General features: G+C 45.4%; 1 long non-coding RNA gene across 1 annotated transcript; it reads right to left on the bottom strand.

Moving 5' to 3' along the window:
* Nucleotides 1-24,276: 24,276 nt before the first annotated feature.
* LOC120404999 lies at nt 24,277-53,841 on the bottom strand. The gene is made up of 3 exons (XR_005598308.1): nt 53,653-53,841; nt 28,693-29,039; nt 24,277-25,434 (listed from the first exon to the last, which is right to left on the bottom strand). It is a non-coding gene; the product is annotated as an uncharacterized LOC120404999 (long non-coding RNA).
* Nucleotides 53,842-72,089: the final 18,248 nt, after the last annotated feature.

The following is a 72,089-nucleotide window of genomic DNA, read 5'->3' on the forward strand; positions in this document are numbered from 1 at the left end:
GAATAAGTAAATAACTTTTCCTTATCCACTTTCTCAACATCACTCATGATTTTATATACCTCTATCATGTCCCCCCTTAGTCTTCTCTTTTCCAAACTGAAGAGTCCTAGCCTCTTTAATCTTTCCTCATATGGGACCCTCTCTAAACCCCTAATCATTTTAGTTGCTCTTTTCTGAACCTTTTCTAGTGCTAGAATATCTTTTTTGAGGTGAGGAGCCTACATCTGTACACAGTATTCGAGATGTGGGCGTACCATGGATTTATATAAGGGCAATAATATATTCTCCGTCTTATTCTCTATCCCCTTTTTAATGATTCCTAACATCCTGTTTGCTTTTTTGACCACCTCTGCACACTGCGTGGACATCTTTAGAGAACTAGCCACGATGACGCCAAGATCTTTTTCCTGACTCATTGTAGCTAAATTAGCCCCCATCATGTTGTATGTATAGTTGGGGTTATTTTTTCCAATGTGCATTACTTTACATTTATCCACATTAAATTTCATTTGCCATTTTGTTGCCCAATCACTTAGTTTTGTGAGATCTTCTTGAAGTTCTTCACAATCTGCTTTGGTCTTAACTATCTTGAGAAGTTTAGTATCATCTGCAAACTTGGCCACCTCACTGTTTACCCCTTTCTCCAGATCATTTATGAATAAATTGAATAGGACTGGTCCCAGGACTGACCCTTGGGGAACACCACTAGTTACCCCTCTCCATTCCGAGAATTTACCATTAATTCCTACCCTTTCTTCCCTGTCCTTTAACCAGTTCTCAATCCATGAAAGGACCTTTCCTTTTATCCCATGACAGCTTAATTTACGTAAGAGCCTTTGGTGAGGGACCTTGTCAAAGGCTTTCTGGAAATCTAAGTACACTATGTCCACCGGATCCCCCTTGTCCACATGTTTGTTGACCCCTTCAAAGAACTCTAATAGATTAGTAAGACATGATTTCCCTTTACAGAAACCATGTTGACTATTGCTCAAGAGTTTATGTTTTTCTATGTGTCTGACAATTTTATTCTTTACTATTGTTTCAACTAATTTGCCCGGTACCGACGTTAGACTTACCGGTCTGTAATTGCCGGGATCACCCCTAGAGCCCTTTTTAAATATTGGCATTACATTAGCTAACTTCCAGTCATTGGGTACCGAAGCCGATTTAAAGGACAGGTTACAAACCTTAGTTAATAGTTCCGCAACTTCACATTTGAGTTCTTTCAGAACTCTTGGGTGAATGCCATCTGGTCCCGGTGACTTGTTAATGTTGAGTTTATCAATTAATTCCAAAACCTCCTCTAGTGATACTTCAATCTGTGACAGTTCCTCAGATTTGTCACCTACAAAAGCCAGCTCAGGTTTGGGAATCTCCCTAACATCCTCAGCCGTGAAGACTGAAGCAAAGAATCCATTTAGTTTCTCCGCAATGACTTTATCATCTTTAAGCGCTCCTTTTGTATTTTCATCGTCAAGGGGCCCCACTGGTTGTTTAGCAGGCTTCCTGCTTCTGATGTACTTAAAAAACATTTTGTTATTACCTTTGGAGTTTTTGGCTAGCCGTTCTTCAAACTCCTCTTTGGCTTTTCTTATTACACTCTTGCATTTAAGTTGGCAGTGTTTGTGCTCCTTTCTATTTGCCTCACTAGGATTTGACTTCCACTTTTTAAAGGAAGTCTTTTTATCTCTCACTGCTTCTTTTACATGGTTGTTAAGCCACGGTGGCTCTTTTTTAGTTCTTTTACTGTTTTTCTTAATTTGGGGTATACACTGAAGTTGGGCCTCTATTATGGTGTCTTTAAAAAGGGCCCACGCAACTTGCAGGGATTTCACTTTAGTCACTGTACCTTGTAACTTTTGTCTAACTAACCCCCTCATTTTTGTATAGTTCCCCTTTTGAAATTAAAGGCCACAGTGTTGGGCAGTTGAGATGTTCTTCCCACCACAGGGATGTTGAATGCTATTGTATTATGGGCACTATTTCCAAGCGGTCTTGCCAAGAAGGCTAACGGCATTTTGGGCTGTATAAGTAGGGGCATTGCCAGCAGATCGAGGGACGTGATCATTCCCCTCTATTCACCACTGGTGAGGCCCCATCTGGAGTACTGTGTCCAGTTTTGGGCCCCACACTACAAGAAGGATGTGGAAAAATTGGAAGGAGTCCAGCAGAGGGCAACAAAAATGATTAGGGGACTGGAGCACATGACTTATGAGGAGAGGCTGAGGGAACTGGGTTTATTTAGTCTGCAGAAGAGAAGAGTGCGGGGCGGGAGGGATTTGATAGCTGCTTTCAACTCCCTGAACGGGGATTCCAAAGAGGATGGATCTAGACTGTTCTCAGTGGTAGAAGATGACAGAACAAGGAGTAATGTTCTCAAGTTGCAGTGGGGGAGGTCTAGGTTGGATATTAGGAAAAACTTTTTCACTAGGAGGGTGGTGAAGCACTGGAATGGGTTGGCGGGGGGTGGGGGTGGAATCTCCTTCCTTAGAGGTTTTTAAGGTCAGGCTTGATGAAGCCCTGGCTGGGATGATTTAGTTGGTGTTGGTCCTGCTTTGAGCAGGGGGTTGGACTAGGTACCTCCTGAGGTCCCTTCCAACATTGATATTCTATGATTCCTTTATCCTGAAGATATAGAAACATGTTTCGACTGGGCATGTGTAGCGTATTCAGGCTGGAAGGGGTTACTGCATGCCTTCTCTGGGGGTGTCATGGGCCAAGTAGGCTCCTGCAGTGGGCAGCTCATGCCCTGGGTGTCTGGGAGGCTGCACTGGTTCATTGCATCCCCTCACCAATCCCATTTGCTGAGTGCCCTGATGAAATTAAAGCTGCCCCCCTAAAGGAAACTGCAAGTGAGGAGAAGCAGAACCCCCCACTAAAATGCAAAGTGAACAGACACATGTAAATTAGTGTAGGCAGTGTATCTGTAGCCATGTTGGTCCCAGGGTATTAGAGAGACAAGGTAGATAAGGTAATACTCTTTTATTGGACCAACTTCTGTTGGTGAGAGAGACAGATGCCTTTGAGCAAGAACAGCTCTGTGTGCAGTGGTGCTAGAACTATAGGGGTTGGGGGGGGGCTGCTGCACCCCCTGGTTTGAGTAGTAATAACACACACCAAATACACTTGTCCATCATCAGCACCCCTACTATAAAAATTGTTCCTGCACCCACCCCTGTCTGTGCGGCTCGAAAGCGTGTAGTTCAATAAAAGATACAACCTCATCCACCTTGCCTCCGAAATGTGAATGACGCTTTCCTACCATGTTTGGGTGAGTTTGGCCCACAAGAGAGCACTCTGTGTATGAGCGGGTGTGTCCCAGTCCGCTCTGCAGTGTGTAAAGTCCAAACGTACCCCTCTTCTGAAGTTTGGCTTTATTAGCAACCAACTAGCAATGAAAGAACAAAGTCCAGGTTCGCTGCTTGTAGAGATGCTCCCTCTGGGTTGCTCTGCCTGTACTCTAGATCATCTCTAGAGACAGACACTCACCTCCCTTAGATCCAGATGGTGTGATGAGCAAATTTCCTTGGTGAGTCAGCACAGTCCACTTAACCCCATGTCGCTCCCCCCCACGTACCAGTAATGGAATCTGTCTGTACCCCCACCCATTACTGCACAGCCAAGGCTTCCTCAGCAGGTAGAAATGGGGAAGAACTGGAGATGGGGGAGGAGCTGGGACCAGAGGCAGAGCTGGTCTGGGAGTGCAGCAGGGGGTGGAGTGGAGTTGAGGCAGTGGACAGAACTGATCTGGGGGCAGAGCGGGGCTAGGTGGCACGCCATTCCCACCCCCTCCCATGGGGGCTGGCCCAGGCCCCACCACCATAGGTGCTGGAACCTAGGCATGCAGGGGGGTGCCTTTGCACCTGGCTTGAACCTTTTTCCATCATATACAGGGTGTACAGTTTGGGTCAATGGCTCTCAGCACCCCTGTTTGCCATGCACCCCCTGAATGTTCCTCCACACCCCTACAAAGGGGTGTGCCCCACAGTTTGGGGACCACTGACTTAACCCTTTTGGAACGAGATCATTATCTCCCAGTAGGGTGGTGCTGGTGGGTTTAGGGAAACACTGCCAGCCAACTGGTTTTACACTGGGCAAACTCATCCAGCGTTGACAGAACAAGGAGCAACGGTTTCAAGTTGCAGTGGGAAAGGTCTAGGTTGGATATTAGGAAAATCTATTTCATTAGGAGGGTGGTGAAGCAGTGGAATGGGTTCCCTAGGGAGGTGGCGGAATCTCCTTCCTTAGAGGTTTTTAAGGCACAGTTTGACAAAGCCCTGGCTGGGATGATTTAGGTTGGAGTTGGTCATGCCTTGAGCAGGGGTTTGGACTAGATGACCTCCTGAGGTCCCTTCCAACCCTGATATTCTATGATTCTGTGATCCATTGAGTTCAGTGGAGTAATTCCTGACTTATGCTGATGTAAGTGAGATTTAAGTCAGGCCCAAAGAGTTTATAAAGAAGCCAGCCCAGCCGTGTCACTAGTAGGAGTGAGGAGAGACTGCAAAACAGCTGACCACACAGGTCACAAGACCAGGAGTACAAATCCAGTCACTGATTGGCTGGACTGCTCTTGTGAGCATAGGCGCCAACTCTGTGGGTGCTCCGGGGCTGGAGCACCCATGGGGAAAAATTAGCGGGTGCACCACACCCACCGGCAACCAATCTCTCCCTGCCCCCAACCCCTCCTCACCTCCCTCTCTCCCCTGCAGTGCATTGCATCCCTACTCGCTCCCTCACTCCCAGCGCTTCCCGCCCCCCTGATGCCTAACATCTGTTTGGCAGTGCATAGGACTTTCTGGGAGGGAGGGAGAGGAGCAGGGATGCGGCGCACTCAGAGGAGGAGGTGGAGAAGAGGCGGGGACTTGGGGGAAGGGAGTGGAACAGGGGAGGGCTAGGGTGGGAAAAGGTGGGGTGGGGATTTTGGGGAAGGGATGGAATGGGAGTGGGGCGAGGGTGATTCAGGGGTGGGAAGAGGTGGGACAGGGGCGGGACCAGGGATGGCAGGGAGTCAATCACCCACTGAGCAGGGGGGAAGTCGGCGCCTATGCTTGTGAGATTTGGAGAGGCCTTCTAGCCTTCAGCCCAGTGGCCACTACTGTATCTAGAAATGGAGTCAATTTTATTGTTGCTATGTCCTGTCCTGCTAAGGTACAAATCTGATAACTGCTCTTTGGGCAGAAAATGAAAGAAACTGTTCAGCAGCATTACATTCCCTGATAATTTCTCAGAATGTTTCATAGTTTTCCTAAAACTGTGTAAAGTATATTTAATGTTTGAAACATCTCAGAGTCACAGCTGATGCTCTGGGTGATAAAATCAAATATGATTTCAAAGTTGTTGTCTGATTATTTCTTTATTTCACCATAGAGGTTTAGAGGGAATCTCTCGGTATAGACTCAGAACTGTGATTCTTCACTTCCAGTGACAAGCCTGATGAGTTGTCTCAACACTTTGAAGTGCACTACAAAAAGTTTCAGCATTCAGGCAGTCTTGAATTTTCAGTTTAAAAGAGGAAGTTTCACTGATGCATAGTCATTGAACTGCAAAGTTCAATAGACTAAGTGTTGAAAAGAAAACAGTCTACTTTAAATGGATTTGTCTGTGGCTAAAGATGACAGTGCTTGCTGTCTAATCAAATACTATATGTCTATACTAGCACTAATCAAAATGTTTTGAGGTACCAAGGCAAATGCTTTACAGAAGTCTAAGTACCATACATCAACACTGTTACTTTTATTAACCAAACTTGTAATCTCATTAAAAAGAAGATATATCCTGTCAAACTAACTTGATATCTTCCATAAACTCATGCTTATTTGCATTAATTACATTACCCTCCATTAAGTCCCATATCAGCTGCTCCATTATTTTCATATGATTGATATCAGACTGCCAAACCTGTAATTACCCAGTTCATCCTGCTTTTTTAAAATCAGCGCATTAGCTTTCTTCCAGTCCTCTGGAACATCCCCAGTGCTCCAATATTTATATAAAATCAATATTAACTGTCCAGAAAGCTCCTCAGCCAGCTCTTTTAAACTCTTGGAAGTTCATGTTCAGCTGATTGTCCACCATGACCTTAAATCTTTTTCAGAGTCACTGATTCTCTGGAGGGAGTCTAAGCCTAATAACCAGGACATGGAACAAAAAGGACTGAACTTTTGTAGTATGTAAATTAAAACTGGAGTTTTTCATTTTTGGCATTTTTCTCTCTAGTGTAATTTCAAACAGAAGTGGTGTGTATTAGTGCAAAATGCTGTTTGCCTTTCAGAATGAAGCTACTTGACTTCCTGCCAGAAAACAGTTGGATGTGGCAGCATGAGAGGCTGCAGGATTCCTTCTCCCTGAGTTGTGGCTGAAGGTACGTTCCCTGAGAGGAGCCGCATCCCTACCCAGGAGTGGCAGTAGCCATTATGCCGGAGTCCAACTGGGCTACCTGTATTGTGGTATGTCTTCATAGCTGATGGGCGGGAGTCTCAGAGCCTGGGTCCACAGACTTGCTCTAGAATGGTAAAAATAGCTGTGTAGGTGTTACTTTGATGGGCTTATGCAGGACTGGGAAGCCTGGGGCAGCCAGTGGGTTTCAGAGCCCAAGCTCCAGCCCAGACCATCTCATAACACTGAAATGAGAGACAGCAGCTGGCTACAGTTTTGTGTCTATTTTTTTAAGTTCTCTGAGCTCAGCGAGGTGAGGGCCCCTCATTTTGATCTGAGTGGCTTTCTCTGCTGAACCAGGGTGATACTGCCTTGCTCCAGAACCAATTGCATCCGACTTTTCTGAGCCAGGAGGGCAGTTTTCGGCTCCATGAGTAAGAAAGAAAGGGTGAAACAACAGAATCCCTGAAGCATCTTCTAAGCATAGGTGACTCCATTTCTTTCAGAATCCGTGGGAGGAATAATGGGTTTCATCTCAAAAGGCTATCATTAAATGGACTATAAACTTTAACTTTAGCACTGCCCCAGGCATTCTCGGTAACTGCCTCCCTGAGAACTAAGCTCACTGAAAGCTAGACTGCTTCTCCTACTCATTGAGGATGTAAACCTTGGGTGGTATTGGAGAGAGCACATGGGAGCCTCTGTCAATGCCAGTTAATTATATCATTCCCTTCCAGTATCAACAAGGACACACAAGCCACAATTACGAGCAACAAAAATGATTAGGGGACTGGAGCACATGACTTATGAGGAAAGGCTGAGGGAACTGGGATTGTTTAGTCTGCAGAAGAGAAGAATGAGGGGGGATTTGATAGCTGCTTTCAACTACCTGAAAGGGGGTTCCAAAGAGGATGGATCTAGACTGTTCTCAGTGGTACCTGATGACAGAACAAGGAGTAATGGTCTCAAGTTGCAGTGGGGGAGGTTTAGGTTGGATAGTAGGAAAAACTTTTTCACTCAGAGAGTGGTGAAGCACTGGAATGGGTTACCTAGGGAGATGGTGGACTCTCCTTCCTTAGAGGTTTTTAAGTTCAGGCTTGACAAAGCCCTGGCTGGGATGATTTAGTTGGGAATTGGTTCTGCTTTGAGCAGGGGGTTGGACTAGATGACCTCCTGAGGTCTCTTCCAACCCTGATATTCTATGGTTCTATGATTCTATGAACAGGTTACACCCATATACCACAAGTTTACCCTTGCATGAAAATATATTTTGATTCTATGATCACATTAGTCCCTTCTGGCTTCATAATCTATGATTCTGTGCTGCTCCTAATGCCTGGAACTACAGCTCTTTTCCTGCACACAGAATCCTTTCTTTTGCTTCCTTTATAATCCCTCCTCCAGAACAAACATCCTTGTTTTGCTTTCCACTGCCAACTTCTTGTCCACTCTGCCTGCTCGTCCTTTCTTTCTTTCAAGACCTCACCCTCACTATTTATACGATCAGTTTATTAGGGAAAAAAAGCTATTAGTAGTTGTTTTAATTTTTTGAGCCCTTTCCTCTCATTTTTCTCCTCCCCCCCTTTGTCTGGCTTCAAAGTTTGCAGATGATACTAAACTACTCAAGATAGTTAAGACCAAAGCAGATTGTGAAGAACTTCAAAAAGATCTCACAAAACTAAGTGATTGGGCAACAAAATGGCAAATGAAATTTAATGTGGATAAATGTAAAGTAATGCACATTGGAAAAAATAACCCCAACTATACATACAACATGATGGGGGCTAATTTAGCTACAACGAGTCAGGAAAAAGATCTTGGAGTTATCGTGGATAGTTCTCTGAAGATGTCCACGCAGTGTGCAGAGGCAGTCAAAAAAGCAAACAGGATGTTAGGAATCATTAAAAAGGGGATAGAGAATAAGACTAAGAATATATTATTGCCCTTATATAAATCCATGGTACGCCCACACCTCGAATACTGTGTACAGATGTGGTCTCCTCACCTCAAAAAAGATATTCTAGCACTAGAAAACGTTCAGAAAAGAGCAACTAAAATGATTAGGGGTTTAGAGAGGGTCCCATATGAGGAAAGATTAAAGAGGCTAGGACTCTTCAGTTTGGAAAAGAGAAGACTAAGGGGGGACATGATAGAGGTATATAAAATCATGAGTGATGTTGAGAAAGTGGATAAGGAAAAGTTATTTTCTTATTCCCATAATACAAGAACTAGGGGTCACCAAATGAAATTAATAGGCAGCAGGTTTAAAACAAATAAAAGGAAGTTCTTCTTCACGCAGCGCACAGTCAACTTGTGGAACTCCTTACCTGAGGAGGTTGTGAAGGCTAGGACTATAACAATGTTTAAAAGGGGACTGGATAAATTCATGGTGGCTAAGTCCATAAATGGCTATTAGCCAGGATGGGTAAGAATGGTGTCCCTAGCCTCTGTTCGTCAGAGGATGGAGATGGATGGCAGGAGAGAGATCACTTGATCATTGCCTGTTAGATTCACTCCCTCAGGGGCACCTGGCATTGGCCACTGTCGGTAGACAGATACTGGGCTAGATGGACCGTTGGTCTGATCCGGTACGGCCTTTCTTATGTTCTTATGTTCTTATGTTCTTATGCTTCATACTCCAAACTGAAAACCCCTTAAGACAACTCTGGAAAGCCCCATGCAAAGTCACAGTGCTCTAGCAGTATTTATCACACCCTTGTATGGAGGGCCCTGATGAGGCAGAGGGTACAGAGGGAGTCCAGGCACCATGGCCTGAACCCCAATGCCAGCTGCTGTGCATTTATCCATGCACATCTGTAACACATATAGATGGCACATGTAAAATCACAGGCCAGGCTGAGGCCCCTGTGACATTCTGCCCTTTTGAACTCAAACAGAAACCCCACTGAATAACTCGGGTCGCTACTGACCAGGACATGCCTCGCTGATGATTCTCTGTGTCTACTTTGCCTTCCTGCTGCTCAGGGAGCAATGTGATTCAATTACTGTCCTTTAACAGTTCATTGTGTAGAGCTGCCTTTTCCACTCAGCACTCCTGATAGGCACAGGAGGTGCATTTCATCATAAGAGAATGGCCAGATGTCCACCTATTTAAAAGCCTTGCTGGATAGCTCACTGCCATCTGCAGGATACTCACAGGCTAGCAAGAAAACAGAGAGTTTTAAAAATGATGATGCCGTGTTGCACTACACACATACAGAGGTGACTTTTTTCAGACTTACCTGAGGCAGATAAACAGTTTCTGTCTCTGTTCTTAGTGCTCAAACTCTTTTTATTGTTATGGTGAAAGCTACAGAATTTACATGAACTGCTGGAGGTTTTTCAGTAAGCTTTATTTTTTAAATGCCATTTGAGCTTAGTATATAGTTTCCAAAGCCAAATGATACCTTTGTCACATGTTGCGAGATAGAGAAAAATCCATCTTCAATAAGCAGCTTAACAGCAAAGAATTCTGAGACTTCATAAGTCATAAATCTGCAATTATTGGCTCTGCAGATGAAGTGCAGTTTTGTGTCTAAGGTTGATTAAAAACTTCAAATCCCTAAGAAGCAAATACATTTGTCTCCCGACGATAGTAAAAGTGAGTAGTTCAGGCAAGTAACACTCCAGGGCAGGGGGTTGCAATTTCCCTTTTATTGTTTCTGGTCTTGTCTCCCAGTTCAAAATGTAAGAAAATGATGAAAACCTTTTAAAGTAAATGGTAAAAGCCCTAGTCATAAACATTACAGAGCGCTATTCTTCTCTGGGAGCTGGCAGGCAGCTAGGGATTCAAACGAGCGAGGACAGAGAGGCTGATAGTTGGGCTTTGATGGGACCGAAATTCATTATATCCAGATGATATTCAGAGTCCGAAGTATGAATATCATCTGAACAGCAGCCACAGCCTCTCCATGGCCCCATCTCACCCAGCCACTTGAAAACTATTATCATCGTCCCTCTCAGTCTTCTCTTCTCCAGACTAAACAAACCCAATTGTTTCAATCTTCCCTCACAGATCATGTCTTTTTAGACCTTTAAATATTTAATCATCATATCAACCCCATTCAATATGCCCTTCCACCTTGACTGTGAACCACTGATAACTAATCTCTGGGAATGTTTTTCCAACCAGTTATGCACTCACCTTAAGGTAGCACCATCTAGGTTGTATTTCACTAGTTTGTTTATGAGAAGGTCATGTGAGACAGTATCAAAAGCTTTACAAAGGTGAAGATATACCACATCTACTGCTTCCCCCCTATCTATAAGGCTTGTTGTCCTGTGAAAGAAAGCTATCAGGTTGGTTTGACATGATTTGTTCTTGACAAATCCATGCTGACTGTTAATTATTACCTTATTATTTTCTATGTGTTTGCAAATTAATTGCTTAATTATTTGCTCCATTATCTTTCCAGGTACTGAAGTTAAGATGATTGTTCTGTAATTCCCTGGGTTGTCCTTATTTCTCTTTTTATAGATGGGCACTATATTTTCCCTTTTCTGGTCCTCTAGAATCTCTCCTGTCTTCCATGACTTTTCAAAGCTAATTGCTAATGGCTCAGATATCTCTTCAGTCAGCCCTTGAGTATTCTAGGATGGATTTCATCAGGCCACGGTGACTTGAAGATGTCTAACTTATCTACGTAATTTTTAACTTGAGTCATCTAGTCTAACCCCCTGCCAAAATGCAGGACTTGTGTCTAAATTATCCAAGACAGATGGCTCCAGCTTCCTTTTGAAAACCTCCAGTGAGCGAGATTCCACGACTTCCCTAGGCAATCTGTTCCATTGTCCTACTATTCTTACAATTAGGAAGTTTTTCTTGAGATTTGATTTAAACCTGCTAAGCTGTAGTTGGAACCACTTCCTCTTTTCCTGCCCTCTTTGGCAAGACAGAACAACTTTCCTCAATCTTTTTTTATGGCATCCTTTCAAGTATTTGAAGACCACTATCATGCCCCCCCTTAATCTCCTCTTTTTCAGACTAAACATATCCAGTTTCTTCAGCCTTCGCTCATATGGTTCACATTGCATCCCTTTCGTCATCTTTGTCTCTCACCTCTGGATCATTTTGTTTCTCTGCATCCTTTCTATACAGCTTGTGACTGCTGCTCTCAATAACAGATCTCAGCTCTGGGCAGCCCAGGTCAGAGTTGGGTGGCTTAGTTAGCTGAATAGCAATAGTATTTGTGATACTCAGCAGCTGAATGAGTCCAGTTATCTCCCCTATTTCAGAGTACAGAATATTAGTGCCACCATCTGCCCGATGTACTGGCTGCCCCATGGATTTCAAGTACACACATATACATGGTTCCTTTCCAGTTTCAGAAATGCCACTGGGCTCAGATCAGATCACTGCTGATAGTTCAGTTGATGAGGCTTCTCCTCTCTAAACCTGAATGAATTCTCCTTTCCCTCAGGTTAGGTTAGGGGTTAGGTTAAAGATGAATAGCCCAAAATAGATTATATGGTTACTTAGTGCTGAATACAGAGATGTGCAAATAATTCACCACAATCTATGTGGTGAATTTGGCTTTTTTGCATTCATGAAATGACCAAGACCAGCTCACAATTTTCTTGAATGTATTCACTTGAACTTTTTTTTTTAAACTCTGTGGTTTGCTAATTAAAATTTATGCAGTTTGCTTAGTTATGATGGGGTGAAATAAGCCAAGGCACGTTTGTGTTTGCTGACTGGCTGGCCATAATTCTCCTTTCATATTATATCAGATAAAAAAGTTTAAATTCATTTTCCATGAACATAGGTACACGTGAGCTTTAATGATGCTTTGTACTAGGATTCAGGTTAGTAGAGCAGATCTGAAATCATTTTTTTGAAGAGCAGACAGAATGAGCATGAATTTAGGGAAAATAAAATTATTCAACTATACAAGCAAATATTTGTGTACACTTTAATGGACAGTTCCTCCATGTCCAGTGGAATTAAATAAAGAACCTGGATGTAATGAAAGACACCATCAATATTAACCATCAATGGGTCAGTCAATGTAATTCATCACATCGTCAGTATTACACATTCGGTCAGAGAGTGCAATGCCTGATACCATCAATAGTAACCCATGGGTCAGAGAGCGCAATGCATGACATCATCAATATTAAGGAGGAGATTGGTGTATGTAATGCATCCCTCAATGTCAACATTAGACAGCAGGTCAGCAAGTGTAATGCATCCCATTGCCAAGATTACATCCATGTCCTTCCCAATATTACACCATGGGTCAGACCGGAAATGTTTACATCTACAGGAGTGTTTAATGACCTATGGATAATGTGAATATTTTGACCTTTCACTAATTCATACTGCAGCCACCTGGCTTTTAAATATTTGTTTTTAAGGCACCACGCCAATTTAAACACATTTGCTCACAGATTATTTGATGTGAGCAGTAGAACAGAGACCCTGGACTTCAGAAAAGCAGACTTTGACTCCCTCAGGGAACTGATGGGCAAGGTCCCCTGGGAGAATAACATGACGGGGAAAGGAGTCGAGGAAAGCTGGCTGTATTTTAAAGAAACCTTATTGAGGTTGCAGGAACAAACCATCCCGATGTGTAGGAAGAAAAGTAAATATGGCAGGTGACCAGCTTGGCTTAACAGTGAAATCCTTGCTCGTCTTAAACACAAAAAAACAGCTTACAAGAAGTGGAAGGTTGGACAAATAACCAGGGAGGAGTATAAAAGTATTGCTCAGGCATGCAGGAGTGAAATTAGGAAGGCCAAATCACACTTGGAGTTGCAGCTAGCCGGAGATGTTAGGAGTAACAAGAAGGGTTTCTTTAGGTATGTTAGCAACAGGAAGAAAGTCAAGGAAAGTGTGGGCCCCTTGCTGAATGAGGGAGGGAACCTAGTGACGGAGGATGTGGAGAAAGCTAGTGTACTCAATGCTTTTTTTGCCTCTGTCTTCACAGACAAGGTCAGCTCCCAGACAGCTGCACTCTGCAGCACGGTATGGGGAGGAGGTGACCAGCTCTCTGTGGAGAAAGAAGTAGTTCGGGACTATTTAGGAAAGCTGGATGAGCACAAGTCCATGGGGCCAGATGCGCTGCATCCGAGGGTGCTAAAGGAGTTGGCCGATGAGATTGCAGAGCCATTGGCCATTATCTTTGAAAAATCATGGCGATGGGGGGAGGTCCTGGACGACTGGAAAAAAGCTAATGTAGTGCCCATCTTTAAAAAAGGGAAGAAGGAAGATCCAGGGAACTACAGGCCAGTCAGTCTCACCTCAGTCCCTGGAAAAATCATGGAACAGGTCCTCAAGGAATCAATCCTGAACCACTTAAAGGAGGGGAAAGTGATCAGGAACAGTCAGCATGGATTCACCAAGGGCAAGTCATGCCTGACTAACCTAATTGCCTTCTATGACGAGATAACCGGCTCTGTGGATTTAATCTTACTGACCTTGGCACAAAAAGTGGGAATGTGGTAATAAAGTTTGTGGATGACACAAAGCTGGGAGGTATTGTCAATACAGAGAAGGACTGGGATATTATACAGGAAGATCTGGATGACCTTGTAAACTGGAGTAAATAGTAATAGGATGAAATTTAATAGTGAAAAGTGCAAGGTCATGCATTTAGGGATTAATAACAAGAATTTTGGTTATAAATTGGGGACACATCAGTTTAGTCACTGTATCTTTTAATTTCTGTTTAACTAACCCCCTCATTTTTGCATAGTTCCCCTTTTTTAAATTAAATGCCACAGTGTTGGGATGTTCTTCCCATCACAGGAATGTTAAATGTTATTATATTATGGTCACTATTTCCAAGTGGTCCTGTTATAGTTACCTCTTGGACCAGCTCCTGCGCTCCACTCAGGACTAAATCGAGAGTTGCCTCTCCCCTTGTGGGTTCCTGTACCAGCTGCTCCAAGAAGCAGTCATTTAACGTATCGAGAAATTTTGTCTCTGCATTTCATCCTGAGGTGACGTTCCCAGTCAATATGGGGATAATTGAAATCCCCCACTATTATTGAGTTCTTAATTTGGATAGCCTTTCTAATTTCCCTTAGCATTAAATTATCACTATCTCTGTCCTGGTCAGGTGGTCGATAATAGATTCCTAATGTTATATTCTTATTGCTCTGGGGACCCATGGCAGTTGCATATTTAGCCATTATTCCAACCCTCTTCCATTCCTTTGTCCCAAAGGAATAATAAAGTAAGTGTGAGAGTGTTGTCTGGGGTTTACATAATCTCTTGACAAATGCCACATGAAGCCCAAGGAATTCACATGCAGGACCTGCTGTGGCTAATCAGCTTTTGAGGGGGAGATTCAGCTGTCACCTAAGGGATTGTGGCCTTGAATGCAACTGAAAGGTTAGCAGTAATTCATTTTCCCCTGAGATTCTGAACTCCCATTGTGACTTTTATGTAGCTCATACTGAGACAATTTAGGCCTCTGTAATTTAGGGTTTCTGCTTATTTCTTCTTCATTGTCAGAAATTCAGTAGAGCTCAAAACCAAAAAAGTGCATTTGTAAGCACTGACATACTTCTACACTAACCTTTGTATCAACGTCTTGGTATTAGAGAGGGGAAATTGGATTTTGCCTCATAAAAGTTTCATGGAGTTTTTATGAATTTCCTAAGGACTGATCATAAGATCTCACAGTTGAAGGGACACAGTCAAGTCTGTGAGGCCCAAAATTGAATCTACCAATGCCCAAACCAACATTTTAAAATTGCCATCATACTCCTTGAAAAGGTACCACCTCTCTAAAATGAAAGCTGGAACAAATGTAAACCGCTAGCATCTTGGCTGGGGATCCAGTCACACTGCAGCATGGGGCAGAGGACTTCTTTGTCATGATAGGAGCATGTCCTCCTGGAGAGCTGGAGTCCTGGCCATCCCATGGTCCTGCCAGTGCACAAGAGCAGAGGGACACTGTGGCATGGGGTGGCTCGCCTGAAAAAGCAACCTGACATCTCTTGCTACTGGTATATATTTAGCTGCACATGATCCCTCAAGCACATGCAAAAAGGTGACTGCTCAGGGTAGCAGACTCTGGGGATTTGCAACAGGTCAGTTGCCCGTTGGGAGTGAAACTGGTGATACAAACTCAAAGTAATGCCTTCATTTCATTGGAGGGTGCAGTGCTTAAGTGATAGGGAGGGGGCCATAGGGCAGAGAGACGGAAGCCTCTGCTGGAAGCACCATTTATTGTACTTTTAAAAGAAATGCAGCCTGTGCTTTCCCAGTTCTGACTGCCAAGTGCAGGGGGGATGCAGGACCTAGTCATGCTCCAGCTAACCCTTTGGGCAGGGCCGGGGGGGAGCAAAGATACTGGCAGTGCTCACCAGCCCCTCCCTGGTATCACTGAAGTTGGGAGCAGCAGCTACATTCCTGTATGGGGCCCTGAGCTCAGCCCAGAGATGGACTTTTAAAGAAAGTGGGTAAATTGGCTGGAACGAGTTTGTTCACATTTGGCTTTTATCTATTTCATTTCAGACTTACCCAGGTGCCCAAGGTGGAAGTGTGTGCAGGCGTGGGACACACCTGATCACGTGTATCCGCTACAGCCATGAGAGCAGGGAAAGGCGACTGAGTGAGTCACAGAGAAGACTTCCTTGCTAAGCAAAGCCTAGAGCAGGCTGATGTGCTGCAGTAGACTTGAACAAGCGGGGGAAAGTGGCAGACTTTATTTTTTTTTCTCACACTGCTGGGAAATTTATGATGAATTTGTTCTATATATTTTAAAAATTACACTTAGATCTGTAATTTGTGAGCTAAACCCCACAGCTAGTGTAACAAAGTGACAAGTGTGGTAATAACACACAATCCAGTGTCACGGAGAGTGAGTGCTTCCGCAAACATGCTCCAGCCGCAGGAAAAAACCGCAAGCAAGACCCTTGATGCCAAGCTGGCCCTTCACCCTGTTTATGGCCATAATGTGTATTAGCCTGTATTCATTGTTTTATATTACTCAACCAGCTGGTAACTAGAGTAATGGTCTGACTCACCCATACAAGCCAGTCACGCCCACTCCTTTGGCAGGCGTCAGTGGAGTTCCTAAAATTCATGGCTCAAAGGCTGGTCACTGGGTTGTTTGGTTGTGATGCTGACTTATTTTAAACCAGCCATTTGGAAGCATCTCCTCCTGGCTGTTCTGGGGATTAGTGCATTCCAGGTCTCAGGCCCCCTGCATCCCTCACTCATTTGCACACCCCATAGCCTCTCTCTCACGCTCTGAGAATCGGGGCTGCACGCTCTTCGTGATGTAGCTCGCTGGCAAGGTCATTAATGTGTGTTCCCCTTCCAGGAGTATCAAAGTCCCACAGGACGAACTGTTCCAGGGCCTGGTGGGGGAACTTTGATCTGCTCTCTACACCACATTCCAGCTCAGGGCCCCACTATGGAGTGGCCAAGGTCTGCACCTTCTTAACCCACACTGCTGTTTCCCTCAGGACATTTCCTATACCCTCTCCCCCTAGGCTTCCTGCCTTCCCTCTCTAATATCCCGAGAGTGGCCACTAGCTTCCTCCCTGCAGCCCTTTTCTGCTGCCAACCTCCTGGCTTTACATCAGCCCCCTTCTCATGCCTATTCCTGCCATCTTCATTCAGGGGTTGCTTAGGCCACCTAATTCCCATCAGGTGGGGCCTAACTGGTCCCTTTTCAGTTTTCTTAACCATTTCCAGGCTTTTGCTGGTATTAACCCTTTTCCTCTTTGTTATAGTCCTGGGAACAGGGTGGCTTGAGTCATTGCATTTTCATACTGGTCCTAGCTGCCAAAGGGACATCTACAGCAGGGGCTAATCCCCCAGCTGGCTCTGTTAGGCAGGAGTGACCTGGGGAACCAGGCTAGGAGTGGGTGAATTGCAGCGTTACACCCTGAGCCAGTTACAGGCACAGGCCTGTCTCTTGGAAAGGGTTTTCACAGAGAAACTGACTGGGGTGGGGAGCGGGGGTCAGAGGTACAGCTTGCCCTGACCCAGGCCACCCTGTACTCTCACTACACTGCCCCTGTGCTATGCTCCCCCACCCCAGAGTCAGCCAGCGACAGAGTACACAGTGTCTCTGTTCTGCCTGTCACTAAGGCTAAGATTTAGTCATGGGTATTTTTTTAAAGGTCACAGACAGGTCACGGGCAATAAATAACAATTCACAGCTCATGACCTGGCCATTACTTTTACTATAAATATCCATGACTAAATCTCTGCTTCTGAGGTGGGGGAGAGAGGGCAATAACAGCAGGGGAGCCCTGCTCCAGCGCTGGGGGTTGACAGCCCTGGCAGCCGCTGCTCTCTGGGACTGCTCTCCAGAGGGCCTGAGGCTGCTTCGGGTCTGGTGCTGCTCAGGCTGTCCCTAGGGTGCCCCCGGGACTGATGCTCAGGTGCTCCCTGGAGCCAGCCGCACCTGCCACTGCTCAGGAGATGCCAGCTGTCTGGGGCAACCCTAGCAGCGGCTGGTGCAGCCGGCCCCAGGGACCTCCGAGTGGTATTTTTGGTAAAGGTCACAGACAGGTCATGGGCAATAAATAACAATTCACAGCTCATGACCTGGCCATTACTTTTACTATAAATATCCATGACTAAATCTCTGCTTCTGAGGCTGGGGAGAGAGGGCAATAACAGCAGGGGAGCCCTGCTCCAGCGCTGGGGGTTGACAGCCCTGGCAGCCGCTGCTCTCTGGGACTGCTCTCCAGAGGGCCTGAGGCTGCTGCGGGTCTGGTGCTGCTCAGGCTGTCCCTAGGGTGCCCCCGGGACTGATGCTCAGGTGCTCCCTGGAGCCAGCCGCACCTGCCACTGCTCAGGAGATGCCAGCTGTCTGGGGCAACCCTAGCAGCGGCTGGTGCAGCCGGCCCCAGGGACCTCCGAGTGGCTGGCTACAGGGCCACTCCCGCGGTGGCTGGTGTTTCTGGCTCCAGGACTGGCCCCTGGACCATGTCTCGGGTGGTCCCTGGGACCAGCCACACCAGCTGCTGCTTCAGCAGTTCTTGGAGCCATCTGCCCAGGACTGCCGGAGCAGCGGCTGGTGTGGCTGGCTCTGAGGACTGTCCGAGCAGCTGGCCCCTCAGGGCTGGCTGTTCGGGTGGCCCTGGAGTCAGCTGCACCAGCCACTGCAGAAACCAGGGAGGTAGCATAAAGTGCCCTCCATGACAGAATCGCAGGCTTACCTATCACCAGATCACTCAGTGCTACACGGATAATTTATCTCTGGCTATAATTTAACAGTCGATTTTGGTCTGGGCCTCAGCCAGGGACCAGGCACTCAGCTGGGCTTGGCTGGTTTCATTTTCCTGTCTGAGTTCCCAGGTCTCTGTTGTAGCAGGAAAGCTCCAGATCCACATAATTGATGCAGCATGTTTTGAAAATGGCTCTGCTATTTTAAATTAGCCTGATCTACCCCCTGTAAAGAGGTGAGAGAGTTAGCACAGTGGTTTGAGCATTGGCCTGCTAAACCCATGGTTGTGAGCTCAGTCCTTGAGGGGACCATTTAGGGATCTGGGGCAAAAATCTGATCTGTCTGGGGATTGGTTCTGCTTTGATCAGGGGGTTGGACTAGATGACCTCCTGAGGTCCCTCCCAACCCTGATATTCTATGATCATCTATGAAGTGCCCAGCCCTGATTCCCTGGAGGACCCTTGAGATGCCACGTGAATGTAAAAGCTAGACCAGAAAGGGTTTGCACGTTCTCCCCCGGCATGTACTGTGGTGTGTAATGAGCCATCAGTTCTAGACAGCAATACCATCTGGCGAGACAAAATGCTGCCTTCTCCACATCAAGGATCTGTGCCAACAGCAATACTCATGACTGACTAATACACCCCTTTGGCATTGCAGCTGAAAGCAGATTATGTCTCTGGCCAGGCTGTCATGGGCAACTTCAAGCACATTAAACACAAATGAATGTTTTAAATAATAAAATCACAAAATGGGACTCCTAGGGTTTCAGTATCGACATCTGGTGCAGCAAATCAATTGGGCACTTTATTTATTTTTGAACCAAAGTGTAGCGCTGCTGTCACACTCAGTCTGCTATTGGATTGGTTTAGTCTAAATTAGCCCTTTTACTAAAAATGAAAAGACAAGAGAGTTTACTTTTGGCAGCAGGGTGAAAATATTTAGACAAAAAAGCACCAGCAGCATCAGCTGACGCCTGGGCTGCTGTGACTCATGAAGCTCAGAGCCCAGGTACTAAAGCCGGTTGCTCTAAGGAGCCTGCTGGGTGACTTGCCAGCACAGCCAGCCAGCATGAGTGATGCTAACCATAATGAGAGCAATCAGCAATAACTGGCTGGCTCTCAGTGCTCCATAGATGCAGCCCACTGCCTGGAATGCACCTCCAAGGAAAGCGGGAGAGCCCAGGAATGTGCACTGCCCTGAAACACGGGGCGGCAATGAGCAATGCACACTCCAAAGAGCACCTGCACCACCACACTGTGAAGCAGGGACGCCTGTTGAGGGGATAAAGGGTATGATGAGGCTCAGGCAGGTGGGGGCGAGAAGGTGCTTTTTTGGCCAGGTCCATCATCACTGCCCTCCCCACTGGGTAAGTGCCAGGTACATTACAGGGGTGAGTGGGAGCAAATAGCATCATCCCTCTGCCAGACCAGCCCTAATCTGAATCATGCCCCAGGCAAAGAGCATCTTTGGTGACTCCACTTCCATTTGTTACACTTCTGAGTACTTTACAGCATCCCGTGCGGCTCCCGCCCCCTCCAAGCCCGGCACCTCCCTAAGCCCAGCACCGCCTGCAAGCCTGGTGCCTTCCCTGAGGCCAGCGCTTACCCGCAGTCTGCCCCTCGCCCCCAAGCTCAGCATCCCCTCCAAGCCCGGGACTCAGGCAATCGCCTGTTCCTAAATCTGCCCCTGCCCCTGTGTCCCATGTGCATTCCCTCCCTGTGCTCACCCCTCCATTCTGCCTTGTAAGCACAGCCAGGCCCAGTGTTCACATCTCTGCTTGGGCTGCTGCCTCAGCTAGCGTGCGCCTACAGCCGTAGGCCGCACTGCCTGTCATCCTCAGTGCATGCCTCAGCTGTGCCTCTGAAGACTAGAGCAATAACCCTCACAAGCATTTGGGAATGTGCTGCGGGGTGTGGGGGGGTGTCGCTGATGTCTGCGGTGGACACCGCTAGAAGCCAGCAAAGCAGCAGTGTGCTGATGGCTCTGGGCCTGGGATCGCTGGCTATAGTTACTAAAAGCAGCACATCGGAGCCTCGCTATGTCGGTCGCTGTCCTTAATGTTGTGGAGCAAGAAAATACTGCCCCCTTCCAGCGGCTCCTTCCACTGCCAGCACCTCATTGCGCGTGCTCACCTGCCCAGCCGGCGCCTTGTGTTCTCACTCACACCTTTGCAAAACGCTCAGCAGTGAGGCGCTGCACACCCACTGGGCACGGGTGTACCGGGCTTCACATGGCTGCAGGGCCCCAGTCGCTCCATGCGCTCCAAGGGGCCTACCGCCAACTGGGCTTGTCCCCAGCAAGGGCTCAGGGAGGCCAGCCAAGCCAGCTCAGTTAATATGCCTTGCAGCTCAGTGTCGCAAAACCCAGGCCGCCAGCACAGCCCCCCCCCCCCCGCCCCGGGATGCTCAGCCTGATCCCAGAGTGTGCGTGCGGGACTCTGCACTGAGCAGCAGGGTTGGGGCTGGATTCCCAGGGGAGTCAAGCACCCATTTTGTTCACAAAGTTTCCAGTGCCGCTACTGCTCCGGGATCAATGGCTTGGTCCTTGGCCACCTACTGACCTCAGCTGCCACAGGAGGAAGCCTCATGGGAGCTATCACAGGGAGGGATGTGGAGCTGGCTCTGTTAAATGGCTCTGGATTAACAAGGAACTTATCTTCTGCAAATTCCTAAGATGGATGTGGCAGGCTGGGGGCAGCTCATCATCACACACCCCTCACCGCCAGACGAGCTGGGGCATGGCTGCGAGCGCTGGGGCATGGTGGCGAATGCTGGGGCATGGCTGCAAGTGCTTTGCAGCATCAGTAAGCGCATGAATCATTGTTCCTGCCCACATCTGGGGTACAGACAATGCCGGAGGGATGCGATCTCCATGGTGGTTGGGTTTTTAAAGGTGGGCGCTAACGTTGGAGACAATTGACACATTCTAAGATGGGAGCGTGTGTTCAGTGGGCCTGATTCTAATCCCATTTATACCAGTCAGAGGCCTTATGCCTGCTTCTCATGAGGCATCAGCTTCCCACCCCACTGCAGTGTGTGTAAATAGCTTTGGCTAAGGATGCAGGACAAGCTCTGTTGTGCTACATGTGCCATCATCCGAGTTTAATGGGGAACAGAAGGAAGAGGAAAAGCCTTTGTGCCTTGCAAGAACAAAACACACGTTATTCCAAGGGTCTCCACTTCCTGAGGTTTGTGTCATACTAACTCCCTTTTAGAAACAATGATAGTGTCATGAATGCTCCTGAAGTATAATTGAGAAGAATCATTAAGTAGCACAGTTGTACTGCAGCCTTGCACTCTAATTAGTGGAAAATGATGGAAACTCACTGTGACTGCAAAGTCAACACATTTACATCTGTTCTGTGCGAGAAGTGGGGCTGCTCAGGTGTTCTAATCAGAAAATGTCAATTTACTGAAACTGAGACTGAATCTATAGCCCGCTGGTTAGGAGACTTGTGGGAAACCCAGACTTGAATGCATCTGACACGTTCCCTGAGGTGCTGAGAGGTGCAACCTGGAACTGGGGTATTGCTGAGCCCTCTGTCTTACTTACCAACCTGGGTTCCCTCTCATGCTGTGACAAGCTGCAAACCCCACCTGGTACTGCACTTACACAGACATCCACAGGCAGGGACACACCCAACTGAGTTACATGAATGTTCTCCCAGCTACAGGTTAGCCAACAAGAGAGAGGCTCCAGCCAATTCTCCCCAGCCCAGGGACCCAGGGCTGTAATGTCTTGCCCTGGTCAGAAGCCTGACCAGTGTAAGTTCATTACCCAGTCCGCCCCCCCTCAATGTGGAGATGACATGTGCCAGACCTTGTTTCTGAGCAGATTTCCCAAGCACTTCAACCAAAACACACTGCTTTAGGTAATATATAAAACAGATTTATTAGCTACAGAAAGATAGATTTTAAGTGATTATAAGTAGTAAGCATACAGCTCAAAGTTGGTTACTTAAAAAATAAGAGTAAAATTGAAATCTGTGATGTCATAGGTCTCACCCCCACTCTGAACTTTAGGGTTCAGATGTGGGGACCTGCATGGACACTTCTAAGCTTAATTACCAGCTTAGAGCTGGTATCGCTGCCACCATCCAGAATTCTCAGTGTCTGGATCACTCCCTTTCCCCACAAAACCTTCCCCTCCCTGGGTAACCTTGAGAGACTCCTTCACCAATTCCCTGGTGAGTCCAGATCCAATCCCTTGGATCTTAACACAAGGAGAATTTAACCATCCCCCCTTCTTTCCCCCACCAATTCCTGGTGAGTCCAGATCCAATCCCCTTGGATCTTAAAACAAGGAAAAATCAATCAGAGTCTTAAAAAGAAGACTTTTAATTAAAAGAAAAGAAAGGTAAAAGAAAGGGAAGAAAAAAAACCTCTGGGAGACAGCATATCAGCTAATCTCACAGACAATAACTTGACAACACAGGATGTTCCCCTGGGCAAAAATCTTAATACACACAAGAATCCCCAAATTTGATAATTCCCTTAATTTGCACCAAGACAAGTACAAAAGAAAATAAACATAAACCTATTTATTCCTTTCTAAAACTTATTACGCTGATAAGAGGCTGGATCCTTGATCTTTTTCACTCTGGCTGAAACTGAAAACTCTAAACAAAGGAAAACTTCCCTCCTTCCTTTTGAAACATCTTGTTCCCCCATTGGTTCCTCTGGTCAGGTGTCAGCTAGGCTATGTGAACTTCTTAACCCTTTACAGGTAAAAGAGGCATTAACCCTTAACTATCTGTTTATGACATGTGACCTGCTTGTATTGTCTATCAGGGTGCAACACAGCTTGAATCAAATCCTAATTTATAGAACTCAGATCTTCCAAACACAGGCTGGATGTCTCCTTCAGCCTGGGACCACCACCCCACTTCAACCTTTGTCCTCCAGATGTGTTTCAAGGTGTTGAGCTATGGGGGGAAGTGAGGCAAAATGATGATGTCACTTACCCTCTTTTATAGTTTTTTTCCAGCTTGCTGGAAAGACCCTTTGCTATGATGTGAGTCAAGCAGTCTCCATTGCCTACGTGCTCTCTCTGAGACGTCTCCATTGTACAGGTTCCTGGAACAGTCCTTGGGAGTGTGTGTTCCCTTTAGTGGGTCATTAGTGTGAATGGCTGCTTGGAGTGTTCCCAGCCTCACAACATATTTCAGTAGCACACACATAGCTAAACTCAACATATGATGATACCACATATAATTCAACAGGATATTAATGGTCAACAGATCAAGCCATTTAAGCTGATACTTCACAAGGCAGACTTTGTGCAAACCACATCATAATCCTAGCACCATGGTAAATATTGGGGTGCCAGAGTCCTGCTTTGGAGACGAGTGCCACACTGAGGCAGAGCAAGGACTAGAACCTCAGCCTTCCACCGCACCAGGGAGGGCCCACATCACCAAGTGACTGGCTTGTCAGAGATAGGGCTCTCACTGCTGCTTTTTTTACACAAATTTCTATGGGTCATTTTCTCCCATTGCAGAACAAACCAAACACCAAAAGAGACACATTTTCACAAACCAGAATTCTTGTTTTCCAGCCAGCCCTAGCAAGAGGCACAGTGCATACTTCCCTGGTCTGTATATATAGGGCTAGGGTTTCCACAGAAATTTTCATTTTTTGGTGAAAAAAACAAAAATGTTTATTCGGAAATGCCACTGCTGTGCCTCGTGGGAGTTGTAGTTTGAGTGCCTAACCCCCCCCCCCCATTCTCCTCCATGGGCTGGACTCCTTAGTCGGATAATGTCATCCCTCATGTTGAAATGCCATGGTACATTGTGGGAGTCCTTTGGCCATGGTGCAGCATGGGAACTGTAGTCCTTCTGAGGAGCATAGCCCTAAAGGAAGAATGGAGGCACAAGGAAGCTGAAAATGTCCATGAGGCACCACATTTCGGAATCAATGTTTTGCTGACAAGGCAACGTTTTCCATGGAAAGCTGATATTTTTTGTGAAAAACTTCTGTCAGTTGAAAACTCAACTTTCCCATCAAAAAACCAGTTGTGATGGAAAATTTTCCACTATCCCTCATGAGAGCACAAACTCCCTTCTCTCCTATCCCCATTATTCATGCCACAGCATTTATGTCCAGGTAACTATCCCAGACCCTTCTCACATACCTTCCTGACTCAGAGAGCATGGCCCAGCTTCTGCAGGACTCTAGTTATCGACACAAGCCTGCCATCTCCCTTCTGCAGTGCAGTCTGTCAGGAAGAACTGCGAGCCTGCATCCTGGGATGCCCCTGGGACAGCTAAATGACACCATCTCACCTTGTCAAGCTTCAGCACAGCACACACCAGCCATGTCCAGCCCAGATAACTGTGGAGGTTGAGTTTTAGGGGAATGTACCTGTCAGCCACTCCTCTCCTCAGGTGTGAGTGCAGCAGCCTACAGCACTTTCAGCATGGCTCTTGGCAGTACAAACACGTTCCATAAAGACTGATAACGTGACATATGGGGAGAAACATCAACACCCTTCTTTCTCCCCTCTCCATGATCACTGCTTTTGGCTGGCTTCGTGGTACTGAGTCCTGCTGACCCACGCCATCTTCTCCTTGGCTTGCCTCACTCAAATACCTTACTGTCTGCAAGATGAATACTGCTCCCAACTTGATTCATGCTGCAGAGTGAGGAGATGCATCCTCTGTGTTTTCAGCCATGGTTCTGCCTGAACAGTGATAAACCAGCAGCCAGGATTGGGGAGCAACTTCAAGTTCCAGCCAGGGAGACACAATGAACCGTCATCGCTGGGATTCCACCTCTTCAAGGCTCTGTCTTCCCGTGCTCCTTAGCTCTTTGTCATCCCTTGCTGTGCTGTGTCAGATTCAGACTGCAGGTTCTACAGGTCAGGGGCTTGTCTTTATCAATCTGCAAAACACCAGGCACTTGTGGCGCTGTACAAATAATAATGAACAAACACAAAGTGTTTCCATTAAATAGAAACTATTCTCTTTTCTCACATAGTTGCATTTTCATACGAAAAATGAGAGGATTATGTGAACTGTTGCCTTTATCATTTAGACCAAGGCTGGGTCTATACTACGCAGTTAGGTCAAGGCAAGGCAGCTTATGTCAAACTAATTATGTCACTGTCTACACAACAGTTTTGTCCCACCGATGTCAGTGCCCTACTACACTGATATACTAACATCACCTCCACGTGTGTCGGTGTCATTGGGGCGATGAAATGTCTGTGTAGACATTCCTTATATCAACTCTTGGCTGTCTTGTCAATGTCGCGGCTCTGCTTGAGCCAGGAAATTGACAAGAAAGGCTGGCTCCCCAGTGGGGCTAAGGCTTCCTGCTGGGAGCCTGGTTGCACCCGTGGGCTCTCGGCTTCCCCCAGGATCTCCCTGCTGGAGGTGAGAAGCCTGGGGTGGGGCAAGGACAGAGAGCTCTGCACAGAGCTGAGAGACCATCAGCTACCTTCCCAACACTTCCCTCAGCAATCACTGGAAGTGCTCATGGTATGGCCACGCACCACCGACAGAAGGAGCAGCACTGCAGCAATTCCAAAGTTTGTAGTGTAGACATGCCCTGAGTTCATCTCATCACTGGATTTGAAAGGAATGATTCACGTATAGCTGCACAGACATTGGGAAGTAGTGGATTGTGTACATCTGAAAGTGCAACTGAATTTTGCCAAGCCTGTGCCGGATGCCAATACATAGCTTGTTAAACAGATGCAAAAGCTATAGTCAAGAGGTCAGCATTTCTAGGGCTGTGCTAGAAATGCTGTGTAGTGAAATTAGAGTTTCAACAGCTTGTGTTTTACTCTGTTTGACTGAATGACTTTACACTGTACAGAATTTGGGGGCGGGATGTTCAGCTGTAAGTCCATCTGCTAGCTGCTGGAAGAAAGTGGCACAGGTATTCTGTTAGTATGAACTGTGAAGGCGAGTCTGTATTTTGCCTCTCTGAATATGAGTCAAATATTGCCCTAGGCAGTTGCACACCACCTCATACCAATAGACCAGAGTATCTCACTGCACCGAATAGCTAACACTGGAATCCCTGGTAGTGAGTACAAGTACTTGAAAGGCAAAGAATGACCTTACAGCCAAGTGCTCTCATGCAGATAAGGAGCCAGGTGCTGAAATTCTGTAGAGTGACAGTGACAGGGACAGGACAGTCAGAGCGGTGGCTGGATGAGGACAGGCCTCTCCCCACACCTCAATGTAACCTAATCAGTTGGGAGATTTCTTTAAGTGACAAGAACACATTGCTTCTTTAAGTGTCAAACCAATGCAAAGGGGCTCCCTGCTGCCCAAAGGAAAGTCATGAGGCAGACACACCTAACACTCTGCTTCCCCATGGACAGAGCCTTATTCCCAAGCTGCAGCATTTTCCATGCTGATGGCAAGTGTGAGCTGCAAGGCCGCCTGGGGGGGAGGGGCAAGTGGGGCAATTTGCCCCAGTCCATGGGCCCCACAGGGGCCCCCACGAGAGTTTTTCAGGGGCCCTGGAGTGGGGTCCTTCACTCGCTCCGGGGGCCCCGGAAAACTCTCGCGGGGCCTGGGCCCCTGGAGCTTCTTCCGCTCCGGTTCTTCGGTGGCTATTCGGCGGCGGGGGGTCCTTCTGCTCTAGGACCCGCCACCGAAGTGCTGGGTCTTTGGCGGCAATTCAGCGGTGGGGGGGGGGCGCTGCGGGTCTTCAGGGCACTTCTGTGACGGGTCCCGGAGCGGAAGGACCCCGCACTGCTGAATTACCACCGAAGCGGGGGCCCCCCACCGCCAAAGACCCCAGGCTCTCTGAATCCTCTGGGTGGACCTGGTGAGTTGTAATATCGCCTCTTTTATAGCATCTCTGAAAGTGTTACAGTTCTACAATCAAGAAAACAAACTCCCCGTGTGCCAGAGCCCAGGCTGTGGCTCCAAGGGGACCTGCTCGCCTAGACTGGGACGATGCACTGGATTTCCCCGTGGCGTGGTGAGACTCACCAGAGGAGCTGGGGGATCCCCTTGCACAGTGGCCCAGTTGCTCTGCTGCAGGTAGGGGAAGAGGAGCGCAAGCTTCCCAACAAACCCTGCAGACCTCCGGAGGCCAGGACTGCTGTGTGTCTCCTTTCCCCTATCTTGCTGGGGCTGTTCTAGTGAAGGCCCATTATCTGGCCTCCCTGACTATGGCTGCCCAGGGGGATCCACAGAGAGAGCAGCATGGCCCCAGGCTGCATTCTACTCCTGGGGCTCTCCACAGGCTGTCTGTGCCCTTCAGACCCTGCCCCACCCAACAGAGAGTTGGCAGCCTTGTTCCCAGGCAGCTCCCTGCCCTGTGAAGGGCAAGGGGATACCTGCAGCAGACAGATCTTGCTGTGCAGAGTTTGTCACATGATCTTGCTCTGTGGGTTTATTAAGGGCAGTGTCAGACTCAGTGCAGCCTTAACTTCTCCTCTTCTGGCTCTAGGGACTCTGCTTTGCACAGGATGTGATGGGCAGCTGCACCAGGAAGAGGTATTGTTCGAAGCACAGTTTTGGAGGATCCAGGGCTGGCTCCTGCTCCTGTTGCTGTCAATTAGGGACTTTGACACTGACATCAGGCCCACATTATCAGTAAGTGCTTCCCTGCGGCTCCCTAACCAAAGCAGCTGCCCCCAGAGAACAGCTACATCCCCCAGCACAGAAAGGCAAAAAACAGACGCTCTATGGCAACCAACATTAAAGAAGGTTTTGAACTTCTGAAATCGAGCGGCCTGCAAATGTGACTGGAATCACATGTCCGTCTGCTGTGCATCCTGCCTGCATCCAGCTTCAGAGAGCCACAGCTGTCACATTCACCAGGTTTGCTAGCGCTGGGTGAATGTGAAAATCGGCCCCTTTGAAATTACAGTTGACATTTCTTTTGCTCCAGAGCTGTTCCTTGGTTTCCTGCCCTGGCTCTGAAGCCACCTTGGCCATACAAACAGGGGCCTCCTCCCCAGGACCGGGGGTACCCTGTGCTTTGGGGACTGTGGCAACCTACTTTTGACCCTTCATACTGACTTTCTTGTGGCCCATGGGACCTTACACACAGTATCCCAAATCTTTGCAATGCGACAGAGAGTCTTAACCACCCCTATCCTCCAAAGGGTTAACCAGAACCTCCCCCTGAGCCCACAGAAGAGGAGGAAAACAAAATGGATCCGCTGGTACCAACAGGGATATCATCCTCCTCACCTGATGAGGTTGTTGCACCAACTTCATGGTCTCTCCTGGATGATCATAGACAATTTCAACAGCTGTTACAGAGAATGGCAGAAGAGCTCCAAATCTGATGAGAAGAGGTCCAGGACTCTCAACATAAGCTCCTGGATATCCTACAGTCGGGTCACTCTCCTGGTAAATGAAGCCGTACTAGAACCGGCAAGGGCTGTATGGCATAGGCCAGCTACCTGTGCCCCTACCCCCAAGTGGGCAGAAAAGTGGTACTTTGTTCCAGTTATGAGAACAGAGTTCTTGTTCACCAATCCTTTCCTGAACTTCTTGGCTGGAAAGATCCAGACAACAGCATCCAAGGACGAGCCCTGCAGAGAAGAAAGCCCAGTATCTAGACCTTATGGGGAATAAAGTGTTTACATCTACTAGCCTTCAGTTTAGAATCTTAAACTAACAGGCCCTTCTCGCCCAACATGATTTCTTGAATTACTCCATGTTCCTGAATGCTTGGGAGAAGTTACCTCAGGAATACAGGGCTCAATATCAATCTCTTACTGACGAGGGCAAACCAGTGGCCAGAATCTCATTACAAGCTGAGGTAGCACGATCAATATGGCATCAAGATCCATGACAACTGCCATTGTGATGCGATGGGAATCAGGCTTTCCCAGGGAGGTTGAAAACACTGTTGGGGATTTACCCTTTGACAAGACTAGCCTTTTCAACAAAAACCAAGGAGTCTTTGCACTCTGCGGCAACACAATCCCTGAAGAGAAAATGTTATAAACAGCCCTACAAACGGAAGTCTTTCTGCAGCCCTTCTATCCCCAGTGCTCCTTTGAGCCACCTCACAAATTGCAGAAAATGCAAAGGCCAAGATACCTGCACCTTCCACTTCAACTGTAGCTACCTAACCTCACCCCCCTAACCGAGAGGTATTTTTATGAGAGGCTCTAAAGCTGCAAACCAAGACTGATGCCATCTCCATCTGATTCCAAGATCCACTTCAGGGGACATCTATCAAAATTGTCCCACAAATGGAGAGCAATAGCAACAGACAAGTGGTGCTGTGTATCATCCACACTGCCTACACCACTGAGCTTCTTGCCCCACCTCCTCCAAACCCCCTTTTCCTTGTCCCTTTTCAGGAACCACTCTCACAAGGGTCTTCTTCAAGAGGTAGGCACAGTGACCAGAGGTTTCAAAGCAAAACTAGCCAACTGCAGAGCAAGATGGAGAACAAGCTCTGTGGTTAGTTTCCCAGCCACACTTCAGAAAGACTAAGCATTAACTTCTAGCTTGACCTTCAGCCTCCTTGCCATTTAAGACTCTGTGCTCACAGCAACCACCCACTGGGACCTGAGAGATTGCAGCATCTCCCTTTCCTGAGGAGAGGGATTAGCTACAGTATCTCAGGCACCAGTGCTGAACACTGTGAGTGATCAGTCCCGTACTGCTTCCTACACCTTCTCCAGGTGGCAGACAGCTAAAAAATGACAAGTTTTTAAAGTGCTTTTTTACCAATGCTAGAAGTCTAAATAATAAGATGGGTGAACTAGAGTGCCTCATTAAATGAGGATATTGATATAATAGGCATCACAGAAACTTGGTGGAGTGAGGATAATCAATGGGACATAGTAATACCAGGGTACAAAATATATCAGAAAGCCAGAACAGGTCGTGCTGGTGGCGGAGTGGCACTATATGTGAAAGAAAGTATAGAATCAAATGAAGTAAAAATATTAAATGAACCAAACTGTACCATAGAATCTCTATTGATAGTAATTCCATGCTCTAATAATAAGAATAAAGCAGTAGGGATATATTACTAACCACCTGACCAGGATGGTGCTAGTCACTGTGAAATGCTCAGGGAGGATAGAAAGGCTATTAAAATAAAAAACTCAATAATAATGGGGGATTTCAACTATTCCCATATTCAATGGGTATAGGTTATCTCAGGACTGGGTGCAAAAATAAAGTTTCTTGACACCTTATATGACTGATTCTTGCAGCAGCTAGTCCTGGAACCCACCAGGGGAGAGGCAATTCTTGATTTAGTCCTCAGTGAAGCACAGGGTCTGGTCCAAGAGGTGAATACAGCTGGACTGCTTGGTAATAGTGACCATAATATAATTAAATTTAATATCCCTGTGGTGGGAAAAACACCACAGGGACCCAACACTGTAGCAATTAATTTCAGAAATGGGAACTACACAAAAATGAGGAAGTTAGCGAAAGAGAAATTAAAAAGTACAGCGCCAAAAGTGAAATCCTTGCAAGCTGCATGGAAACTTTTTAAAGACACCATAAAAGAGGCTCAACTTAAATGTATATCTCAAATTTAAAAAAAAAAATAGTAAGAGAACCAAAAAAATGCCACCATAGCTAAACAACAAAGTAAAAGAAGCAGTAAGAGGCAAAAAGGCATCCTTTAAAAAGTGGAAGTTAAATTCTAGTGAGGAAAATTTAAAGGAGCATAAATTCTGGCAAATGAAGTGAAAAAAAATATAATTACTAAGGCCAAAGAAGAATGCGAAGAACAGTTAGCCAAAGACTCAAAAAGTAATATCATTTTTTTAAGTACATCAGAAGCAGGAAGCCTGCTAAACCAGCAGTGGGACCACTGGACAATCTACATGCCAAAGGAGCACTCAAGGACATTAAAGCCATTGTGGAGAAACTAAATGAATTATTTGCATCACTTTTCATGGCTGAGGATGTGAAGGAGATTCCCAAACCCGAGCTGTTCTTTTTAGGTGACAAATCTGAGGCACTGTCCCAGACTGAGGTTTCATTAGAGGATGGTTTGGAACAAACTGATAAACTAAACAGTAATAATCACCAGGACCAGATGGTGTTCACCCAAGAGTTCTGAAGAAACTCAAATGTGAAATTGCAGGACTACTAACTCTAGTCTGTAACCTATCATTTAAATCATCTTCTGTACCAAATGACTGGAGGATGGCTAATGTGCCGCCAATTTTTAAAAAGGGCTCCAGAGGTGAGGTGACCCCGTCAATTGCAGTCCAGTAAGCCTCACTTCAGTACAGGGCAAACTATAGTAAAGAACAGTTGAAAGTATAGTAAAGAACAAAATGGTCAGACAAATAGATGAACATAATTTGTTGGGGAAGAGTCAACATGTTTTTTGTAAAGGGAAATCATACTTTACCAATCTGCTGGAATGCTTTGAGGGGGTCAACAAGCCTGTGGACAAGGGGGATTTTCAGAAAGCCTTAGACAAATTCCCTCACCAGAGGCTCTTAAGCAAAGTAATCTGTCATGGGATAAGAGGGAAGGTCCTCTCATGGACTGGTAATTGGCTAAAAGATAGGAAACAAAGGGTAGGTATAAATGGTCAGTTTTCAGAATGGAGAGAGGTGAATAGTGGTATTCCCCAGGGGTCTGTACTGGGACTAGTCCTATTCAACATATTCATAAATGATCTGGAAAAAGGAGTAAACAGTGAGGTGGCAAAATTTGAAGATAATATGAAACTACTCAATATAGTTAAGTCCCAGGCAGACTGCAAAGAGCTACAAAAGGATGTCTCAAAACTGGGTGATTGGGCTACAAAATGGTAGATTTCAGAGTAGCAGCCGTGTTAGTCTGTATCTGCAAAAAGAACAGGAGTACTTGTGGCACCTTAGAGACTAACAAATTTATTTGAGCATAAGCTTTCATGGGCTACAGCCCACTTCTTCAGGTGCATAGAATGGAACACACAGAAAGAAGATATTTATACATACAGAGAACACAAAAAGGTGGAAGTAGCCATGCCAGCTGTAAGAGGCCAATCAACTGAGATGAGCTATCATCAGCAGGAGAAAAAAGATGTGATGAGATATAGGGCCCCCTAGAGCAAGTTGAATTGAAAAAGCAAGGACTCTAGCCCTGACAGAGCCCTGTCACCCAATGGCGGTGAATGTGAGAGGTTTAAGCTATCATCCATTTCCCAAGATGTAACCTGAGCTCTGAGCAGCATGGTTTTGGGCGAAGTTCTAAGACAGGGGCTGCAACTTTTCAGAAATGCTGTGCCGAGTCTTCATTTATTTACTCTAATTTAAGGTTTCGCGTGCCAGTCATACATTTTAATGTTTTAGAAGGTCTCTTTCTATAACTCTATAATATAGAACGAAACTATTGTTGTATGTAAAGTAAATAAGGTTTTTAAAATGTTTAAGAAGCTTCATTTAAAATTTAATTAAAATGCAGAGCTCCCCGGACTGGTGGACAGGACCCGGGCAGTCTGAATGCCACTGAAAATCAGCTTGCGTGCTGCCTTCGGCACCCATGCCATAGGTTGCCTACCCTTGTTCTAAGGCTTAACATCTAATTCACAAAACAGTACAAGAATTTGTGAAAATGAAAGATCTCTGGCTGTGCAGGGAAACCGAAGCGCTCCCATCTTTAAACTGGCATGCATTGTTACACAGAGCTGCAATTATAAATGAATATTGAATGCATATTTGCATATTTTTGTTACATTACTAGATGTCAGAGAGCTTTTTATACCCCTACAGGACTCAAGTCACTTAAATCACACATAGTCTCAGCATATAAAATCAATTATCCATAAGCAGCAGATTATGTGCTGTCTCCTGCTGCACATGAGCCTGGTGTTAATCCAGGGGCTCCCACACTTGTTTTCCTGAGGCCTAACAGTCCAGCTGCACTAGGCACAGTGGGCCACTATTTACACTTCTAGAGGAAAATGATCAATTTTAATGGTTACTTATGTAGAAACTATAACACTGTAAATAAACCATGCCCATGTTTCCTTTTCATTTTAATGAGCGAAATCCCTAGTAATATGCACTCAAATAAACGTTTCAAGATCTTTGAAACCAAATAGTTTTAGTAAAACTACACTTAAAAAAAAAACATTGAGAGCAAAATGGGGGGAGGGATATCTCAGTGGTTTGAGCCTTGGCCTGCTAAGCCCAGGGTTGTGAGCCAAAACCTTGAGGGGACCACTTAGGGCTCTGAGGCAAAATCAGTACTTGGTCCTGCTAGTGAAGGCAGGGGGCTGGACTCAATGACCTTTCAGGGTCCCTTCCAGTTCTATGAGATAGGTAAACAGGGACAACACAATGTGTAAATGTACAGTACAATGTATAAAATTAAACAACATTAACAAATTAAAAAAAACTTGTTTTATTTGTTGATTTTAAAACAATAGTTGTCCAACCTTGAACATTATATTGTGTTTTCAATATTTTTACTGTAAAATCTGAATATATGTGCTGTGTAAGTAAAGACTCAGTCCTACTCTTTACGAATTAGAAAATAATCAAATACTGTAGTGTAAATAAAAGTATAAAATAATGGTTATAGTATAAACACACTGAGGCAACTCATCTGGCCCAGTAAAGCAGAATCCACACTTCAAGTATATGCCATATTTTCCTACCACTTTCTTTAATTTTTTTGACTGGCTCCTTTTGCGTAGCTATAGATGTTTGAATGGGCCTAAGTTCCTCAGTGATCCAGCTACTCTGTGTGACTGGCAGAAGGTAATAATGGTGAAGACAGGGCTGTCTGTCATCCATACAGGTCCCTGTGCATTGTGGTCAGAACTAGGATGCTGTACTGGCAGCAGGTGGTGAGGAGCAGACCCCAATGGCTGCAGAGCAGCATCCACCTGCCCCAAAGGGTAGGAGGTTCATGACCACCACACTCCAGAGGAGATGGTGGTTTGGGGGGACAGAGGCATCATCTGCAGACCTGACGTGGTGTCTGGAGAGCTGTGCTACCTGCCTGAAGCCTGCATCTGAGATGCTATGGCAAGGTTGTTGGGGCCTATCTCACCTTTGGACCAATACTCTATGCTGCTCATCCACAGGGGCATTAATGATACTGCCAGGGATGACCCTGAGCGGGGCTCTGGTGTGAGGGGTACAAGTGGTGTTATCCATCCTCTAGGATGAGGGAAAGAGTCCAGGCAGGGACACACATATCCTGCAGATGAATGCACAGCTCCACAGATGGTGCAACAGGAGGGCTTTGGCTCCCTTGACTATGGGATGCTGTTCATGGAAGGACTGCTGGGAAGAGGTGGGGTCCACCTGACCAAGAAGGGAAAAAACATCTTTGCACACCAACTCACCAACCTAGTGAGGAGGACTTTATACTAGGTTTAAAGGGGGGAGGTGAAAAAAGCCCACATGTAAGCATAAAAAGGTGATGTTAACAGAGGACTAGTTGTTGGGGGCGGGGGGGGACATGAAAAAAATATAATAGGGTCACAGGAGCAACAAGAGGGAAATCAATGGGGCAATCTGCTCAACATCTTAGATGTGTATAGACAAATGAAGGGAGTGTGAGGAATAAACAGGAAGAACTGGAAGTATTAGTACATAATTATGATTTAATTGACATCATTGAAGCTTTTTGGGATAAATCTCGTGACTAAAATATTGGTATGGAGGGGGATTGCTTGTTCAGAAAGGACAGGCAGGGATAAAAATGGAGGAGGTGTTGCTTAATATATCAAGAACATATACACTTGTTCTGAGGTCCAGAAGAAGGTGAGAGGCAGATAGGGTTAAAGGACACTGGGTAAAGATAAAAAGGGATAGGAGCAGGGGTGGCTCTAGACATTTCGCCGCCCCAAGCAGGGCGGCATGCCACGGGGGGTGCTCTGCTGGTCTCCAGGAGGGTGGCAGGAGGCTCTGGTGGACCTCCTGCAGGACCCGTCCACCAGAGCCGTGGGACCAGCTCTGCCTCCCGGAGACCGGCAGAGCACCCCCCGTGGCATGCCGCCCCAAGCACGCGCTTGGCGTGCTGGGGCCTGAAGCCGCCCCTGGATAGGAGTGATGATGTGGTAGAGGTCTGCTATAGACCACCAAATCAAGAGGAGGAGGAGGAGGAGGAGGTGGTGGTGTTTCTAGAACAAAAATATCCAAAACACAAGACCAGACAGTAATGAGGGACATTAAATACTCAAGACATCTGTTGGAAAAGTAATACAGCAAAACACAACATTTCATATAGATTCCTGGACTGTATTGGGGAAGCTTTTTATTCCAGAAAGTGAAGGAAGTAACCAGGGGGACAGCCATTTTATACTTGAATCTGACCAACAGGGAGGAACTGGTTGTAAATCTGAAGGTAGGAGACAATGAGTGAAGAGGATCCTCACGAAATGATAGAATCATGAAAGCTAAGGCAAGGGAAAAAATAAGGGCAGCGGAGTAAGAACAATAGACTTAAAAAAAGCTGATTTTAACAGACTCAGGGAACCGGTAGGTAAGCTCACATGGGAAGAAAATCTAAGGGGAAAAAAAAGGAGAGCAAATGTTTTTTCAAAGAGACAATATTAAAAGCACAACTGCAAACTATCCCGACACAAAGGAGCGATAGGAATAATAGTAAGAGGCCAATATGGCTCCATCAGGAGCTCTTTAATGATCTGAAAATCAAAAAGGAGTCCTACAAGAAGTAGAAAAGTGGATAAATTGCTCAGGAAAAGTACAAAAGAATAGCATGACTATGTAGAGACAAAATCAGAAAAGCTAAGGGACAAAATAAGTTGTACCTAGCAAGGGACATAAAAAGCAATCAAAAAAGGTTCTTTAAATATATTAGGTGCAAGATAACAATGAAGGAAGGAGTGCTAATAAATAACGACATCAAGACGACTCGGGTGCTCAATGATTATTTTGCTTCAGTCTTCACTAAAAAGCTTGATGGTGACCAGATACTCAACACAATTAATATTAACAACCAGACAGAAGGAATGCAAGTCAAAATAGGAAAAACAACAGGTTACACAATATTTAGTTAAGTTAGAAATAGTTGGCAGGGCCTGATGAAATTTATCCAAGACCACTTAAGGAACATAATGTAAGAATGGCCATACGGGTTCAGACCAATGGATCATCTAGGATGGTATCCTGTCTTTGAAAGTGGTCAGTGATAGATGCTTCAGAGGGAATTAAGAGAACGGCATAATTTTGAGTGATCCATCCTATTTTGTTCAATCCCAGCTTCTGGCAATTTGAGATTTAAGGACACTTGGATCATGGGATTTCATCCCAGACCATTTTAGCTAGTAGCCATTGATAGACCTATCCTCCATGAACTTATCTAATTTTCTTTTGAACTCAATTCTACTTTTAGTCTTCTTACATCTCCTGCTCATGAGTCCCCTGGGTTTGAGCAAGGGGTTGGACTAGATGACCTCCTGAGGTCTCTTCCAACCCTAATCTATGATTGTGCGTTGTGTGAAGAAATACTTCCTTTTGTTTCTTTTAAATCTGCTGCCTATTAATTTCATTGGGAAACTCCTAATTCTGGTCTTTTGTGATGAGGGTAAATAACACTTCCTTATTCACTGTCTCCACACCAGTCATGATTTTATAGACCTCTATCATATTTTCCTTAGACATCTCTTTTCTAAGCTGAACAGTCCCAGTCTTTCTAGTCTCTCCTTGTAAGGAAGCTGTTCCAAATCCCTAATCATTTTTGTTACCCTTCTCTGTACCTTTTCCAATTCTAACATCTCTTTTTTTCCTGGGGTGACCAGAACTGTATGCATTATTCAAGTGTAGCTGTACCATGGATTTATATAGTGGCATTATGTTATTTTCTATTTTATTATCTATCCCTTTCCTAATAGTTCACAACATTCTGTTAACTTTAATTGCTGCTGTGCATTGCGCTGAAGTTTTTAGAGAACTATCCACTAAGGCTCCAAGGTCTCTTTCGTGAATGGTAACAGCTAATTTAGAACCCATAATCTCAACTACAAATCTATGATTCTTTTTTCCAACATGCTTTACTTCACACTCATCAGCACTGAATTTCATCAGACATGTTGTTGTCCAAGCATCCAGTTTAGTGAGATCCCTGTGTAAGTCTTTGCTGTCAGCTTTGCATTGAACAACCTTGAATAATTTTGTATTGTCTGCAAATTTTGCCACCTCACCATTTACCCCCTTTTCCATATCAGTACAGACCTTTGGGGGACCATGCTATTTACCTGCCTAAAACTGACCATTTATTGTTATCCTTTGTTTCCTATCTTTTAACCTATTACTAATCCATGAGAGGACCTCCCCTCTCATCCCATGACAACTTACTTTCCTTAAGAGCCTTTGGTGAGGGATCTTGTCAAAGGCTTTCTGAAAATGGAAGTACACTATGTCCAGTGGATCCCCTTGTCTGCATGCTGGCGGACTTCTTCAAAAAATTCTAAAAATTGGTGATGCATGATTTCCCTTTACAAAAGCTGAGTTGGCTCTTCCCACAACATATCATGTTAATCTATGTATCAGCTAACTCTGTTCTTTGCTACAGTTTCAACCACTTTGCTTGGTATTGACGTTAGGCTGACTGGCTTCTAATTACTATGATCACCGCTGAAGACTATTAAAAAATAAATAAATAAATAAAAAATATCGGTGTTATATTAGCTATCCTCCAGTCATCTGGTACAGAGGCTGATTTAAGCGACAGGCTATATACCACAGCTAGTCTTCCTGCCATTTCATATTTGAATTCCTTCAGAACTCTTGGGTGAATAACATCTGGTCCTAGTTACTTACTACTGTTTAATTTATCAATTTGTTCCAAAACCTCCTCTAATGACACCTCAGTCTGGAGCAGTTCATCTGTTTTGTCACCTAAAAATATGGCTTGTGTGTGGGAATCTCTCTCACATCTTCTGCAGTGAAAAATGAATTATTTGAATCAGTCATCTTCTCTGCAGTGACCTTATCTTACTTGAATGCTTCTTTAGCACTAGCTGAAGCAATCTCACAACCATTTTAAATTATCTTTGAGACCTCATGGAGGGTGGGTGAGTCCCAGATGACTGAAGAAGGGCAAATATAGACCTATCTTACAAAGGAAGAACAAAGAGGATCCAGGGACATATAGACTATTTTGTCTGATTTAAATACCTGAAAAGATACTGGAACAAATTAACAAACAACCAGTCGAGGAACACCTAGAGGATAATAGGGTTATAAGTAACAGCCAGCATGAATTTGTCAACAACAAATTATGCCAAACCAATCTAATTTCCTTCTTTGACAGGGTTACTGGCCTAGTGGATGGGGGTGAGTGAAGAGATAGATGTGATATGTCTTGATTTTAATAAGGTGTCTGACAGAGTCGACGGGAAATGGAGTCTAAGTGAAATTACTATAAAGTGCGTGCAAAACTGGTTGGAAGACCATACTTAAAGAGTATGTCTGACTAACCTAATTGCCTTCTATGAGGAGATAACTGGGTCTGTGGATGAGGGGAAAGCAGTGGATGTGTTATTCCTTGACTTTAGCAAAGCTTTTGATATGGTCTCTCACAGTATTCTTGCCAGCAATTTAAAGAAGTATGGGCTGGATGATTGGACTATAAGGTGGATAGAAAGCAGGCTAGATCGTCAGGCTCAATGGGTAGTGATCAACGGCTGTGTGTCTCGTCGGCAGCCGGTTTCAAGTGGAGTGCCCCAAGGGTTGGTCCTGGGGCCGGTTTTGTTCAATATCTTCATTAAATTATCTGGAGGATGGCGTGGACTGAACTCTCAGCAAGTTTGCAGATGACATTTAACTTGGAGTGGTAGATATGCTGGAGGGTAGGGATAGGATACAGAAGAATCTAGACAAATTAAAGGACTGAGCCAAAAGAAACCTGATGAGGTTCAACAAGGACAAGTGCAGAGTCCTGCACTTAGGATGGAAAAATCCCATTCATTGTTACAGACTAGGGACCGAATGGCTAGGAAGCAGTTCTGCAGAAAAGGATCTAGGGGTTAGAGTGGACGAGAAGCTGGATATGAGTCAACAGTGTGCCCTTGTTGCCAAGAAGGCTAACGGCATTTGGGGCTGTACAAGTAGGGGCATTGCCAGCAGATCGAGGGATGTGATTATTCCCCTCTATTCGACATTGGTGAGGCCTCATCTGGAGTGCTGTGTCCGGTTTTGGTCCCCACACTACAAGAAGGATGTGGACAAATTGGAAAGAGTCCCGCAGAGGGCAAAAACATGATTAGGGGACTGGAGCACATGACTTATGAGGAGAGGATGAGGGAACTGGGATTGTTTAGTCTGCAGGAGAGAAGAATGAGGGGGCATTTGATAGCTGCTTTCAACTACCTGAAAGGGGGTTCCAAAGAGGATGGATCTAGACTGTTCTCAGTGGTACTTGATGACAGAACAAGGAGTAATGGTCTGAAGTTGCAGTGGGGGAGGTTTAGGTTGGATATTAGGAAAAACCTTTTCACTAGGAGGATGGTGAAGCAGTGGCATGGGTTCCCTAGGGAGGTGGTGGAATCTCCTTCCTTAGAGGTTTTTAAGGTCAGGCTTGACAAAGCCCTGGCTGGGATGATTTAGTTGGGGATTGGTCCTGCTTTGAGCAGGGGGTTGGACTAGATGACCTCCTGAGGTCCCTTCCAACCCTGATATTCTATGATTCTATGAGTAGTTATCAATGGTTCACTGTCAGACTGGGAGGGTGTATCTAGTGGGGTCATATGGGATCACTCCTGGGTCTTGTATGATTCAATATTTAATCACTTGGATAATGGAGTGGAGAGGATGACACCCAGCTGGGAGGAGCTGCAGCCACTGTGTAGGACAGGATTACGATTCAAAATGGCCTTGACAAATGGAGAATTAGTCCAAAAATCAACAAGATGAAATTCAGTAAAGACAAGTGCAAAGTACAACACTTGGGAAGGAAAAATCAAATACACAGCTACAAACTGGGGCATAGTTGGCAAGGCAGTAGTACTGTTGAAAACCATCCAGGGGTTTTAGGGGAATCACAAATTGAATAGGAGTCAGCCATGAAGCACAGCTCTGCATGGGTGTTTGATATAATTGCATTGAGTGGGAATTGGGGATCTGCCACAGCTGCTCCCTCAAGTGTAGCAGGGCAGAGGGAGGCCAAAAACCACACTAGTAAGTCCAATTTTTAGACTGAAGTAGCAGCCATAAAGCTCTCGATCTGGGGCTGGCACTTGTCCCTCCTTTGATCCACTGTGGTTCCTCTGTGCTGAGCAGGGTCACTGGGACAGGACTTGGGCCATGTTATCTGTGTGCCATGTTGCAAAGTTAGTTTAGTGGGTAAGGAGTTCAGAGAAGGGATCATAGACAAATACAGTGCAACATTAATGGGAAACTCCTTTTCAAATTTTGAACATTTTAAAACACTTGCATTATTTAAATTAGCATTTGAATCCATACAGCACTAGCCAGCCAGGAATAAGCAAAGGAATCCTGAAAAACAAACAGAACAGGAGTACTCATGGCACCTTAGAGACTAACAAATGTATTTCAGCATAAGCTTTCATGTGCTACAGCTCACTTCTTCATGTATCCGAATGCTGAAATACATTTGTCAGTCTCTAAGGTGCCACAAGTACTCCTGTTCTTTTTGCGGATACAGACTAACACGGCTGCTACTCTGAAACCTGAAAATAAATATTCACTCATTTAAATGAATGAGAACTCATGCCAGATAAGCAGCTAAGAAATGGATTTTTAGAGTTCATTTAATAGTTATCCTTACATTTGCATTCACTGACCATGAGATACGGTTCCTTTAGCGGTCCAGAGGCCATGAGTGTCAATCACCTTATATTCTGCTGCCGGGAAAGGCAATCTTATCTCCACAAATTGAGAAATGCTCCATCAAAGATGCCCTCTGAGAGCATTGCTTCATTGCTTTTTGAATGATCTTTTCTGTGATCGTCCTTGATAGAAAAGGCAATCTGACAGCAGTAAGATTGTTCAAATGGGTACCTGCTAATGATATACCTTGAGTTGACACATTAAAGAAACCTGAATTAAACTATAGCAATCCATGTGTGAAAGAGTCGTGCAAAAATCTCTAAGAAACCTTTTACCTTAGATATTATGGATCACAGTGGTTTCAAAAAAGAATAAAGGAAACCAAATGTACCCAAATGTCTCATTCAGAAAGTATAGCTCTGGAAACAGAATCATTGTCAAACAGTGTTTGCTGAACAAGACCAAAGAGCTCCCATGAGCTACACCAGAGATTCCCTGGTGAGAATTAGGGATGGACCCAAAGTCTGAAGTGTCTAAACCCCAGTTAGAGGTAGGAATTGTTTTGCTCAATCAGAATAACTAACACTATGGGGAGGAAATTGGTGCATGGAAAAATTTAGGTTGTATCCCAAGGACCAACACTTCTCGGCAGTGAGATCCAGCAGCAACCTGCCAATGCAAGGATGGAAGTCACAAGAGAAGGCCAACTAGGATGATCTGAGGAATGGAAAACCTACCTTATGAGAGAAGACAAAGAACTTGGCTTGTTTAGCCTCACCAACAGAAGGCTGAGAGAAGACAGGATTGTTTGCCATAAATAGATCAAGGGGAGAAAAAGCAGAGAGGGAGAGGAGTTACGTTAAGCACCAATGTGGACATAAGAACAAATGGATATAAACTGGCCATCAAAAAGTTTAGGCTTGAAATTAGATGAAGGTTTCTAACCATTGGAGGAGTGAAGTTCTGGATCAGTCTTCCCAGGGGAGCAGAGGGGGCAAAAAACCTAATTTGTCCCAAGACTAAGCTTGATAAGTTTATGGAGAAGATGGTATGATGAGACTGCCTAAAATGCATCTAGCTGATCTGCAACTGCTAGTAGCAAATATCCCCAATAGCTGATGATGGAATGTTAGATGAGGAGTGCTCTGAATTTCTACAGAGAATTCTTTCCTGGCGTCTTGCCAAAATGCTCAGGGTCCAACTAACAGCCATATTTGGGGTTGGGATGAAATTTTCCCCTGGGTCAGACTAGGAGGGTTTTTTTTGCCTTCCTCTGAGGCACTTTGAGTGCAGAAGGTGTCTCTCCCCCCCTCCCCCAAGGACTCTAAAAACTTACAAGCCTGAAGTGGCCAGTATTAAAACTCCCTAGGCTACAGCTTTTCTCTGACCTTGGTTTGGTAAATGCTGCCACTACCCAAGTGCAGAACCCCTTTGAGAACCCAGGAAGGTACACTTGGGAATTCCTTCCTGTGTGGTACCCTCAAGCCTTTTCACAGCTCCTCTGGGGAAGAGCTGAGAAGGGGGGGGAGAGAAAACAGCTGTTGCCACCAGCTAATTAAACATGTGCACAAACCTCTTAAGACACAAAAATCCAATTCTGTTCTTAAAAAAGGTAAATTTTATTTAAAAAAAAAAGAATACACATCTGGGAACTCAGCTACTGCTAGATTTTAAAAGAACAATTACAAGGATAAAGCACCAAGAATAGTTTTCTTGAGGTCCAGCTTAAAGGTTACAAGCTAAACAAAAGCACTGGGGTTAGCACAGAGGAATCCGCAAGCCATAAAGCAATAAAAAGGGACAAACCTAATCGTGTCTTCCTAGACATTTCCTAATCTACTTACATTTCTGGGGTTTCAAATAAGTAGTTTCTAGGTATGATCTGATGATTTTTCATACCTGGTCCAAGCTTTTTACAGCATAGTTGCTCTGTCCCCCTCTCCCTGGGAGAGCAACAACAGACAGACCAAGGGGAAGTTCTCAGTTTTAAAAAGTTCTAGCCTTCCCATTGGCTCTTTTGGCCAGGTGCCCACTCACTTTCTTTTACCTATGCATAGTAATGAGACTTTTTAATCCTTTGCAGGTAAAGCTAGTAAAGAACCGCTACTAAGAGGGATTTTGTAGCTACCTGGCTGGGTGTCCATAAAAGGGAGCTACCCTCCCTCCACCTTCATTTATCACACAGCCATATTTGGGGTTGGGAAGGAATTTTTCCCCAGGTCAGAGTGGCAGGTTTTTTTTGCCTTCCTCTGACACATGGGGCAAGGGTCACCTGCAGGTTTAAACCAGTGTAAATGGTGAATTCTTTGTAGCTTGAAGTCTATAAAACATGAGCTGAGGACTTTAGTAACTCAGCTGGAGGTTAGGGGGTCTGTTATAGGAGCAGGTGTCCCAGAGGACAAGCTGCTATTTCTCTGTATCTACATGTGTTTCGTACAGGCTCTGTTAGAGGTTTGTCCACTACAGGCTAGACAAATTCAAATTAAAATGTGCAACAGCAGTCAAAGCTAACAGAACATTAGGAACCATTAGGAAAGGGATGGATATTTTGGGCTGTATAAGGTACAAGTAAGGCGTTGCCAGCAGATCGAGGGATGTGATCATTCCTCTCTATTCAACATTGGTAAGGCCTCATCTGGAGTACTGTGTCCAGTTTTGGGCCCCACACTAAAAGAAGGATGTGGACAAATTGGAGAGAGTCCAGCAGAGGGCAACAAAAATGATTAGGGGGCTGGAGCACATGACTTATGAGGAGAGGCTGAGGGAACTGGGATTGTTTAGTCTGCAGAAGAGAAGAATGAGGGGGGGTTGATAGTTGCTTTCAACTACCTGAAAGGGGGTTCCAAAGAGGATGGATCTAGATTGTTCTCAGTGGTAGAAGATGACAGAACAAGGAGTAATGGTCTGAAGTTACAGTGGGGGAGGTTTAGGTTGGATATTAGGAAAAACTTTTTCACTAGGAGGGTGGTGAAGCACTGGAATGGGTTCCCTAGGGAGGTGGTGGAATCTCCTTCCTTAGAGGTGTTTAAGGCCCGGCTTGACAAAGCCCTGGCTGGGATGATTTAGTTGGGGATTGGTCCTGCTTTGAGCAGAGAGTTGGACTAGATGACCTCCTGAGGTCCCTTCCAACCCTGATATTCTCTGATTCTGTGATATTAAGACAAAAAAAACATCATAATGCTACTATATAAATCCATGGTAAGAACACATCATGAATATGGTGTGCAGTTCTGGTTGACCAGTCTCAAAAAGTATTAGAAGTGAAAAAGTACAGAGAAGGGCAACAAAAATTAAGGATATGGAACAGCTTCCATGTGAAAAAAGATTAAAGAGACTGGGACCTGTTCAGCTTAGACAAGAGAAAACTACTAAGGGGGATATGATAGAGTTCTATAAAATCATGAATGGTTTAGAGAAAGTGAATAAGGAAGTGTTATTTACTCCCTCATGTGACCCCGATCCTTGTTTTACCCAATGAAATTAATAGGCAGGAGGTTTTTTAAAAAAGGAAGCATTTCTTCACACAATGCACAGTAAAACTGTGGACCTCATTGCCAGGGGAGCTTGTGAAAGGCAACAGTATAACAAGGTTCAAAAAAGAGCTAAATAAGTTCATGGATGCTAGGTCCATCAATGGCTATTAGCCAAGATGATCAGGGATGTGACCCCATGCTCTGAGTGTCCTTAGCCTTTGATTGATAGACGCTGGGATGAGATGACAGGGGATGGATCACTTGATGATTGCCTGTTGTGTTCATTCCCACTGAAGTACCTGGCATCGGCCATTGTCAGAAGACAGAATACTGGGCTACATGAACCATTGGTCTGACCCAGTATTGCCGTTCTTATGTCTTTATGTTAAAAAAAAGCCTTATTTCCAGTTTAACAGTGATAGTGATTAATAATTAGAACAAACTACCAAGGAAAGTGATGGATTCTCCATCTCTTGATGTCTTCAGATCAAAATGGTATGTCTTTCCAGAAGACAACCTGTAGTCAAATCCAAGTAACTGCCCTCAACACTGAAAGTAAAAGGGTGAAATTCTCTGTCCTGCATTATACAGGTGATCAGACTAGATGATCTAATGATCCTTATTAGCCTTAAACTCTGTGAATCTACGGCTCTAAGGGCCAAAGCTGAATTTCATGCAGGAGAAGTGGTACAATACAAACAATGGCTCACAGGGGAGGGTCTCTGTGCTTTCCTATCCATCTCCCTTTCAGTGAAGGAATGTGTATTAGACGGTACAGAACAATAAAGAGAAACAAATTAGTATAGCAGTGAAACATTACTGTAATTGTTATTATTGAGCCCTCAGCTGCTTTCCATGCAAACAAAATACTGTGCAATCAAGATAGCCTTTTCTTCCATGGACATTTGCATAGGGTAACTGCTGGTTCAGATCTAATTAATAACTTTAAATGGCATCCCTACAAAACTATTAAACATTGGGGATTTTGTTTCATATATTGCATTGTGAAATCAGTGTGATAAAAAGCCATATGTTTAGCAAACTATAATGGTAAGGAAAGTACATTAAAGAATAAATCATCCTTTTGTTTCTTTTCTACAATAATTCTAACCACAGCTATGGAAAGCACTGTTTTTATTCAGTGGCACACAAACCCTGATGTGTGAATAACAGGGTTATTTCATCTACTCACTGCAGACATTTTCCAGAGCTACAATTATGAGTCTTGAAAGCATCAGTAAGTTGGTAATTTTATTGGGCATTTTTCATGTTAATACGCCTTTAGCTTTGCTTCATATACAGTAACCAAACATACTAAACCTAGTCTTTATGAGTAATTGCTATATGCTTTATCCACACTGACCTCAACACTGTTAACTCAAAGCTGCTCTTGGGAAACAGGGGAGTAAAGGATCAAAGTCCAGGCTTCCTAGGGACTTGAAATGTTGGGTTTGGGATTTGTAGTGAGTTAATGGGGGTGCTGTCATCTCCCTGCAGCCTTCCTAAGTTGCATCAAACCCAGCCCAATCAATCAAGTTCTGCAGAAATGCACATACTGTTTCAGGCTCCATGCTTGATCCAATCCCTGTGGAATTAACGCCTGGTTTCCCAGGATGGGGGATGTCACTATGCCAACCTAGGGAGGCTGGATTCTGAACAGATTGCAATTCAGAGCAGTAATGGGCAAGGGCATCACTCTCACCACCTGTGTATTTCTTATGCAAGGGTGAGTAGGCACCTCCACTGCATTTCCAGAGTACAGCTTCTCTGCAATGTTTGCCAGTGCTGACGGGAGAATCAGCGGCCACAGCAGTGGGGAAAATTGGAGCCCAGCTGGGCTTTGGCCATGGCACCAGCAGATCCTGTACTGGCCCCCACGGAGGAAGTCCTGCGCTGACCATAGTTCCTGACAGATCACCCTCAGGTAATACACAGCTTGGCTACCGAGAGCCAGGATGAACTTGCATTTCAGGTGAAATGTGACCTCAGTCATCTGTTTCCTAGCACCATCCTAATATGGCCAGAGATGTCCTCTGCCTGGGTTCAGTGAGCAGCGGTGAAGGCAGCTTGAGCTGACCATGGCAGGAGAAAGGAGGGGATTAGGGAAGTGATAAAGCACTTGCCTGGTGTTGAGGGTCTCACAAGAGAATTCTACATCTGGCCCAGCATGCTGAGAGAGGCAGTACTTACCTGCCAGAATTTGGGACATATTCTCTCAGCTTCTCTGGTATAATGTCTGGTTATTGTAAGAGCTGGCTGGTGGGAGGAGTGGGATTTAGAAGAAGTCCTTGCCATGCAACAGACTGGCCCATTGTCTATTTTATGGCCAAGCAGAAGGCATTTAGGACTGTGGGATAGAGTGTGAGAATGAGTGAAGGGACAAGCTTTCTCCATCGATCACAGTAGAAAGCACTGCTTATTTCATCACCTCATCTCACACTTTCATTACTGAAACTTTCTTCTCTCTGGCCATGACCTTGCTCAGCTCATACCATTCAGAACTCAAATGCAAAGATCCTTATCCTATCCTGTCACTTGGACCACCTCATCCCTCTCCTTGCAGTCCTCCACTGTCTCCCTCTTCTCCATCTCATCAAACATAAGCCGCTTCTCTTCACTTTCAAGTCCCATCATGACCTACCCCCAACCTAGCTACACCTCCCATCTGCTATCAAGATGTTGGCCCCCACCTTCAATCAGCCCATGATGCCAGCTTCCATTGTCCACTTGTTACATTTTCAAACAAGCACATTTATGTTTTTCTCCAGTGTTGCCCCCACATGCATGAGAGGAGATCCCCATAACACCTGCAAAGCCACCACATTGTCCTCCAAATCCTACATGGGAGTGTCCCATAGTGATGCCCCATCATTCCTGGGCCCCAGAGCTCATGGTGTGTAACTGGAATCACATCATCTTTTACTGCTGAGTAACGACTGAATGATTTCCTGTACCATTCTGCTTGGTAAACATTGTGGCGAGCAGCTGGAGGAAAGAACAGTACATGCCTGGGGGGAGGAAGGGCAATGGAGCTAAATCCAAATTAACTTCTAGACAGTTACTTAGCTTGGTGAAAGATTATTTGTTGTAAAAAGGGCATGTTCACTCTGATGTGTTTGCTGGCTCATTATAAAGCTGATGCACTCCTATTGCTATATTTATCTCAGCAATAAAGTACAAGTTTGTGCAAACAATAATTATGTAGAAATATTTTTCTCCAGTGCCTGGAGTCTAAAAGGTTCCTTGTACATTGTTTGCCTTTGGATACATAAAATGAGTGAAGGAAGAAAATGAATCTTAATTTTGGGGCTAATGCTAACTTAAGGCTTTTCATTATCATTCCTTCTTTGGAGAAAAATCAAATTAGTTCAGTCAGGGACTTTCTGCTTTTGGCTGGTCTAACTTGACCTAGGTCAGCAGATGTAAAAGCCAATGTTCCTTAGTTAGACAGTGTCCAAAAAAGGCTGTAATCTCCTTTATCAGATCTAGGAGCTGCGCTGCATTCTGGTGCATGGGACAGGGCCGCCCAGAGGATTCCGGGGGCCCGGGGTCTTCGGCGGCGGGGGGCCCTTCCGTTCCGGGAGCCGCCGCCGAAGTGCCCCGAAGACCCGCGGCGGGAGCCCCTCGCCGCCGAATTACCGCCGAAGCGGGACCCACCGCCAAAGCGCAGCCCGGTCTTCGGCAGTAATTCGGCGGAGGGGGTCCCCGCGGGCCTTCGGGGCACTTCGCGGCGGCTCCGAACGGAAGGCCCCCGCCGCTGAAGACCGGGCTGCGCTGCGGCGGCGGCGGTCCCACTTCCCCCGCCGCCCGGCCCCAGCCCCAGCCCCAGCCCCTTACCCGAGCGCGTCTCCGGCGGGGCCTGAGCTCCGTCCCGCTCAGAGCGGCGTGGTGAGGGGGCGGGGCTGTGAGCTCCACGCCGAGCGGAGGCAGCTGCCCCGCCTCTCCCCACGCCGGTCTGAGCGGGGCGGGGCTCAGGCCCCGTTGGAGCTCCCAGCCCCGCCCCCTCCCCACGCGGCTCGGAGCGGGGTGGGGCTCAGGGGCTCGGCCGGAGACTCAGCGCTTGATGCGCTGAGGCTCCAGGAAAGGGGCGGAGGCGGGAGCCTCAGCTGTTCTCTTGGGGGCCCCTGCGGAGCCCGGGGCCCGGGGAAAATTGCCCCCTTTGCCCCCCCCTCTGGGCGGCCCTGGCATGGGAAGGGAAATTTGGGGGAGCAAGGAAGCCTTCATAAAACTAAAAATGGTGCATTAACACAAAACCTCCATGTGCAATCCTGACACTGCATGAGTTCAACATGTGCGTGGCACAAGCATGCATTTGGGCCTCAGCCCACAGTGTAAAGAGCTGCCCCTTCACATTCAACTTACTGCACAACTATATCCTTCACCACATTTCTGAAGCCTTCTCGCAAGTGGAAAACATGTTCTGGGTACAACCATGATTATCTCCTTTGTAAAGACATTGGAAATAATCCAATGCCAAACCAACTCGACTCCAGCAATGCAATACACCTGGTTTTGAAGCCTTCAGCACTTAGGAAATCCCAAATAGTACAGTACCCCACAGTGTATCTTCTCAGCAACACGGGGTACTGTGCGCTCAGTAGATTTGTCCTCCACTCTCTATTCCATCAGCCCATAGAATTTCAAATCAAGTCATTATTGTCAAATCACTTCATGGCCTGGGCCCTGGTTACCTAAAAGACCATTTAAAGCTCTCGGATGAAAACTGTACTTGACAACTTTGGCACTATGGGATGAAGCTCATATGTGCAGGAGACAGAAACTTTGCGGGGGCAGTCCGAGAGTGAAATGAACTGTCTCTGGAATGTAGGTCCATCACAAACCTCACCACTTTACACTCCAAGTGCAAGCTGCATTTCCTTCACACACACACACACACTTATTAAAATAAACAAACAGCTACCGAGACACACTACTGCAGGCACTCATCCCACTGGGGAGAGGATGAGAGAACAACCAACATCATGACTAACATCTGTCACATGCTTAATGAACTGCTGGAGGGCGCTCAGATACTACAGGAACGAGCACAGCATAACAACCTAGATAGCATAGAATAGAAGTGATAAATAGTAGCAAATCCTTATCTCCTGAAAGCAAATGGTCTCATTACAGGGTTTATTGATGCCGTGTCCATCCCATGCTATCGCTATTTATTATTCTTTACCTTGCACTAGAGCCATGATGCCATGACTCGGCTGAACAGCAGTGTGCTGGGTGCTTTTGTCGCGGTAAATCTAGTGCTAACAGAAGGTTCTGGCTTGACATCCCTTTGTGCTGACAGACAGCCTTTATCCCCCAAATGAGCGGAAGGGGTGGTGACAGCCCAGGCTTGTTTATCCAGTGCCCCCTGCCAACCTGCGTGGGCGGGGGGGAAAAGGGGGGTGTAGTTTAACTTCCCTGCCTGTTATTCTACATACGTGCATTCCCTCAGTGGTGCCATGGAGGGGACACGTGAGCTTGCCTAGGCGCTGACATCCTGCTAGTGCAGAACTCATGAAGAAGCTAGGAAAAGCGCCTATGGGTGCTTGGATTTAGTACTGGGGTATGGGAATGGGGTCTGGGCATCCTGGCCCGGTGCTCACGGGGGAGCAGTGGGGCTGATGTGCAGAAGCCGAAAGAGGCCACTCACTCAAAATAACATATGAAGAAAAAAGTACATTTGAACTGGAAAAAATATGCGTAAGGGGGAGTATTGGCACTCATTCAGCAAAGCACTTAAACTCATGAACAGCCCCACTAGAGTCTGTGGGAATGCTCAGGTGCTTAAAGTTAAGCATGTCCTTAAGTGCTTTGCTAGATCTGGACCTTAGTAAAGAACTGTCAGCCAATCAGAGAAGTCTTGTTGCAACCCCCATTAACACAGTGTGGAGGAGGATGAGGTGGTGGCGAGTGCTGGGAATAGGGGGCTGAAGCACATGCTTAACCTTTGAGCAGTCCTGCCCGTCAAGGCTGAGGCACATTGGTAGGGCTGAGCTGAAGCTGACTTTGCCTCTCCTGTACCCTAGCCAAACAGCGCATGCCAGACGGCAAGGCACCTTTGGCATTCTTCTTTGGGTTCAGCTTAAACGATTGTAAATGAAATGTTTGAGTGTGGATTATTCTTCGAAAGTGGTTTTTCAAACTCTGTGCCAGGCTCAGTCCCCTCCAGCAAGACAGCCGCTTGTTTCCTCTCTTTTAGTGAAGGTCCATGACTCATCCCCAAGAATCCCTATTTATTTCTAACAGGAGGAGGAAATTCCCCAAGAGACAGCAGCTCAAGAGCCTTGAATAGTTCCTCTCTCCTGCAGTGGCGTGCCTTTAGAGGAAATAGTGTTATCCAATGGAATTAATCTTGCAGCCCAAATAGTACTTTTAGAAGGCCACAACTGTATCAAGATTATTTTATTTTTCAGCAATTTTTCTGATTAGACAGCACTGGATATTTTGTCAGATTCATTATTTAACAGATTTTCCCATTTTTGTTCAAATAAATTATCTGATTAATACTTTCCCCACTGCTTAGCCAGCCCTTGCTGTCATGCTGGCACTGTGTGCTGAGTAGTGTTCTGGAGTTTGATTTAGATAAGCTCCCAAAATGCTGATGTTTGTCTGAGTGTTCTCTGAACCTCTCAATTATGCAAAATTAGGAAGCACCTCCCATGAGATTAGCCCGTGGTTTAGAAGTTCTGTATCTCTAAATCTATTCCTGGCTACAGAGTGAACCTTCAACTGCAAGAATGAAAAATTAATAGAACTAAAGTCAACTCAGTTATTTGCAAGTCTCACTACAGTTTCCATTCGTGTTTGGGGCACTCATCAAATTTTAAATCACCTTTAATTTAAAATGGCTCCCCTGTCCCAACAAAACTTAACTTTTTAAAAAATCCTTCAGTAATTCAAGCTTTTAGCCTTTTTGTCAGCATCCCGCTCCAAAACAAGAATGAATTATTTCCCCTCTCATTTTAGTGGCTTTTCTGTAAATGTAATAATAATAGGAGATATACCTATCTCCTAGAACTAGAAGGGACCTTGAAAGGTCATTGAGTCCAGCCCCCTGCCTTCAGTAGCAGGGCCAAGTACAGATTTTTGCCCCAGATCCCTAAATAGCCCCCTCAAGGATTGAACTCACAATCCTGGGTTTAAGAAGACCAATGCTCAAACCACTGAGCTATCCCAGTGTACCCCACACAGCTATCCCAGTGTACCCCCTGCAGAGCTGAGGGGTACACTGAGTGGTATTGTGTACCCCTCAGCTCTGCCAGCTACATGAAAAAGCTAACAGATTTTCATCTGACTTTAAAACCCATTGAAATGCAAGCTCAAAGCTTTAAAGGAAAATACCTTTCTGTGAAAGATTTGTTTTGGTTTATTTCCTTTGCAATTACATTAATGTTTAATGAAAATAGATTATGAAAAAAGGCTCAGAATGGTAATTTTCATGAGCAGATTATGTCTATGGAGGTGGAACAAACACCAAAGGTAAGAAAATGGATTTTAATGTGACTTTCAAGATATCTGGGAAGGTATTACATTATTTAATGAGAACACTTTTTTCAATCTATATTTCACTTCATGTCTAATGACGATATTCTCAGGATGTTATACTACCATTTACTGAGCACTGCCAATTGCTCTGTATTGTGAGTAATACTCTAGTGGAAAGAAACAGCATCTCTTAAGAAGACACGCTGTCAAATTCTCACTAAGGAAGCAATTTGTTGCATAATGGAACAATTAAAATACAAAACTTTAAATAAAAACCACCACCCTAGGACACATCTTCCACATGGGTCAGTTGCCATCGCGCCCCTGGAGAGAGAGGAACTCTGGCAGCATGCACCAGCTGAGGATCTGGGCCCCTCCCTGATATGTTAAGCTTGGGGTGGATGAACTGGCTCAGATAAAATAGTTATTCCCCAAACCTTTGCTCAAAGCAAACCTCAAACAAAACTTGAGGTTAAGAGTCTGAATCTTGTTTCCTCATTACTTTTCCATGGATTTCTGCATTTCCAAGATTTTACCCAAACTACACAGAGACATACAAGAGTGCCAGGGACCTGATGGCAATCTGACTTACCAGGGCATAATGTAGGAGTCACCCTATTTCAGCCCTTGGCCTTACAGAGGTGTGAAACTGGTATTCAGGAAACTGGAGCCAGGCCTTAGGAGAAGTGGTTCTCATGGTGTTTCCCAGCAAGAAGCTGAAGCAGCAGACCTCTGACAAGACAGCAAGTTTCTAAAGAGATTTCCAGCCCAGATGCTCAGCCAGTGTTAATCCATTGTAGTCAATGGAGTTATGCCAGCTTACACCAGCGAGCCATCTGGTCCACAGCAGGCCACAGATAAGGTTAAAATAAGCATCCTGACATTGGCTGCTCATCCGAACTGAAACACAGGGCAACCCAGTCTGTGAGGCCAGGTCAGAAGGCAGCACTTGCACTTAGGAAATTAATTCAGGGAAAGTGTTTCTGGCCATATAATGACATCTGTAGAAGTACTAACTTTGTGCAGTGATACTCCATGATGGATTGATTGAAATCCAAGGAAGGAGACTGAATGTTTAGGGTGACACAATTGGGATGTAATGGTATCAGCATCTGCCTCTTGCGAGCACCCCCTATCTGGCCGATACATGGCTGCAATCCCTCAGTTTTGAACGAGGTAGCATCCACCTCTCGTGGGTGGCCCCTTTCTGGTTGGGTGTGAGCCTGCTGAGTCTCACACATACTGTCCCCTACCCCCTCTCCAGGGTATACAGTCTCTAGTTCTTTCTCACAGACCTGGTATAGAGCCATGACAGAAAGGATTCCTCCCCAGAGGCATTGCCTTCTTTAACAGACCAACAGGTGCCCACCATGGTAGCCTCAGCTAGTGTCCTTTTAGCAGCTGCCACCTGGACTCAGTCTTCAACCAGCCCAGTGAGACCCAGCACAGTACCTTCGCCTGGTCTGTCTAGGTTCTGGGCTCAGCCTGCCCACACTGACCTGTCCAGCCAGCTAGGCACCTGGTCTGCTGCAGCCTTAACTGGACTCAGATTTGCCTGCCATCAGCTGTCCACAGGGCTGCTGATTTTCCAGCAAGTACCCGGTCTTTGGCAGCCTTCCCTGGGCTCAGTCCTGCTTGAAGTGAGCTGTTCAGGGATCTGCTGCTCTTCCAGCCAGTCACCCGGTCCTCCCTCTTCAAACTCCAGGCAGCAACTGACTGCTCTGCCTCTGCTGCTTCCTTTTATGTGGCCCTTCTGGACCCTGATTGGCAGCTCCGGCAGCCTCTCTGATGGGCAGCTCCCCCTGTAGCCACTCTAGGCTTCCTGGAGGACTTCTCCTCTGCTCTTTTCTGGAGTGGGGTGGGGCAGGGCCACAAGGCCTCCAGCAGGGGGCCTCCAGACCTAGTTTACCCTATCATATAGGTGTACAACCAAGACAAAATAAGTGGGGTGAAGTTTTAGATTATAGGGAAGAGCTGCTGCTGGACATGTTTAAAACATTACTTTCAAGATCTGTAGAAGTAAACTGGAAAAGCACTGGGAAAAATGTAGGGAACTATTGGACATTAGCACAGAGTACAGGCCCTACAGTGTGTGTATTTCCTCTATACTGATATCAGTGATCTAGAATAGCCTAGAATGTGCAATATAATTGTAGGTGCCCATGATGTTACTGTGCCAAGTAGGGGAACAACATTATGACTCTTGCAGTGCTATTGTATCAAACCAGTTTCTAAATTACCATCTTAAACAACAGTGCTTTTCTTTAGTCAATGATCAAGTGCAAGTATTATATAGACAGTGAATATTTAAATACCCTTGCATCTGTCACACCAGTTCTCCCATCCTTACTTTTAACCTGATAGAGAGTTGTCATTTCTCTATGTGATATTTATTGAAGTTTTATTATTGTCTTTGTCTGGTTTTGAAAATAACTCACCTGCCAATTCTTTTCTTTTCAGACTTGTTAACCTGCTATATTCAATAGTGATTGAAGAGTCCTGGTTTCTGAAACTGATTTAGCTGAATAGATGAACAGAAAAAAGCTTTCCTCTTTTCTATTATTCTTCTCTAATGATCAGTGAAGAAACAAATGGCTTCTCTTTGTGTTAGTGACTGGCCTTCCATTGACCATTTGCTCAAGTCTTAATCTGTCAGTGCACACCTACCCTGAAGCCACAACTCTCTTGTTCTGCATTTTTTTATTAGAAAGACTGGTAGGTAAAACCAATGCTTGTTCATATCACTTGATAGGACTCAGAATTGTCAGCCAATAGGATGCTGCCATGTATTTTATACATATGCAGTGTAGTTGTGGCTGTGTCAGCCACAGGCTATTAAAGAGACAAGGTGGGTGAGGTAATATCTAAAATAGCTTCAAAGTGTGTCTCTCTCACCAACAGAAGTTGGTTTAATAAAAAATATTACCTCCTCCTCTTGGCTCTCTAATGTCTTTTATAGTTATTTACTGTTGCCTGGTGTTTGTAAATGTGGTCAGGGATATTGATTCTGCCTGTACATTTCCTAACTTAGTGGAATAATTGTTTTTGTCAGCAGGTTTTATTCCCCCCTCAATGGTTCTTTAGTGACAAGGAGTTAACTGCTTTTCCTCACGTGTTAAGGAATTCATGTCATATAGTCATACCGTTGACATGCTTAGAATGGCTCTGTTAACATATGACTCAGTCACACCTCATGTGTGGGGCCGGATGCGCTGCATCCGAGGGTGCTAAAGGAGTTGGCCGATGAGATTGCAGAGCCATTGGCCATTATCTTTGAAAAATCATGGCGATCGGGGGAGGTCCCGGATGACTGGAAAAAAGCTAATGTAGTGCCCATCTTTAAAAAAGGGAAGAAGGACGATCCAGGGAACTACAGGCCAGTCAGTCTCACCTCAGTCCCTGGAAAAATCATGGAACAGGTCCTCAAGGAATCAATCCTGAACCACTTAAAGGAGGGGAAAGTGATCAGGAACAGTCAGCATGGATTCACCAAGGGCAAGTCATGCCTGACTAACCTAATGGCCTTCTATGATGAGATAACTGGCTCTGTGGATGAGGGGAAAGCAGTGGATGTGCTATTTCTGGACTTTAGCAAAGCTTTTGATACAGTCTCCCACAGTATTCTTGCCAGCAAGTTAAAGAAGTATGGGCTGGATGAATGGACGGTAAGGTGGATAGAAAACTGGCTAGATGGTCGGGCTCAACGGGTAGTGATCAATGGTTCCATGTCTAGTTGGCAGCCAGTATCAAGTGGAGTGCCCCAAGGGTCGGTGCTGGGGCCGGTTTTATTCAATATCTTCATTAACGATCTGGAGGATGGTGTGGACTGCACCCTTAGCAAGTTTGCAGATGACACTAAACTGGGAGGAGTGGTTGATACGCTGGAGGGTAGGGATAGGATACAGAGGGACCTAGACAAATTAGAGGATTGGGTGAAAAGAAATATGATGAGGTTCAACAAGGACAAGTGCAGAGTCCTGCACTTAGGATGGAAGAATCCCATGCACTGTTACAGACTAGGGACCGAATGGCTGGGCAGCAGTTCTGCAGAAAAGGACCTAGGGGTTACACTGGACGAGAAGCTGGATATGAGTCAACAGTGTGCCCTTGTTGCCAAGAAGGCTAATGGCATTTTGGGTTGTATAGGTAGGGGCATTTCCAGCAGATCGAGGGATGTGATCATTCCCCTCTACTCAGCACTGGTGAGGCCTCATTTGGAGTACTGTGTCCAGTTTTGGGCACCACACTACAAGAAGGATGTGGATAAATTGGAGAGAGTCCAGCGGAGGGCAACAAAAATGATTAGGGGGCTGGAGCACATGACTTCAGAGGAGAGGCTGAGGGAACTGGGATTGTTTAGTCTGCAGAAGAGAAGAATGAGGGGGGATTTGATAGCTGCTTTCAACTACCTGAAAGGGGGTTCCAAAGAGGATGGATCTAGACTGTTCTCAGTGGTAGAAGATGACAGAACAAGGAGTAATGGTCTCAAGTTGCAGAGGGGGAGGTTTAGGTTGGGCATTAGGAAAAACTTTTTCACTAGTAGGGTGGTGAAGAAGTGGAATGGGTTACCTAGGGAGGTGGTGGAATCTCCTTCCTTAGAGGTTTTTAAGGTCAGGCTTGACAAAGCCCTGGCTGGGATGATTTAGTTGGGTTTGGTCCTGCTTTGAGCAGGGGGTTGGACTAGATGACCTCCTGAGGTCCCTTCCAACCCTGAGATTCTATGATATGTACCAGAGCACGCTATTTGTTGTGGTGATGGGGAGATTCCCCTATGTCCTTGTGGAGGCTGCTCAGTGATGTCAGATACCCAGACACACTCAGATACTAAGATGACGGGCCATGTCAGTACCTGCACGGATGCATGTGGGATTAAGGTCTCCCTATTCAGATCTCTTTATTGGAGTAGGGCCCTTTGCTCTTTCCAGCTCATTTCTACACTAGCCTTTCTTACAGGAGGATACCGTGCATGGCAGAGTGTGACTCTGAAGGTTATAGAAAGGAAAGTGCCATCTCTAGCTTCACATAAAGTTTAAATCTGGTAGGTTGAACATAGTTTGTACTAGTATGTGAAAATGGCTAGATACAACCTACAGTGTGTTTCATTTGTTCCATCTATACCTGCTGTTTTGATCCACTTTGTACAAAATCTCAGCATAGATCTCAACCAATTTTGAATTCTAACTAATATTCTTGCTCTTTATCCCTAGAGAAGGAGTGATTTGTCTACCAGAGTTGCTTAAGGAACATTACACAAAGTGCAATTTGCAAGATAAACTACAAAGATATTTGCAGTAAACAGCAGGTAAGTAATATTAGATATACATTTGAAATAGGTGTAGGAAAAGACTAGTTAATGTAGAAGGCACTGTGATTGACTGGACCTAGATTTTATTCTTACACACCCTTCTTTGTGTAAACCCAGTTACAGAGGCAAATCAAAATAGGTAAGTATATAATTTACAGTTTAGTTGCCTCTAGAGTAAAAAATGCTGAGGATACATAAAACTGAAAATGAAGAGGCCAATCACACGTTTATGTGCTATTTATTTTTATGCATGTGGAGAGGAGCAGATTGTTTAAACTCTTTTGTTATGGATGAGTGCATTGGCACAAGTGCTGATCTGAGATGTCACTGTAATGTCAAAACTTAAAGATTAATGTAGAGTATTGTTACCAGGAATAGAAGACAAAACTAATCAGGAAACAATATAAATCAAGCTATTTATTTAGTTTCTGATACTTCTGAATTTGGACAGTGATTCACTGTTGGATTTCAGGGTATTGGGCTTTCATGCTAGAGTGGTATGAATATTGATAAAGTTTGTAATATTGTGCTACTGGGTTTCAACCTTGAAATCATGAGACCTGCAAAACCTCCTGAATATTGAACTACTTTTTTTTAAGTGCTTCTGAATGAATCACTAGACCAGGAATTATTCACAGAAGTTATGAACTAAACTGACACAAATATGATTTATTTACATATTATCTACAAACAGAACAAGAGGCAAAAATCAAACCAGCTATTCATTAGAAATTGTAGTAATTTGAAAAATTAGATCTGGATCATTCCCAGTCATGAGTGAACTTTAAAGTATTTGGAGCTTATACTGAAATTTGACTTTGGGGTAAGCATCCAGAACCCTAGAGGCTTGTCTAGGTGGGCATTTAGTTAATGACAAACTGGGGTGTAAATCTACAGTGTACTAGTGTGCCGTGCGTTAACTGTCCACAGGGACCCTGCTACAACACACTCAAAGTTCTGTAGAGTGCTTTGATCTATTCTGCTTTGAAAGAGAAGTAGAGACCAAAGGTCACTTTGGAACTTTTAGTGCACAGCTGTAGGGTTCGCATGGCCATTTAGTGTGCAGCAGTCTCACGGGAGGTAGATTTACACCTCACCTTGCTGCATATTAATAAGCCCAAGGTGTTTATTCAAACTTCCCCTCAGAAGATCAGTCTTTGTTACAAGATTTCTGGTATTTCCTGCTTCTGGTCAAACTGAAGATTCTTTACGAAGAGCATTGTGTGAGGTATTTTAGCATTTCCAGCGAAAGCACAGAGATAGAGCAGAGCCAGGCAGGCTAGAATTGGTTGAACAATGAGAAAAACTATGGACTTTTTTCCATTTTTAATAGGAACTTCATAACTTTCAAAAAATTCCAACAAGTGCAAGTAATACCATTGCAATATTTCACTACTCTTTCCCCCATCCTTATACCATACACATTATTTCCCTCATACAGTGAGCAGAAATTTTCATTTTTCAAAAGGATGGTCGCTACCTGTTAGCCCTGGGATACACTACGAGCTTAGGTCGAATTTAGCAGCATTAGATCAATTTAACCCTGCACCCGTCCACACGACTAAACTATTTTTGTTGACTTAAAGGGCTCTTAAAATCAATTTATGTACTCCTCCCTGACGAAGGGATTAGCACTGAAATCGACCCTGCTGGGTTGAATTTGGGGTAGTGTGGATGTAATTCAATGGTATTGGCCTCCGGGAGCTATCCCAGAGTGCTCCATTGTGACCGCTCTGGACAGCACTCTCAACTCAGATGCACTGGTCAGGTAGACAGGGAAAGCCCCGCAAACTTTTGAATTTCATTTCCTGTTTGGCCAGCGTGGCGAGCTGATCAGCACAGGTGACCATGCAGAGCTCATCAGCACAGGTGACCATGGAGTCCCAGAATCACAAGTCCAGCATGAACTGAACGGGAGGTACTGCATCTGATCGCTGTATGGGGAGACAAATCTGTGCTATCCGAACTCCATTCCAAAAGACAAAATGCCAGAATATTTGAAAAAATCTCCAAGGGCATGAAGGACAGAGGTTATAACAGGGACTCGCAGCAGTGCCGCGTGAAAATTAAGGAACTCAGGCAAGCCTACCAAAGAACCAGAGAGGCAAACAGCCGCTCTGGGTCAGAGCCCCAGATATGCCGCTTCTATGAGGAGCTGCATGCCATGCTAGGGGGTGCCCCTACAACTACCCCACCGCTGTGCCTCCCTCCTCCTTCACCCCTCCCAGGCTACCTTGGCAGTTATCCCCCCATTTGTGTGACAAATTAATAATGAATGCATGAATTTGAAACAACAATGACTTTATTGCCTCTGCAAGTGGAGATCAAAGGGAGGAGGGGAGGGCGGTTGGCTTACAGGGAAGTAGAGTGAACCAAGGGAGCGGGTTTTCATCAAGAAGCAACAAACAGAACTTTCACACCGTAGCCTGGCCAGTCATGAAACTGGTTTTCAAAGCTTCTCTGATGCACAGTGTGCCCTGCTGTGCTCTAACGGCCCTGGTGTCTGGCTGTGTGTATTCAGTGGCCAGACAATTTGCCTCAACCTCCCACCCCCACATAAATGTCTCCCCCTTACTCTCACAGATATTGTGGAGCACACAGCAAGCAGTAATAGCGATAGGAATATTGGTTTCGCTGAGGTCTAACCGCGTCAGTAAACTGCGCCAGCGAGATTTAAACGTCCAAAGGCACATTCTACCACCATTCTGCACTTGCTCAGCCTACAGTTGAACTGCTCCTTACTACTGTCCAGGCTTCATGAGCCATGGGAGAAAGAGGTAGGCTGGGGTAGGTGCGACCGCGGGGCGCTGCCGACTGGGAAAGCAGCCTGAGGCAGAAGCCTCCAGCTGGCATGATATTGCAGGCAGGACTGAATCTTCATTGGACGAAACTTAAAGAAGAGAATGACCTGGAGTCATTCCCATTTTTGCCCAGGCACCCCTGACTGACCTCACTGAGGCCAGCCAGGAGCACCCATGTCTGCCCAGGCGCCCCCCGACCAACCTAACCAAGGTCGGCCAAGAGCACCCGCGGGACGACGATTCTTAGCAGTCGTATTGTACCGTCTGCCGTCCGCAAGGCAAGGCAAGGGGATGCTACTGTGTAGCACTGCAGTACCGTGTCTGCCAGCAGCACCCAGGAGACTGACAGTGAACTGAGCGGGCTCCATGCTTGCCGTGATATGTCGTCTGCACAGGTAACCCAGGAAAAAAGGCGAGAAATGATTTTTTGCTGTTGCTTTCGCGGAGGAAGGGGGACCTGATGACATGTAACCAGAACCACCCGCAACAATGTTTTTGCCCCATCAGGCATTGGGAGCTCAACCCGGAATTCCAATGGGCGGTGGAGACTGTGGGAACTGGGGGATAGCGACCACAGTGCAATGCTCCGAAAGTCGACACTAGCCTCTGTACTATGGATGCACACCGCCGACTTAATGCACTTAGTGGGGACACACACAATCAACGGTATCTGATTGATTTCTAAAAAAATCTACTTGTATTAAATTGACCTAATTTCATAGTGTAGACTTACCCTAAGTGTCTGACCTCGGTTAAATATTAGCCCTTTAACAATTACTATCCTAAAGAGAGGTTATGAGTTTAGTGTCACTTGTTTTTACTGTTATAAATTTGATGTTCAGGCAAATCGCATGTCAGTTGCACTATATTGAAGAGTAAACGTAGCACAATATACTGATGCCAGAACAAAACTAGTACCTCAGATAGAACCAAGTGTACATTCAAAAATATATTAAACAGGAAGTTAACGGTATTATGATCATTCTGTTGTTTGTTCAAAGATTTTCTCCTCTCTAAGGGTGCGTCACATGACAAAACAAAACAAAAAACAAAACAAAGAACCCGTGGCAGCGAGTCTCTGAGCCCAGGTCAACTCGTGGGACTACACGCATCAGTGTAGTCATTCCACATGGGCTGGAGCTCCGGCTCGGGAACTCACGGTGCTGTGGGATGGGGGGAGGAGAAGGGTCTCTGAGCCTGCGCTCCAGCCGGAGCAGGAACGTCTACACTGCTATTTTTTAGCCCTGTAGCATGATCCTCATGAGCCTGAGTCAGTTAACCCTGGCTCTGCGTCTTGCTGCTGCAGGGTTGTTGGGTTTTTGTGTGTGCAGTGTAGACATGCCCTAAGTAACTTAGTTGCAGCAAGTCTCAATCCTCTCCTCTGTCCTGGGGCATCAGCAAAGAGCTGATATTCATGTACCTTGAGTCAAGTAATGGAGCTCCTGGGGAGCTTAGTTTCATGTACTGTTAAGGCTCCAAGAGATGAATGTAAAAGCTTCCCCTTTAGGGGGAAATACAGTACAGCATTCACGAGTACACGAGTACATCAGCTATGTACTCACCAGTGTTAACACACAACTTGGACTGTGAGACCCTTGGGGCATGGGCCCATCTTAGTGTTCTGTGTTGTACAGCACCTAGCACTCTGAAGCCTGGTCTGTGACTAGGGCCTAGGTCTTACAGTAATACTAGTAACATGCCTTCATATTGTATTGCCAGCTCTTGTATTCATACGTGGACAGGTGCACCGCACACTTGATCTGACTATTCCTCCTCGTTCTCATGGAATACATCCCACCAATGAGATGCACACTCCTGCACGATGCAAGTCAGCACCCAATACCATATCTCCACAGTCTCTTAACCCCTTCATTCATTACTGTGCTTATATAGTCACTGTCAGGGATGCAAATTACTGGTTTTAAATTAGAGGAATAATTAAATTTAGCTAAAAAGGGATGGAACACTCATCCTACCATACATCTAATTAGAATGCCTCTGTCTCCACAGCGGTGTCTGCCATATAGTGTATTGTGGGATAATTATCCTTCTAAGCCCTTAGCTAGAGAGACAGGATGATAGCAAAGGAAATACACAACCAATGGAGGGATTTAGACAAACAGCAATGTGTAAAAGATTGAATTAATTTCTCTCCTGAAAGTGATATACTTCAGGGGCGGCATAAACCATTTAAACTAACGAATTATATATCCAAGTAATGATAGTTCCACCAAGTCCCCATTTCTCCCCAGCTTACCTATCAAAATGTCATGTGGGACTGTGTCCAAAGCCTCGCTGAAGTCCAGGTATACTATGTCCACTGCATTTCTCCTATCCATCGAATCAATTACACCATCAAAGAAATAAATCAAACTGGATTGGCATGATTTCTTCTTGGTAAATCCAGGCTGGCTGCTAGTGATCACCCCTCCATCCTCCAGGTATTTGCAAATTGAAAGTTTTTACATTGCTCTAGTAGCTTCCCAGGCATCAAGGTCATGGTGAGTTACATAGGAACTGAAAATGTCCTTGCATACAGCATTGCACAGTAGCATTAGTAAATGCAATAAGAGTTGAACAGAGTAGGTATTAGGCTTCCAAAGTCAGGCTGAATATTCTTTTTTTAAAAAGTGTTCACAGCTATTTCCATAATAGATCATTAAATCTTTCTTAACAGCAATAGATTTGGTGCTATGAGCTAAGTGAAATATTAAGCCAAAGGGCCATAAATTCATAAGACATTAGTAAAATCTGCTTCAAGTACATTTAAAAATTAGGCAGAAAATTAAATTTTACTACCTCTCAGCTAAATAGTCTCTCTCCAGTTATGAATTAAAAATCTTAAGTGAGTTTGGGCAGTGACAAAACATCTAGCTTTTAATGTGTTTGTCTGAGTGTGATCTAAATTATTTATTTTCAAAATTTTGCAAGAAGGCAAGACAATACTTTCAGAGCAATAAAAACATAGGAATAGTCCACCCAGCCCAGTGTCGTGTCTTCCAACAGTTGCCAGTGTCAGATGCTTCACAGGGAATGACCAGAACAGGGCAATTTATAAAGTGATCCATCCCCTGTTGTCCAGTCAGTGGCTTCTGGTAGTCAGTGGGTTAGGGAGACCCGGAGAATGGGGTTGCATCCCTGACCATCTTGGTTAATAGTCATTGATGGACCTATCCTCCAGGAATTTGACTAATTATTTTTTGAATCCGATTAGACAACTGAACTTCACAACATCCCCTGGCAACAAATTCAGGGGATTTTTGTGTAGTTCCCCTTTTTGAAGTGAAATGCTATGGTGGCGGCATTCTCCAACCTATCCTGAGGTGACATGTACCCAGACAATATGGGGATAGTTTAAATCTCCCATTATTATTGAGGTTTCTGTTTTTGTAGCCTCTCTAATCTCCCTGAGTATTTCACAGTCAGTCACCATCCTGGTCAGGTGGTCAGTAGTGTATTCCTATTGCTATATTCGTATTATTCAAGCACTGAATTTCTATCCATAGAGATTCTATGGCCAGTGTTCTATCCTTCTGATTTTCCTTTTAAATTTCAAACACATATTACACAGGTAATGGTTTACAGTCCTTCAGGCTGACAAATTAAAAATAAGTCCCCCCCCCGATAATAGCAACTAGGTGGATCAATACTTAATGATTTGAAGATACTAGGGGTGTTTGAGCACGTGTGTGTTTTACTTTTGCCTGTATGATTTACTTTTCTGAGGTTAATTGTCCCACACAGATTAATTCTGAAAAGCTTTTGTCATACTCATTTACAGTTTGTTAACTTATGTTGATAAGGATCTTCTTATGGGCCACTTTGTGAGTTCTAGTGAACTCTCATTTCACAGTAAATATGAAACATCTATTTCAATAGCTTGACATTTCAAAAAGCTAAGGTACCTTTAAAATATTTGCATTAAAAGCTCATCCTTTACTTTAACAAATACATTTGTGAACCATATCCAGCCGAGAGTCTAATCTAGTCAAAGAGCAGTAAGATTTTTATTTCTAGCCATCTTCAATGGCACGTTCAAGAGATGCCTATCTTCTTTAACATCCTTTCATAGCTATTATATTAGCTGCAATACTTTAGAAAGTAGATTTTATTTCCAATAAACACTTTATTGCCCAGGGCACAGTGGAGAATGGAAGTGCTGGGTCACTACAGCACTGCAAACAGTGAGTGCATGAAACTGGACTAAGATACGAGTGTACCATCAGAGAACCTGAAAGGCAAGCCCGGCCCAGCCTATGAGCTTGCTGGAGTAGAGTCAAGGGCTTGGGGGAAGAGAGACAGTAGAATGGCTGTTACGGGACTATGGTATCAGAGTCACTTTTGTTATATCCTTGGGGGCAGCCGGTTTAGGAAGAAATCACTTGAGGGCAGACAGCAGACAGCTAACAAAACTACCATTTTATTTACAGACACAGAGCTTACTCAACCGGCCGAAACAGGCTGGGCTATCCCCTAATAATCTAACTCAGTTGCCATAGCAATAAAAACCATGACAACCAAATACACAACAACTTTCAGCAGAGCACAGGTCCTGTGCCGGAGCCAGCCTCCACGCAGTGCCTCAGGAAACACCTTCCAGGAGTTAAGGGTTCACATTTGTTTCATTAGTGTACTGGAGAAGGATGTGAGATGTATTGATTGGTAATTGACAGGAGTAATATTCTCTCTCTCTCTCTCTTCTGTCTGGTCTGCATCCTGCTGTTAACTATTGTGATGGGGAATCTACCCCATGGGGCAGTGAAAGGGTTAATGCGGGCCAGAGGCCAATTCACACACCTGGCTGCACCCGGAGGGTGGGCTAGGCCCAATTATAGATGACTCCCAGCTGTGGGCAGAGTTGGGTGGTTCAATGAAGAAAGGAAGCCTAAGGAGGAGACAGCTGCAAGGAGAGAGGGAGACAGAATTCTTTAGTCCCTCTTAGAGCAGCGGAGACTGGAACACGGAGATCCAAAGAAGCCATCAGAGTGGAGAATGCTCCACCCATGAGCCTTAAAAGGGTAGAACTTGAGCCTCCAGGGAAGAAACCCAAGAAGGTGTTGCCCTGAAGAGGAGCTTCAGGAGGGAGTTTACACCCTGGCTCTGAGGGGCGAGGGCAGCAGTGATGAATGAGACTCCAGGAATGGGTCTGAGAGAAACCAAGCAACAGGCTGACAGCCATGGGGGCAGATGGAAGTGAAGAATCCATAGAAGAGGCAAGACTCCAAGGAGTTTGTGCCTCCATTCTGCAGAAGAACAGAGAGCTGTGGAGAACCCAGGATGGGTTTAAAAATGAACACTTTATACTCATCCTTGACAGTGCTCCAGTCATGTCAGTTACCGTACCAAGTCTGTTATTCCAGTCACATCATAGTTCCTTGACAGTGCCAGGACATCCAATTATTCCTGCTTGTTTCCCAGTCTTCTTGCATTCATGTACAGGTGCTTAAGGTAACTAGCTGATTGTCCTACTTTCGAGGCCTCCCCTGTTGCACCCTCCTCCTTGTGTTTCCTCCCGGTATCCCACTTCCCCACTTACCTTAGCGCTTAGGTCTCCATCCCTGATGAACCTCGTTTAAAGCCCTCCTCACTAGGTTAGCCAGCCTGCTTGCGGAGATGCTCATCCCTCTCTTTGTTAGGTGGATCCCATTTCTTCCTAGCAATCCTTCTTCCTGGAACCACATACCATGGTCGAAGAATCCAAAGCCCTCTCTTCGACACCACCTGCACAACTATGCATTTACTTCCACAATTTGATGGTCCCTACCTGGGCCTTTTCCTTCAACAGAGAGGATGGATGAGAACACGACTTGCACCTCAAAATCCTTTATCCTTCTTTCCAGAGCCACGTAGTCTGAAGTGACCTGATCAAGGTCATTCTTGGCAGTATCATTGGTGCCCACATGGAGAAATAGGAAGGGTTAGTGGTCCAAGGGCTTGATCAGTCTTGCCAGACATTCCATCACATCTTCAATTCTAGCTCCAGGCAAGCAGCACACTTCTTGAGTTTCCTGGTCTGGCCGTAAGGTGACCAGATGAGATGACCAGTGCTGCCAGCAGAGTGAAATATTGGGACGTCTGGTCATCCTATCTGGATGGCAGATGGATGACTCCATTCCCCTTAGAAGGGAGTCCACGACCATCACCACCTGTCTCCTTCTCTTGGGAGTAGTGGTCGTGGAACCCCCATCCCTAGGACAATGCATCCCAGGCCTTCCGGTTGATGGGGTCTCCCTTTGATCACTTCCCTCAGATGACTCTTCCAAACCATTCTCCGCTGTAGTACCTGTGCAGAGAGCCTGAAAATGGTTTCTTACCTCTATCTGCATTGGGGGTTCATGGGTTCTCCTCTTTCTTCTTCTGGAGGTCACATGCTGCTAATTTTCTTCACCCTTCTGCACGGCCCTCTCTGATTCTTAAGCATACTGTGCCTGTAGTACCAAAAGCTAACTTCTATCCAGAAAGCCTTCATTTTCTCGGATACAATGCAGGGTTGATACTTGGGTCTCTAGTCCTTTAACCTTCTTTTCCAATATGGAGACCAGATTGCACTTCGTACAGTCGAAGTCGCTTCTATCCTCTGGGAAAAAGACAAACATGGCACATCCCGTGCAGGTCACAACAGCTGATCCCTTACTATCCATAATGTCTTCCTTCTAAGAGCTTCTTCAGATGTTGTATTTACTGCTCACAGAAGACTGAAAGGCAAAAAAAACCCCACCACCACTCCTCTGGGGGAACTCCCTTTGTTTGCCTGTCCTCTGATCCCCTCACTTAAGCCATTTGCTGGCTTTTATGATCACTTACTCCCTTTCCAGCTGGGTCTGATGTTTTATTCAGGCTGGCTGGCCCCAGGACTCTGGCTCTTAAAGGGGCAGACCACCCTGTTGCAATGTGTTTCAAAGGGAATATTTAATGAACAGTTACTGTTGTGAGGGTGAAATAAATTCACGACAGGAAATAGGAGAAAGCCTCACATGATTTTTTGTGAACTTTTAATTGGTCAGTTTTGTACAATTCCAGTGCCCTTCCCCATTATGGGACAACAAAGAGAAAATTGCAGAAATTCCAACACAGAAAACATATGTTAGTGCTTTGCTTCAGAGACCGTCAGCCTACAGACTTCATGGGCACAGGAGAGCCTGGGCACTGAGTCTGAATTCAGACTTAGACTTCCATTACACTCCAGGGAGAAGCTCACATGAGACTGGCATACTGCTGGGTCAGACTCTTCCCCAAATAGGGGTAGATAACTTCCTGCCAATTAGCATCTGCACTCTGCAAGCAAAGGCATTGTTCTATGTGCAGGCAAACTGGATCCTGTCTTGATCGCTCAGGGTTGGGAAGGAATCTTTTCCTTCCATTTTATATAACTGGCCAGTGGCATTTCTCTCTTCTCCCTCCCCCTCCCCTGCTTTTCTTACCTCTCTTGTCAGGACTGGCTACCAGGGGCGCCTCTAGGCATTTCGCCGCCCCAAGCACGGCAGGCAGGCTGCGTTCGGTGGCTTGCCTGCGGAGGGTCCGCTGGTCCCGCGGCTTCAGCGGACTGCCCACAGCCGTGCCTGCGGGAGGTCCAGAAGCCGCGGGACCAGCGGACCCTCCGCAGGCAAGCCGCCGAACGCAGCCTGCCTGCCGCCCCCGTGGCGACCGGCAGAGCGCCCCCCGCAGCTTGCTGCCCCAAGCACGCGCTTGGCGTGCTGGGGCCTGCAGCTGCCCCTGCTGGCCATTGCTAGATGATGGACTGAGCATTGATCTAATTTAGGGTGGACGATTCCTATGTACCATTTACCTCCACTGGCCTAATTCTAATGCAGTGAATGGAGGCTGTTTTGTAATGTTCTCTGAATCACCATTTGTCTATTCAGCGACAATAACAGCAGAGAACAGACAGATTACTGAGGCACAACTCCCTGTGAATGAAGCCGAATTAATATCAATAATTGCATCTTTCCTGCCTTCTGTTCAGAATTATTCCAATTCTTTTCCTAACACATCTCTGCTATGCATTGTGGGAGAGTCAAATCACCACCGGCAGGGGCGGCTCTAGAAATTACGCTGCCCCAAGCAGGGCGGCGCGCTTGCCGCCCTTCCCCGGTCCCGCGGCCGGGGCAGAAGTGTCTGCGGCGGGTGCGCTGGTTCCGAGGCTCCAGTGGAGCATCTGCAGGCATGCCTGCGGGAGCTCCATCCGAGCCGCGGGACCAGCGCACCCGCCGCAGTCATGCCTGCGGGAGCTCAAGCGGAGCCGCGGGAAGAGGGGACCCTCCGCAGTCATGCCTGCGGCAGGTCCGCTCGTCCCAGAGCTCCGGTGGACCTCCCGCAGGCATGACTGCAGAAGGTCCGCCGGAGCCAAATGCCGCCCTGCCAGGACAATGCCGTCCCATGCGCCTCCTTGGCGCGCTGGGGTTTGGAGCCGGCCCTGACCACCAGAGAGCCCCCTCCTAGCTGGGCCTGGCATAGCAGTAGCTGGTTCTTCTCCCCTACCTTCCTGCTGATGGCTGCTCCATCTTGGCTGGCCTCTTCTCATGAAACCCTCTGGCCTCGTCATGTTTAGTCCCACCCCTTCCGGAATAACAAAGTCCAAAAAAAGTTTGATCCCTCCAGCCAGCCTGCTAATCTTCATTGTGGCCCTGGAGGTTCATGCACCTTTTCTTAAGGCTTCCAGACAGTCATGTCACCTTCCCAGGGGCTGGTAGGGGAGCACTGGCTTGCCCTCTACACTGGGTTCCAGAGCAGGGACTCTAGGACAGGCAGTCCAGGGTCACTCCACCAGATTCCTTGCTGCTGCCACCTCTGGCCTTCTTCCTCCCTTTACAAGAGCCTTCCTTTTCCCTGCAGATCTCTTTACTCCCTACTACTAACCTTCCTCTGTTATAGCACCACCTAGCCCCTCCCCAAATGGCTTTCATCATTAATTAGGTTTGGCTAACCCTGCAGGTACAACCTCTCAGGCCCACATTAAACCTTCCACCATCTGTGTGGGGTAGCGCCCTCACTCGTGGATTCAATAGTCATGTGTTTGCTTTCCACTCATTTATCTCCCAAGAAGAACAATCCATTTCTCTGATCTAGTCTGCTAACTGCTCAGCACTATGACATACACAAAAACCTTTAGACGACAAATCCAATAACGTGCTTGAAAATCTTGCAATATAAAATGCTTGCTCAGCTGGGGATCTGCCTATGCTACACACACATAGTCTTTTTCTCAGAAATAACCTATGGGGATGAAATAAATATGGAATATTTTGATTCTTCGGAGGCTCATTCAAATAATTTCCTTTTGTAGGTTTAAAATGCCCATTTTTCTATGTTTTTGTAGAATATGTTTATTGCCTTAATATCAGTAAGACATGCTGCACACTGTGGTCCCATCTGTTCTGCCACAGGTGATAGGAGTATAGTTGCTTCAGAAAAGCTCAAATGTTCAGTAAAGTGGTTAGGCAGATGTCTCTGAGTTTCTTCAGTTTTTTTACATTTCCTGCCAATTATGCACAGACACCTCCTAAAGACGTGTGAATGAGACGTATTTTTAATACTAAACAAAGGTGTATATGTCAATGTAAGTCTCAGACTATTCAGTTGAGTATGTGCAGTGACTACAGAGTGTCTAAGGTTAAAACATACAGAATGTTTCCTTTTTTACAATGCATTCTTGCAGGAAGACAGGTATTCACATGTTAAAATGTGCTGCATTTATGTTTCTGTCCATTTGTTCAAGGCTTTGGAAGTGGTTTTGCATTCAGCCATCCTCACTGCTAAAGAAAAGTGGGAATGAAAGTTAGTCATTTATTTCCACCTGGCTCTCCCATGATTAAAATGAGACAGAGAGTACCACTGATCTGCCTCTCCAAAGCCAGAACACCACTGGGATCAATTAAATAGACTACACTACTTGCAGGACTGCAGAGATAGGTATCCAGGTTTGCTCTGTAATCCATCCAAGTAATGGACAAGCACTGGCACATTCCTTTAGGTACAGGCAATCTGCTTAAAAATAAGGGCCTATTTAGACATTCCTGGAGCTGCCAAATGTATATGGAGCCTAATCTTCTCCAGCGAAGTCCATGGGACTTTTGCCATTGACTTCAATAGGAACAGGAATAGGTCCTTTAAGATCATAAGGAATTTGCACCCACATATCATTATGTGTTGTCACCTACAATGGCCATTCATATTCAGCCCTATGGATCTGGCTGATGTTCCACTCAGTCATAAGTCACTTTGCCCACCTAATTAGAAAGTTGTCATTGCTATAACCATTTCAGCATTTCTGCTGGTGTCAGGTTTATCAAGATTACAATAAAATACTGTAGAGCACTTGTTCAGAACTGTGATACGTGCCTTTTATACTAACACTTTGCATCTGTATGGAATACCTGAACATTACAGGGAAAACATGACAGGGTAAACCCAGGCTGACACAGCAGCCATTATGCGAAGTTTTTCTCCATGCAATGCCCAGTAGTTGCAATGCCTTGATTCCCTCTCACTGTGTCTAGTGAGATTAGAGAAGAGTGCAGTACGCTATTACTTTGTGTGATGCACATCGGATGCCACCAGTTATCCATGAAAATCTAGCTGAATGCCAATTACATGCTATCCATAACATCAATGCCTGCACAATATTGAAATTCCACCCAGCACATGAAATCCTCGCAAATAATCTTGTGTTGGGTTTGCAGAAAATCAACTAGTTCCCCTGATGTATCCTACTTCTCCACCAACTGAAATAAAACATGAGAGAAGGAAAGATGAGTATACGGGCAACCGACTAAGCAACCACTTAACAGACTGGTATAAATTCAAAATTGGCTCTGCTCATTTGGCCATTGTAGTTTAGTGTGTTTGACAGAACAGCTGAAATTTGTATAGGATGCGCATATTTCTGGGAATGTATTATACAAGCAAAATAGCTTTGTATTTAATGAATGAGCTGGAATGGGACCTGTGAACATGTCATGAATAAATGTATTAAGTATATGCTCCACTATTATGGAAGCAAAAACTCTTCCTGCAGCTAGCACCTTGATCATATCTTTCACCTCAGGGTGGACTGATTTCAAATCAAAGCAATTTAAATCACCAAGTGGAAAGCTTCGATTTTAATCAACTTTTTCATTTGTACTAGTCATAAATATAAAAGGGAAGGGTAACCACCTTTCTGAATATGGTACTACAAAATCCCTCCTGGCCAGAGGCGCAAAATCCTTTTAGCTGTAAAGGGTTAAGAAGCTCAGGTAACCTAGCTGGCACCTGACCAAAAGGACCAATAAGGGGACAAGATACTTTCAAATCTGGGGAGGGGGAAAAGGCTTCGTTTTTATCTGTCTGTTCTGTGTGCTTGCCGGAGACAGATCAAGAAGGCAAGCAATCCAACTCAATTAGAATTAGTAAGTAATAATAAGGGAATGCGTTAGCTTACCTTTATTTTGGCTTGTGATCTTCCTTATCTAGAGGGAGGTTTTGTTTAGAGGGAGATTTATTCCTGGATTTGTAACTTTAAGGTTTTGACTAAAGGGGAGATCCTCTATGTTCTTGAGTCTTTTGTTATTCTGTAAAGTACTTACCATCCCGATTTTACAGAGGTGATTCTTTTACCTTTTCTTTAATTAAAATTATTCTTTTAAGAACCTGATTGATTTTTTCATTGTTTTAAGATCCAAGGGTTTGGGTCTCTGTTCATCTGTACCAATTGGTCAGGATATTATTCTCAAGCCTCCCCAGGAAAGGGGGTGTAGAGGTTTGGGGGATTAGTCTCAAACCTGCCCAGGAAAAGGGGTGTAGAGGCTTAGGGGGATATTTGGGGAAGGTAGGGCTCCAAGTGGCCCTCCCT

Source organism: Mauremys reevesii, linkage group 4, assembly GCF_016161935.1.
Source record: "Mauremys reevesii isolate NIE-2019 linkage group 4, ASM1616193v1, whole genome shotgun sequence".
In the NCBI taxonomy this organism is placed as follows: Eukaryota; Metazoa; Chordata; order Testudines; family Geoemydidae; genus Mauremys; species Mauremys reevesii.